General features: G+C 37.7%; 2 long non-coding RNA genes across 3 annotated transcripts; both read left to right on the plus strand.

Moving 5' to 3' along the window:
- Window positions 1-5,345: 5,345 nt before the first annotated feature.
- On the plus strand, window positions 5,346-9,811 carry LOC126832349 (uncharacterized). The gene is made up of 6 exons (XR_007684672.2): window positions 5,346-5,903; window positions 6,100-6,128; window positions 6,762-6,890; window positions 7,076-7,234; window positions 8,006-8,080; window positions 8,498-9,811. It is a non-coding gene; the product is annotated as an uncharacterized LOC126832349 (long non-coding RNA).
- Window positions 9,812-26,613: 16,802 nt separating this feature from the next.
- On the plus strand, window positions 26,614-47,188 carry LOC130014249 (uncharacterized). Of its 2 annotated transcripts, XR_008789219.1 has the most exons (7): window positions 26,622-26,858; window positions 27,094-27,189; window positions 27,442-27,464; window positions 27,632-27,707; window positions 27,898-28,132; window positions 35,564-35,688; window positions 46,753-47,188. It is a non-coding gene; the product is annotated as an uncharacterized LOC130014249 (long non-coding RNA). The 2 variants fall into 2 exon arrangements; XR_008789218.1 differs by having other exon boundaries at window positions 26,614-26,858; window positions 27,094-27,464.
- The last annotated feature ends 8,542 nt before the right edge of the window (window positions 47,189-55,730 follow it).

The following is a 55,730-nucleotide window of genomic DNA, read 5'->3' on the forward strand; positions in this document are numbered from 1 at the left end:
ATGCTAAGCTGATCTGGCTTGGCGAAATTGGCGATAGTTTCCTAAGGCATGAAACAATCCTGATTGTAGCCCAAGCTTTACGTGGTTGATACAAATGGCGGGCGATGGTATCCTAAGCTGTCACTGATTGGAAAGGGTTGATTATATGCCAAATGGTTCTCGCTTTATAAATGTTGAATGTAGCTCAACAGTTCTGCCTTGGTAAATATGGTCGATAGTATCATAAACTGTTCTGGCTTTACACAATCTTGATAGTTTCCCATGCTTTCTTGCCTTGAAACAATCCTGATAGTATGCTAAGCTGATCTGGCTTGGCGAAATTGGCGATAGTTTCCTAAGGCATGAAACAATCCTGATTGTAGCCCAAGCTTTACGTGGTTGATACAAATGGCGGGCGATGGTATCCTAAGCTGTCCTGGCTTGGAAAGGGTTGATTATATGCCAAATGGTTCTGGCTTTATAAATTTTGAATGTAGCTCAACAGTTCTGCCTTGGTAAATATGGTCGATAGTATCATAAACTGTTCTGGCTTGACACAATCTTGATAGTTTCCCATGCTTTCTTGCCTTGAAACAATCCTGATAGTATGCTAAGCTGATCTGGCTTGGCGAAATTGGCGATAGTTTCCTAAGGCATGAAACAATCCTGATTGTAGCCCAAGCTTTACGTGGTTGATACAAATGGCGGGCGATGGTATCCTAAGCTGTCCTGGCTTGGAAAGGGTTGATTATATGCCAAATGGTTCTGGCTTTATAAATTTTGAATGTAGCTCAACAGTTCTGGCTTTGTAAATATGGTCGATAGTATCCTAACCTGTTCTGGTTTGACACAATCTTGATAGTTTCCCAGGCTTTCTTGCCTTGAAACAATCCTGATAGTATGCTAAGCTGATCTGGCTTGGCGAAATTGGCGATAGTTTCCTAAGGCATGAAACAATCCTGATTGTAGCCCAGGCTTTACGTGGTTGATACAAATGGCGGGCGATGGTATCCTAAGCTGTCCTGGCTTGGAAAGGGTTGATTATATGCCAAATGGTTCTCGATTTATAAATGTTTAATGTAGCTCCACAGTTCTGCCTTGGTAAATATGGTCGATAGTATCCTAACCTGTTCTGGCTTGACACAATCTTGATAGTTTCCCATGCTTTCTTGCCTTGAAACAATCCTGATAGTATGCTAAGCTGATCTGGCTTGGCGAAATTGGAGATAGTTTCCTAAGGCATGAAACAATCCTGATTGTAGCCAAAGGTTTACGTGGTTGATACAAATGGCGGGCGATGGTATCCTAAGCTGTCCTGGCTTGGAAAGGGTTGATTATATGCCAAATGGTTCTGGCTTTATAAATGTTGAATGTAGCTCAACAGTTCTGCCTTGGTAAATATGGTCGATAGTATCATAACCTGTTCTGGCTTGACACAATCTTGATAGTTTCCCCATGCTTTCTTGCCTTGAAACAATCCTGATAGTATGCTAAGCTGATCTGGCTTGGCGAAATTGGCGATAGTTTCCTAAGGCATGAAACAATCCTGATTGTAGCCCAAGCTTTACGTGGTTGATACAAATGGCGGGCGATGGTATCCTAAGCTGTCCTGGCTTGGAAAGGGTTGATTATATGCCAAATGGTTCTCGCTTTATAAATGTTGAATGTAGCTCAACAGTTCTGCCTTGGTAAATATGGTCGATAGTATCATAACCTGTTCTGGCTTGACACAATCTTGATAGTTTCCCCATGCTTTCTTGCCTTGAAACAATCCTGATAGTATGCTAAGCTGATCTGGCTTGGCGAAATTGGCGATAGTTTCCTAAGGCATGAAACAATCCTGATTGTAGCCCAAGCTTTACGTGGTTGATACAAATGGCGGGCGATGGTATCCTAAGCTGTCCTGGCTTGGAAAGGGTTGATTATATGCCAAATGGTTCTGGCTTTATAAATTTTGAATGTAGCTCAACAGTTCTGGCTTTGTAAATATGGTCGATAGTATCCTAACCTGTTCTGGCTTGACACAATCTTGATAGTTTCCCAGGCTTTCTTGCCTTGAAACAATCAAGATAGTATGCTAAGCTGATCTGGCTTGGCGAAATTGGCGATAGTTTCCTAAGGCATGAAACAATCCTGATTGTAGCCCAAGCTTGAAACAATCGTGATAGTATGCTAAGCTGATGTGGCTCAGCCGGTCCTCGGCGGGGCAGTAGGGAACTTTGGCGGAGAATTTGGTTGGGCAAGTTTCTTGAGACGAGTGAGGCGCAGTGGAAGGTTGGCCGGTCTCCTCTTGCTCGGTGCGTACACGGCAGTTGAGTGAAGGCTAGAGAGTGTGTTCATGCAGCTCCCGGTTACCCTTCTCGTCACCATTGTCGCGCCGCTTGCTCTAGGGGAAGGATGGCACCTGAGACTGCGTCCCCCATTCGGATCTCTTGTGGCATGCCCTTTCTTCTCTCTTCTTCGGCCCACGTTTCTCTCTCTCTCTCTCTCGAAGGCAACGAAGCGGTCGGAAGGCGGGGGATCGTTTAGCCCGATCTCTCGTCCAGTCACCGCGCACTTTCGTACGATCCAAGACTGATGGAGACGGTGGAGCGAGGCCGACCCGCGGACGACAACTCCTCGGAGCCTGGTCACAGCTCGCGGAAATGGGTGGTACCTGGCATTCCCTCTTGAGTGCAGTGCTGAGGAGTTAATGGAAGATCTCAAACTTAAATACTATGCTGTGGAGGAGACCCATAGATTTAAGATTAGGCAAGGTATGGTCGAGAAATAAAAGGTATCTGGTTCCTTTGACACTCTCACGGGCGTGAGAAGTTCTCAAACTTATAGTCTATGGTGTGGAGGAGACCCATAGTTTTAAGATTTGAGAAGATATGGTCGAGAAATAAAAAGAGTCTGGTTCCTTTGACACTCTCACGGGCGTGTGAAGTTCTCAAACTTATACCCTATGGTATGGAGGAGACCCATAGATTTAAGATTTGAGAAGGTATGGTCGAGAAATAAAAGGTGTCTGGTTCCTTTGACACTCTCACGGGCGTGAGAAGTTCTCAAACTTATACCCTATGGTATGGAGGAGACCCATAGATTTAAGATTTGAGAAGGTATGGTCGAGAAATAAAAGGTGTCTGGTTCCTTTTGACACTCTCACGGGCGTGAGAAGTTCTCAAACTTATACCCTATGGTATGGAGGAGACCCATAGATTTAAGATTTGAGAAGGTATGGTCGAGAAATAAAAGGTGTCTGGTTCCTTTGACACTCTCACGGGCGTGAGAAGTTCTCAAACTTATACCCTATGGTATGGAGGAGACCCATAGATTTAAGATTTGAGAAGATATGGTCGAGAAATAAAAGGTGTCTGGTTCCTTTGACACTCTCACGGGCGTGAGAAGTTCTCAAACTTATAACCTATGGTATGGAGGAGACCCATAGATTTAAGATTTGAGAAGGTATGGTCGAGAAATAAAAGGTGTCTGGTTCCTTTGAGAAGTTCTCAAACTTATAGCCTATGGGTGGAGGAGACCCATAGATTTAAGATTAGAGAAGGTATGGTCGAGAAATAAAAGGTCGGTGTACTGCCTACCGACTATCACGGTCACGAAAACCGGAGAACTCCGCTTGGCTCTCCGGGACGATGTGGACGAGCTGTGAGAAATGCGTGGTACATCGGATTCCCTCTGAGTACAGTGCTGAGGAGTTAATGCTCATGTAAAGTCACAGGCAGCGAAGCGGTCGGAAGGCGGGGGATCGTTGAGCCCGATCACTCGTCCAGTCACCGCACACTTTCGTACGATCCAAGACGCGAGACGGTGGAGCGAGAACGGTAGGTAGGGGATCGTTTAGCCACGGTTCTCTCTCTCTCTCGAAGGCAACGAAGCGGTCGGAAGGCGGGGGATTGTTGAGCCCGATCTCTCGTCCAGTCACTGCGCACTTTCGTACGATCCAAGAATCGATGGAGACGGAGCGAGGCCGACCCGGAGACGAAAACGGAGAACGGAAGGTAGGGGATCGTTTAGCCACGGTTCTCTCTCTCTCGAAGGCAACGAAGCGGTCGGAAGGCGGGGGATTGTTGAGCCCGATCTCTCGTCCAGTCACTGCGCACTTTCGTACGATCCAAGACTCGAGACGGTGGAGAATGGAAGGCAGGGGATCATTTAGCCCACAGTTCTCTCTCTAGAAGGCAACGAAGCGGTCGGAAGGCGGGGGATTGTTGAGCCCGATCTCTCGTCCAGTCACTGCGCACTTTCGTACGATCCAAGACTCGAGACGGTGGAGAATGGAAGGCAGGGGATCATTTAGCCCACGGTTCTCTCTCTAGAAGGCAACGAAGCGGTCGGAAGGCGGGGGATTGTTGAGCCCGATCTCTCGTCCAGTCACTGCGCACTTTCGTACGATCCAAGACTCGAGACGGTGGAGAATGGAAGGCAGGGGATCATTTAGCCCACAGTTCTCTCTCTAGAAGGCAACGAAGCGGTCGGAAGGCGGGGGATTGTTGAGCCCGATCTCTCGTCCAGTCACTGCGCACTTTCGTACGATCCAAGACTCGAGACGGTGGAGAATGGAAGGCAGGGGATCATTTAGCCCACGGTTCTCTCTCTAGAAGGCAACGAAGCGGTCGGAAGGCGGGGGATTGTTGAGCCCGATCTCTCGTCCAGTCACCGCGCACTTTCGTACGATCCAAGACTGATGGAGACGGTGGAGCGAGGCCGACCCGCGGACGACAACTCCTCGGAGCCTGGTCACAGCTCGCGGAAATGGGTGGTACCTGGCATTCCCTCTTGAGTGCAGTGCTGAGGAGTTAATGGAAGATCTCAAACTTAAATCCTATGCTGTGGAGGAGACCCATAGATTTAAGATTAGGCAAGGTATGGTCGAGAAATAAAAGGTGTCTGGTTCCTTTGACACTCTCACGGGCGTGAGAAGTTCTCAAACTTATAGTCTATGGTGTGGAGGAGACCCATAGTTTTAAGATTTGAGAAGATATGGTCGAGAAATAAAAGGTGTCTGGTTCCTTTGACACTCTCACGGGCGTGAGAAGTTCTCAAACTTATACCCTATGGTATGGAGGAGACCCATAGATTTAAGATTTGAGAAGGTATGGTCGAGAAATAAAAGGTGTCTGGTTCCTTTGACACTCTCACGGGCGTGAGAAGTTCTCAAACTTATACCCTATGGTATGGAGGAGACCCATAGATTTAAGATTTGAGAAGATATGGTCGAGAAATAAAAGGTGTCTGGTTCCTTTGACACTCTCACGGGCGTGAGAAGTTCTCAAACTTATAACCTATGGTATGGAGGAGACCCATAGATTTAAGATTTGAGAAGGTATGGTCGAGAAATAAAAGGTGTCTGATTCCTTTGAGAAGTTCTCAAACTTATAGCCTATGGGTGGAGGAGACCCATAGATTTAAGATTAGAGAAGGTATGGTCGAGAAATAAAAGGTCGGTGTACTGCCTACCGACTATCACGGTCACGAAAACCGGAGAACTCCGCTTGGCTCTCCGGGACGATGTGGACGAGCTGTGAGAAATGCGTGGTACATCGGATTCCCTCTGAGTACAGTGCTGAGGAGTTAATGCTCATGTAAAGTCACAGGCAGCGAAGCGGTCGGAAGGCGGGGGATCGTTGAGCCCGATCACTCGTCCAGTCACCGCACACTTTCGTACGATCCAAGACGCGAGACGGTGGAGAACGGTAGGCAGGGGATCATTTAGCCCACAGTTCTCTCTCTAGAAGGCAACGAAGCGGTCGGAAGGCGGGGGATTGTTGAGCCCGATCTCTCGTCCAGTCACCGCGCACTTTCGTACGATCCAAGACTCGATGGAGATGGTGGAGCGAGGCCGACCCGGGGACGAAAACGGGGTGTGGAGAACTCCGCTTGGATTTCTGGGACGAGGTGGACATGGATGTTCCAGCTTTCACAAGGTATGCAAATCAAGTGACAAAATGTGAAGAATATTCTGATTTTTCGCCTCCATCACATGAATAATGAAAGTTTGTATTTCTTTGGCATAGCGTCATAAAATTTTAGATTGCTATACAGGCCAAGGCTAGAGTCTTTCACACAGAATTAAACTGTTTATTTAATAACATTTATCCATATTTCTATTACATATTACAGACGATGGCTTCATGGTAGTTGTTCTGTGGGTAAGCAACATTTGTTTAAATAAAAGATCTTCACCATATTACAATATATTCGTCAAACTACATAGAAAAAGTTCCCGTCCTATATCTGGCTACTCTGACCTATGACACAGGTCTAGTCCAATGTTACTGACATTTGTAAATATAACCATTCAACACCAATGAATTTGTCAATTGATACGCATATTGATTTGAGTTTAGGAAAAGAGTTAACGCTAATATTAATTCATGGGGTTTTATTTTCAAATTACGCTATAGGAGACAAAAAGTTTATGATATAATAGAGGTCCACACGTTATTATTTATCTTATACTGGGCCTGTCTTTATATTTTGGCTTGTTGTTGTATAAGCTTGGCTTGTGCACCAGATTCGTTTGTAAATATCATGTGATGTTTTCCATGATGTATTATTAGTTTTTTTTGGTTGAAAGTTATAGACATGGGGAGTAATTAAATTGGGATATATTAATATGGCATCGACTAATCCTACATCTTCTTTAGGCAACTAATATTTTTGTTTTTTGGGTTTTTTTGTTGTTTTTTTTGGGGGGGGGGGGGGTGCACGTTTTTCGCTGCATTTGCGTGCTATGTAAGGGGTGCTATATTTAATATATTCTGATATTTTCTTTATCTTAGATTTTTAATGCCGTTAACGTAAATTGCAAATTTCTCATGAGTCCAGTAAAGATAACCTTGTATAACGTGTTTCTATGATAAACTTAGATGTATTGTTGATAGTGGGGTCTAGAGAGTTTACGGATACAGGTGAGTTAGATTTTAATATTCTTTGGTAATATAAGACAAGACAAAAGTAAACAGATTGTGTGAACAGATTCTAATTTGAAACAATTCTATTTCACAGGATTGTTATTGTAAGTTTGATAGAAAACAAATAAAGGGTTTAGCCAGAATCAACTAAACATAAATATATTTTTTTTCCTTAAAAATAGTGACGGCGCCGGTTAAAGTACATATACTGTAATTGGATGCAGTCTGGAAATTTAGAATGTACAGAACGTGAAACTGAATAATCCTCCTCTCTTACATGATCGTGGGGACGCAGAGCATATTATACATGGAGGTATTGTACAGTCAATGCAATTGATGAGGTAAGCATTAATATCAATATTTTCTATTTCTAAAACAAAATCGCAAGTGTTATTACGGTAATATAAAATTTCAAACATTATGTTTTATTTAGAACTTAAAATGTCGTACAGTATAACGTAACACGATGAACCGAAACGGTAGTGGTATTTCAAAGAAATGTTTTTTTTTATAAGCAATATTTTATTCAGATCTGTATCTGAATAGGGATTGGGGAACAGACATAGCCTATATTAAACCCCTCTCCCTGTCAGATATAGATACATGCATTTACATTTTAGATATTAATAATCAATGTACACGTGCAAGTATGATTATAGTGAGAATATATTTACAATGATGAGTGTTTATAGTTGTCCCTGGAACCGTCTGGTGATTTCGAAAAACGAATGGACAGTTTTAAAAATATTGAGTGTTTCGATGAATAGTCGATAAATTATTTATTGTTTTATTTCGGGCATCTGAACATCAGGAGCATTTCAATAAAAAAATGTTCGGTGTCTTCAAATTGATGTCCACAATTAGAAATTTCACGAATGAGGGTAGCTGATTGTGTTAAAAGAGTTCAAATATATTACATATTGTGTATGTCTAATAATTCACTATTGGATCCTTATTTTAGAACATTTAAAAACCATACATACTTGCTAATTACAACTTCTCTAGTTCCTCTAGGCTGCAAGTTTGTCTTTGGCTGTTGAAATGTGTCTATTAGCATGCCAAGATAGTGCCCGATGTTATAAACACAAAATATATAATCGTATATTTTACAGGACCACAACAATGTTAAGGCGCCGAATGATCAATACGATGATGATTACCACGGTTATAGGACACAGACAGGGGAGGTATTAATAGCATTTATTTATAAATAATTCAAATTAAAGTCCATGCGATATGCTTAATTACATAATATGGTGGTCTTTGAATCAAATTATACATATTGACTGAGACATTCGTGGAAATAGAAATTACGCCTTCAGAACTGTAACATTTCAACTGAACGTATCACTTGGTCGCCATAGGTACATTCAATGGTAGTTCTTAGATGAATTTACTGTGAACAAATCATACTTCAGCTGCAAGATGAGATTTTCTATAGTCGCAAAACAATACAGCATGTCTGTTGGTAGTTTTCGAAAACTTTTCAGATTTGCTGAAATATTAATCGTGTTGTACAGATGGGCAGATTTTCAACTATGTCCTTTTTAAAAGGAAATTGTTCATGTGGACCATTTAATTGTCACATTTTACCTTTTTTCCAGCTGTGACTTGGATGGATGTCAAGCGGCCGTTTATGGTTCCAGGAACTCGACTGGGAAATGGAACATTAACAGGGAAATTCTAGATTGGCAATAGCAGGTTTATGTATGTACTGCATGTACTATATATATTTTCTAAATTTTCATGGGTCTGTCTAATACACGTAGGTACAGTAAAGAACATTATGTTGACAAGTTTGAAACACATTTTAAAATACGGACCCCTTGAAAACATTGACTTTTAGTTAGGCTTGGGGTGTAAAACTACTTGAGGGACCGAGTCCATCTGTTATGCCGAGACTAACATGTCATAACTTCATCAAAGATCACAACAAATATGTTTATCTCTATCGGGAGAAAACATACCGACGGTCAGATGGGATGGACAGTTTCTTCATATATACACAAAATAAAAACCATAACTTCATCAACAAAGATCACACCAAATATGTTTATCTCTATCGGGAGAAAACATACCGACGGTCAGATGGGACGGACAGTTTCTTCATACATTCACAAAATAAACACCATAACTTCATCAACAAAGATCACACCAAATATGTTTATCTCTATCGGGAGAAAGCACACCGACGGTCAGATGGGACAGGCAGTTTCTTCATACATACACAAAATAAACACCTTCTCCTGTCCGTACAGTTTCTTCATACATAGATATAGGCAGTTTGCTTCGTTTCTTTGGAACATAACATTTGGGGTTGTTTCGTCCTGCAGTTTAAACCGATATCCTCACTAAAAGTCTATCAAATCACTTCTCTATGTAAAGGTGTTTCCAAGACTTGTTAGCTAATGTTTTTATACTGTAACATTTTGATTCAAATATTGATGGGGTTCGTTTGCAATTTGGATTTAACTATTGTTATATATCGCCAATGGTCATCAATTTATCTAAATAAGCTTGTTATTGCCAAACTAGTATTTTTCTAATGAAGTTGTCTACAGATATCTATTGTTTTTATTTTTCATTTATATTATATGCATTATTATGTTTAATTACATTGTAAGGTCAGCAGTGAGTAAACACTTCCGATAGATTCTCAATACTGATCACTGATGTCCGAAACGCCTACAAAGATCAAAATGTTTCATATGGGGTAACATAATACTTTATAAGGACGTTAGGTCAACATTCAAAATTTTTCATTGTCTATACTTGGGACATAAAACTTTATGGATTCTTCATGTCAAATTACAACTCTTTCGAAACTTTCGACCGAGCAACAGGATTTTTTTGTTAAAAGATGTTATCTTTTCATATTTTTATTGTTTTCGAGGGGAGGTTTTTTATTAAGGTTTATTTCTGTAATTCACTTATATTACTCAAATAATTACCTTAGAATAATATCTTTAAAGACTGTAGGCTTTTCTGGCAGAATATTTAATGTTTTTTGGAAACAAATATTCACATATAATGTGTATTATTGTGTTTGTCGTTGGTAACTGAATACGTCATTAGAAATAACCATTTCGAAATTACAATTTGTTCGAAACTTTCGACAAACCAACGTGATTTTTTTTGTTTTCATCTAAATAAGCTTTGTTATTGACAAACTAGTATTTTTCTAATGAAGTCGTCTACAGATATCTATTGTTTTTATTTTTCATTTATATTATATGCATTATTATGTTTAATTACAATGTAAGGTCAGCAGTGAGTAAACACTTCCGATAGATTCTCAATACTGACCACTGATGTCCGAAACGCCTACAAAGATCAAAATGTTTCATATGGGGTAACATAATACTTTATAAGGACGTTAGGTCAACATTCAAAATTTTTCATTGTCTATACTTGGGACATAAAACTTTATGGATTCTTCATGATGTCAAATTACAACTCTTTCGAAACTTTCGACCGAGCAACAGGATTTTTTTGTTAAAAGATGTTATCTTTTCATATTTTTATTGTTTTCGAGGGGAGGTTTTTATTAAGGTTTATTTCTGTAATTCACTTATATTACTCAAATAATTACCTTAGGATAATATCTTTAAAGACTGTAGGCTTTTCTGGCAGAATATTTAATGTTTTTTGGAAACAAATATTCACATATAATGTGTATTATTGTGTTTGTCGTTGGTAACTGAATACGCCATTAGAAATAACCATTTCGAAATTACAATTTGTTCGAAACTTTCGACAAACCAACATGATTTTTTTTTGTTTTCATCTAAATAAGCTTTGTTATTGCCAAACTAGTATTTTTCTAATGAAGTCGTCTACAGACGTCTGCTGTTATTATTTTTCATTTATATTATGTGCATGATTATGTTTATTAAAATGTAAGGTCAGCAGTGAGTAAACACTTCCGGTTGATCAGAGCACTTGGGAAAATCCTACCTCCCCCTTCCTAAATGGGAGTTAGGGTTGGGTAGCCGGCTCTCAACACAGACCACTCATGTCATAAACGCCTACAAAGATCAGAATGTTTAATTTTGGGTAACATAATACTTTATATGGACGTTAGGTCTGTAATTCTCTTATATTACTCAAATAATTACCTTAGAATAATATCTTTAAAGACTGTAGGCTTTTCTGGCAGAATATTTAATGTTTTTTGGAAACAAATATTCACATATAATGTGTATTATTGTGTTTGTCGTTGGTAACTGAATACGTCATTAGAAATAACCATTTCGAAATTACAATTTGTTCGAATCTTTCGACAAACCAACGTGATTTTTTTTGTTTTCATCTAAATAAGCTTTGTTATTGCCAAACTAGTATTTTTCTAATGAAGTTGTCTACAGATATCTATTGTTTTTATTGTTCATTTATATTATATGCATTATTATGTTTAATTACAATGTAAGGTCAGCAGTGAGTAAACACTTCCGATAGATTCTCAATACTGACCACTGATGTCCGAAACGCCTACAAAGATCAAAATGTTTCATATGGGGTAACATAATACTTTATAAGGACGTTAGGTCAACATTCAAAATTTTTCATTGTCTATACTTGGGACATAAAACTTTATGGATTCTTCATGATGTCAAATTACAACTCTTTCGAAACTTTCGACCGAGCAACAGGATTTTTTTGTTAAAAGATGTTATCTTTTCATATTTTTATTGTTTTCGAGGGGAGGTTTTTATTAAGGTTTATTTCTGTAATTCTCTTATATTACTCAAATAATTACCTTAGAATAATATCTTTAAAGACTGTAGGCTTTTCTGGCAGAATATTTAATGTTTTTTGGAAACAAATATTCACATATAATGTGTATTATTGTGTTTGTCGTTGGTAACTGAATACGCCATTAGAAATAACCATTTCGAAATTACAATTTGTTCGAAACTTTCGACAAACCAACATGATTTTTTTTTGTTTTCATCTAAATAAGCTTTGTTATTGCCAAACTAGTATTTTTCTAATGAAGTCGTCTACAGACGTCTGCTGTTATTATTTTTCATTTATATTATGTTCATGATTATGTTTATTAAAATGTAAGGTCAGCAGTGAGTAAACACTTCCGGTTGATCAGAGCACTTGGGAAAATCCTACCTCCCCCTTCCTAAATGGGAGTTAGGGTTGGGTAGCCGGCTCTCAACACAGACCACTCATGTCATAAACGCCTACAAAGATCAGAATGTTTAATTTTGGGTAACATAATACTTTATATGGACGTTAGGTCTGTAATTCTCTTATATTACTCAAATAATTACCTTAGAATAATATCTTTAAAGACTGTAGGCTTTCCTGACAGAATATTTAATGTTTTTTCGATATTATTATGTGCATTATTGTGTTTGTAGGATTTTGTCAGACGCATAAGATGTTTTAATTTATATTTGTTTTTCGCTGATATTACTCTTGGGACAATATCACCGACATATGATTTTTCTTTATTATAATCATAATGATTATCTTATGTTAAATTAATACTCATTATATAGGTTGTGTGTTTTTTTGTACTCCCATATTAAACATTATTTTGTTTTTTTTTACGCCCATTATTTTATGCCTGTAGGTCTGTAATGCTACATGTCAAACTTCTAAATTTTCCATTTTTCTAAACTTGGTACAAAACTTTATGGATTCTTCATGATGTCAAATTACAACTCTTTCGAAACTTTCGACCGAGCAACAGGATTTTTTTGTTAAAAGATGTTATCTTTTCATATTTTTATTGTTTTCGAGGGGAGGTTTTTATTAAGGTTTATTTCTGTAATTCACTTATATTACTCAAATAATTACCTTAGAATAATATCTTTAAAGACTGTAGGCTTTTCTGGCAGAATATTTAATGTTTTTTGGAAACAAATATTCACATATAATGTGTATTATTGTGTTTGTCGTTGGTAACTGAATACGTGATTTTTTTTGTTTTCATCTAAATAAGCTTTGTTATTGCCAAACTAGTATTTTTCTAATGAAGTTGTCTACAGATATCTATTGTTTTTATTTTTCATTTATATTATATGCATTATTATGTTTAATTACAATGTTAGGTCAGCAGTGAGTAAACACTTCCGATAGATTCTCAATACTGACCACTGATGTCAGAAACGCCTACAAAGATCAAAATGTTTCATATGGGGTAACATAATACTTTATAAGGACGTTAGGTCAACATTCAAAATTTTTCATTGTCTATACTTGGGACATAAAACTTTATGGATGCTTCATGATGTCAAATTACAACTCTTTCGAAACTTTCGACCGAGCAACAGGATTTTTTTGTTAAAAGATGTTATCTTTTCATATTTTTATTGTTTTCGAGGGGAGGTTTTTATTAAGGTTTATTTCTGTAATTCACTTATATTACTCAAATAATTACCTTAGAATAATATCTTTAAAGACTGTAGGCTTTTCTGGCAGAATATTTAATGTTTTTTGGAAACAAATATTCACATATAATGTGTATTATTGTGTTTGTCGTTGGTAACTGAATACGCCATTAGAAATAACCATTTCGAAATTACAATTTGTTCGAAACTTTCGACAAACCAACATGATTTTTTTTTGTTTTCATCTAAATAAGCTTTGTTATTGCCAAACTAGTATTTTTCTAATGAAGTCGTCTACAGACGTCTGCTGTTATTATTTTTCATTTATATTATGTGCATGATTATGTTTATTAAAATGTAAGGTCAGCAGTGAGTAAACACTTCCGGTTGATCAGAGCACTTGGGAAAATCCTACCTCCCCCTTCCTAAATGGGAGTTAGGGTTGGGTAGCCGGCTCTCAACACAGACCACTCATGTCATAAACGCCTACAAAGATCAGAATGTTTAATTTTGGGTAACATAATACTTTATATGGACGTTAGGTCTGTAATTCTCTTATATTACTCAAATAATTACCTTAGAATAATATCTTTAAAGACTGTAGGCTTTCCTGACAGAATATTTAATGTTTTTTCGATATTATTATGTGCATTATTGTGTTTGTAGGATTTTGTCAGACGCATAAGATGTTTTAATTTATATTTGTTTTTCGCTGATATTACTCTTGGGACAATATCATCGACATATGATTTTTCTTTATTATAATCATAATGATTATCTTATGTTAAATTAATACTCATTATATAGGTTGTGTGTTTTTTTGTACTCCCATATTAAACATTATTTTGGGTTTTTTACGCCCATTATTTTATGCCTGTAGGTCTGTAATGCTACATGTCAAACTTCTAAATTTTCCATTTTTCTAAACTTGGTACAAATCTTTATGGGAATTTGAACGGGGTAAAAAATATTTCGAAAGTTTCTGCATACCAAAATGATTTGAAGGTGGGGGGGGGGGGGATCCTGACCGCCAGACCATCATGCAATAGGTCAACATTCTAAATTTTCTATTTTTCTAAACTTGGAACATAAACCTTTATGGGAATTAGAATGGGTCAAAATTATTTCGAAATTTTCGACATACCAACATGTAGTAGTGGGTGCGGGGTGGATATGATTTTAGGAGCAACCGCATTTCATAGCTTTTAAAATATTGTTTAATATGGACCAATTGATAATTTAAAAGATTATATTATTGTTTGTTAATCAATTAATTACTGATAGATGTAGTTAAAAATCATTTACAAATAAAATATTTCACCATCGCTGTGTTTTGAATCTGATAGGGTGGCGGAACACCAGCCTTTTAATTTTGCTGCGAAATGTTTAACACGGCGGTGGTAGATGAAAAATAGCTCTGAAATCAATGTTCAGGGAAGTGACGATTATCATGGAAGAAACATGAGGCATCTTATTAATTTGAGATAACAATTTCACAGGTTACAAGTTTTGTTTAGCTTTATCGGCCCCTCAGATGCTATAGGTGTAGGTTCCCTTCGGCCCATTTTGTTACACTGTTTCATCTATTGCACGAAAAAGCGTTGAACCCTCGTCGGGTTAATCAACGAAGCCCTTGTTGGGTTAATCAACGAAATTAATATGAGAGAAGTGGGGCTTTAACGTCAACTCGTCACAGACTAGGTCATTTCCTGACTAACATGTGGTTCAAATGTATTTAAATAATTTGTTTGTGCATATTGGTCTTGAGCCGTGGGGAGAGAATCCACCAGTGGCAAGTCGAAAACAAATTGATCACATGACTGACCTTATCTAACGCGCACGCCCCCCCCCCCAACCTCCTCAGAGAATTAAAGGACAATATTGGTGTCGGTCATTATCCCATATGTTATAGAACTGGTTAAACACGTTCCAAATATTATTTTATCACAGATCACTACGATAGATGAGTAATGAAGGATTCAACAAACGGAAGTGACGAACGCAAAAGGTAAACACGAGTTATCCCTCTATATAACTGACCGAAGTGATGAGTGAAAACAAATACACGGGCGAATTTTTGCTCACTAATAATTCCTTCAAAGATCAAAAGTTGTGTGAGACTGAGAGGAAACCCGACATTTCAAAAAAGTAATTGAATGTCACTAGATAAGAGAACGCAAGAAAAATAGAAATAGTCCGTACATTCCCTGGTTTGTATTCATTCTATACATGGTAATGCACAGACTTTTTCTATTTCTGGATTTAATTAAACTGCCTTTTCCTTTCGAATTGTCGATTTTGGCAAATTACGAAAAACTAATAGCTTGTGTTTCAATATTAGCTTATAACAAAATGAAAGGAAATGGGGTTTAACGTCCTACCGTTCTGCACCGACTGGGCTAATGAAGACGGACATACGTCATAAAGTGTGCTATGAGGGGCATGTTACCAAAATATGTACAAGGGATCTCGGGTTTTCTTCCCAACCACGCCTGGAAATCCGATGAAATTTTTCAGCCAATCCCATGATCGAACACTGAACCTAACTCACAGAGCTTTAAATCTTTGTGTTCCGTTATTCAAATCAATTGAAATGGGATTTAACGTCCTATATATTTTGTTTCCGCGGAAATATTGGTTGTTTTTTTTTGTTTTAAATCCCATTGAATCTAAGCCGTGACATAATCTAGCGTTGGTATTTTAATTTTGTTTTCTTAATTAAATGTTAAATAATCTAAGTACATATTGGTGTGGATTAAGTCATGAGAAATTTGATATTTTAGCGCAAAATGCAAATAATGCACTGTCGAGTTGAAAAGTAAAGGCGGAAAATGGTTGAAACCACGTTCAATCAACTACGGCTGGTACAGATTAATATGAAATCTTACGGTTGAGTTCATTTTATTAGATGTCCAAGTGGTCGAAATAAATCAACATCTAGGTCTGTATTCAAAGGTTTTCTTAAAGTTAAATAAAAATACTTAATTTATCCACTTAAACAAGTTTCCTTAAATCGGTATTCAAAGGCTCTATTTTACATATACTTGGCTATTTGAAAAACTCAACTACACACTTAAAATATGGAATGCTCTAATCCTAACCCTAACATTAGCCAAAAAGCATGAATTTTTAACTTATGAAATAACCTCCACTGCCAAAAATCACGAATTACTCACGTCGTCGCATGCAAGTTATGTCCCCTTTAGATCACCACATACTATTTTAAAATGCTCTTTGTAGGCCAGTGGGTCTATTAGGTCCACATCTTAAATATATATTATACAACCAGCGGTTGCCAGGCAAGATACTGCCACATTTTGCAAGAGATGGATAGAGAACAAGTTATAAAAAAACCCCACAATTTTTCGTATATGATCAGTAGCCTTAATCCAAGAAGTTATGGTCTGAAATGCGGGAGTATTGAAAGGTACTGAGATATATTTTAAGTTTCATCAAAATCCGACAATAATTGCGACCTCTAGGGGGTCAACAATCTTCGTATTACATTTACACAATTGCGTACAAGGCCATTTTGTCGGACATTTTCTATTCAATTGTCCCGAAATTCTTGATTAGCCTACAATAGGATGAAAAGGTGATATATTTAAATGGTTTTTAAAATCAAATAAAAATCGTGACGTCTGGAGGATCAAAAAACTAAAATGTCGATTTTTTTCGTACAATTTCCATACAATCAGGGGCCTTAATCAAGGAAATCAAGGTCCGCTATGAAAAAACATTACAAACTAGAACTGCGAAGCAGTAATGACGGGTTTAACTGTTGCCACGTTACCCTTCAACTTATGTCACTTTCGGTGAAACGTTACCCTTGAACTCATCACTTCCGGTACCAATGAAACCGATAAACAGATTCCCACAGAATTGGTTATTTCTCGACAAATATCATATTGTTAAACAAATAATAAATACAACCCACTTCAAAAAAAAAATGACCGCTTAAAATGCAGTTTTTGCCAAAATGTCATTACTTCCGGTGATAATGAAAATGTTAAATTAGTTCTATAAAATAATAAATGGCATAAGGCATCACATGGTGAAAATTTATGAAAATCTGATAAGTCATGAAAAGTGACTTGTAGAAAATCATCTGCAACCATACAAGTCAGAAACCATTTTGTGGTATCTGTATGATCGTATGGGTTTATTCTATTTGTTAATTCGAATCAAATATCATAATTTTAAAAAAACATTACAAATAAGAATCATTTGAATAAAATATCTGATTTTAAGGCTAAAAATACAGTTTTTGTCCAAATGATGTCATTTCTGGTGACAGTGAAAATGTTAAATTAGTATGCCCTAGTCAAAATTGGCATAAGGCATCAAATGGTAAAAAATAAATTGAAAATCGAATAATAATTGACTCCTTTACAGGCAAAATAATGTGAAAAGTGACGCGTGCAAAATTGCCTATTTCTCGGCAACTGCTCACATTACTAATTTTCACATACATTCTCTTCCTATGCATTATTGCTACGAGTTTATGAAAGTTACGAAGAAATATTTTAAAATATGAAACGCTGAATGGGTTGTAAATAGCTTAATTTTACACCTTTTTTATACGCCCACAATTGTTTGTGGACTCTCTACAGGTCACAATTCTTATCCGATTTTGACGAAACTTGAAATATAGGTTTATCCCCAAAAGATCGCGGCTGCTTTCGATATTGGCATGTATCGGATCGAAACTTCATGGATTATGGCCCCTGATTTTGCGAAAAATCACGTTTTTAGCTTTGTTGACCCTATAGAGGTCACAATTTTTATCCGATTTTGTTAAAATTTGAATTGTAAGTTTATAACCCAAAGATCTCGGTTCTTTTCGATATTCGCGCATATCGGACCGTAACTTCCTGAATTATGGCCCCTGAATGTACGAAAAATCGCGTTTTTAGCTTGTGGACCCTATAGAGGTCATAATTTTTATCCGATTTAAAAAAAACGTATTATTATATCACCGTTACACCCTAAGGAAGGCTGATTTCGAATTTCGTGAAAATCGGCCCAAAATTGACAGACAAAATGGCCGCCGTTCGTTCTCAAATAGCGTAAAAATATGGTATATCAAGGTTGTGGACCCTATAGAGGTCACAATTTTAATCCGATTTTGTTGAAACGTGAAATGTAAGTTTATAACACAAAGATCTCGGTTCCTTTCGATATTTGCGCATACTGAATTGTAATTTCCTGAATTATGGCCCTTGATTGTAGGAAAAATCACTTTCTTTTAAGCTTGTTCTCTATCCATCTCTCGAAAATGTGGGCATATCCTGCCTGGCAGCCGCTGGTTCACATTTTAATCGAAATAGGCCGAAAACGAAATCGAAATTAAAAAAACTGAGTCCGATGTTTTGTGCGCCTTTGATGGCGCATCCTTTTGGTAATATCAAATTTTGAAAAATAATATTTGCTTTCAAAAAGTGGTACTGAACTGTCAAAATTATAGTTTTTGTTAAAATTAAGTCACTTTCGGTGCCGACAGATAACTCTATCGGTAACATAAAAAATGACATTTTTGAAAAAGGAGCATATGAAGTTTGTTTTAAACAAATCGAACAATTAATAATCAATCTAGGAGAGAAAAACTGAATTAGCCAATGGCGGCCAAGCAAAATTATGTAGACAAAAATTGTTGACATTTTTGCTCAAATCAGACGACCCTTTAGCACTGGATAAACTACCATAAAGAAATATTCATTAAGATATACTCAAGAGGAAAAAACAACCATCACTAGAACTGCGATGCAGTAATGACGGGTTTCACTGGTACCACGTTACTCTTAAACATATCCATTAAACAGGTTTCCACATAAGCATTGCACACATCAAATAAAATGGACGCAGAATCAACCAAATCCAGCAATATCAATTTCTTTTATACATTTTTTTTTACATGTAAGTGTACAGTACCTCCGGTGATAATGACAATGTTAAATTAGTTCTATGAAATAAGAAATGGCACAAGGCATCACATGGTGCAAATTTTATGTAAATTGAATAATAATTGCCACTTTTATAGATCAAAAACCTTGAAAAGTGACTAGTAGAAAATCGTCTATTTCTCTGCAACCGTACAAGTTAGAAACCATTTGTTGGTATCTGTATGATCGCGTGGGTTCAATCTATTTTTTGATTGGAATCAAATATCATAATATGAAAAGCATTACAAATCAGACTCATTTGAATAAAATATCTGTTTTGAAGGCTAAAAATACAGTTTTTGCCAAAATGGCGTTACTTCCGGTGATAATGAAAATCTTTAATTACTTGTATGAAATCATAAATGACATTAGGTATCACACACTGAAAATATTATGAAAATCGAATAACAAATATGACTCATTTGACTAAATTATTGGTTTTGAAGGCTCTAAATACAGCTTTTGCCCTAATTACGTCATTTCCGGTGACATTGAAAATGTTAAATTGCTTTGACCTAGTTCAAATTGACATTACGCATCAAATGGTATCACTTGTATGAAAATCCAATAATAATTGACTCTTTTACAGGCAAACTAGCGTAAAAAGTGCCTCATTCAAAATTGCCCATTTCTCCGCAGCTACTCATATTACAAACTAATTTTCACATACATTCTCTTCGTATGGATTATTGCTACTAGTTTATGAAAGTTGCGAAGAAATATTTTAAACTATGAAAAGCCTGAATGGGTTGTGAATAGCTCATTTTTTTCACCTTTTTTCACCTATAAATCAAAATGATCAAAAAACAAAATAAAAATTAAAAAAACTGAGCGCGATGATTTCTGCGCCTTAACAGGGCACACCCTTTCAGTCATACCAGATTTGAAAAAAATAATATTTGCTTTCAAAAAGTGGTACCGAACTGTCAGAATTGCAGCTTTTGCTAAATTTACGTAAGTCCCGTTGCCGAAAATGAAAATGTACCGGTAACAAAAAAAAAATGACATTTTGGACCACGGAGCATATGAACTTTGTTTTATACAAATCGAACAATAAATAATTACATGTAAATCCAGGACTGAAAAACTGAAAAAAAAAAAAAAAAAATACGATGACAAAAAATGTTGCCATATTTTTTCAAATCAGATGACTCTTTAACCTTAGATAAAATACCACATAAAAATATTCATTAATAAAAAAGTATTTTGTAAAAATTTAAATTTTCCAAATTTGCCGCCTAATATCTCCCAAGATTCGTCGAAAATAAAAAAATCTAAAGAACTGTAGCTATGTGCCTTGTCTCCGGCTATGTCAAAATGTATCAAATATACAATTCAAAAAAAAGTAGGGGATATTTGATTTTGGGGGCATAATACTAAAATATGCAAATGACTACGAAAAAAGTCACTATAGAACCTAACAGAAGAAACATTTCCAGTTACATGTGACGCCCAAACGCACCAATAGCTACCGCATGGAATGCAGGTGATGCTTGGGATCATCATGGGGGTCCAACCCAAGATTTGCACGACTCTGACTTTGAATGTTACAGTCATTGTGGCATTGAATTCCAGGGTGGAAACATCAGTTTAATTGTTTTAGTGACCAGAAAACAAATTTTGATATGCGTCGGCTTACCCAAAATGAAAGGTTACGTGCCCTTGGCATGCTACAGATCGGCACAACACAGGCGGTTGTGGCGCGGACGATGAATGTTTCTCAGTCTGTCATAAGCAGGCTATGGTCCAGATACCGTGATACACAATCTGTACAGGACAGACCACGCTCAGGTCGACCAAGGGCGACAACTCAAGCCCAGGATCGATATATCCGTACCTTGGCCTTGAGAAATCGTGTCATCACAGCAAATCAGATCAGCGCTCGTCTTCAAACAGACACTGGTGTGAGAGTGAGTGGCCAGACGATTCGAAATCGACTGCATAGGGGTCACCTTCGCGCCCGACGTCCTCGCGTGATCCCTTGTTTGAGAGATCATCACATTCAGGCAAGACGTCGTTGGTGTAGGGATCGTCAACACTGGGATAATCGACGCTGGAGCAATGTGATGTTTTCAGATGAGTCAAGGTTCACTGTTGATTTTTTGGACAGACGTAGGAGGGTGTGGCGTCGTCGAAACGAGCGCTTCCAAGACGTTAACGTCATCAGACATGATCGATTTGGGGGTGGTTCTGTTATGGTGTGGGGAGGCATCACTGTTGCTAGAAGAACGGCTTTACATGTTGTTGCAGGGCGTGTTACAGGCCAGTACTACCGGGACAACATCTTGGCAGTCCATGTTGTGCCGTTCGCACGACGTCATGGCCGCCGTTTCATCTTCCAGGATGACAACGCAAGATGTCACAGGGCCAGGATCGTTACAGGTTACCTCCAACAACAGAACATCACCACATTACCTTGGCCAGCACTGAGTCCCGACCTCTCCCCCATCGAGCATGTCTGGGACATGGTTGGACAGAGGTTACGTCAACGTCAACAACGTCCTGCCAATGTCCAAGAACTTGCTGCTGCGTTGCAACAGGAATGGGACAATCTGGACCAAAATGACCTTAGACGTCTCATTAGGAGTATGCCACGTCGGATCAATGCTTGTTTGGCAAACAGAGGAGGATTTACCCGTTACTGACTTGGTTGTGATGCTGTGGTAACTTTGCTGTTTGACTCCGGGTATCATTTTACCCTTATAATGGTCAGTCTGTGCCTTACTTAGTCTAACGATCATTTGGAATAAATCGATGAATGTGAACTTCATTTCATTTTGTCATTTGTTTCTTCGTCAGTTTCATTAGGTGACTTTAATAACGCTTAAAAATCAAATATCCCCTACTTTTTTTGAATAGTATATTACAATCCGACCATTGTTGAAACCATTACGGCAAAATTTCGAAAAACGACAACTTCGGTGATTTCGGACATTTCGCATTGACGCAGAACGTTAGAAATAGCTTTAAAATTTAAGTCAAACCCACTATCGGACGAGTAGTTTCTGAGATATGCTCAAATGGAAAAATAATAATATGAAGAAGAAGAATAATAATCCGAACAAAAACAATAGTGTTTCACACAAGCTACGCAGTGTGAAACCCTAATAAGACTCATTTGAATAAAATATATGTTTTAAGGCTAAAAATATAGTTTTTGTCCAAAAGACGTCATTTCCAGTAACACTGTAAATTTGTTTGACCTAGTCATAATGGGCATTAGGCATCAAATGAAAATCGAAAGATAATTGACTCATACAAAATTGCCTATTTCTCGGTTATTCCAGTGCATGCTCTCCAGATAAGAATTGTCATTTTGGTCGCCATTTTCATGGATAAAATCTGGTACTACAATTTTTGGATGTAGCACCCCTAAAAACACATACAATGACATTAGTAAACACAAAGCTTGTGAAAACTTGAAAATTTGTCATTTTGGCGTCCATTTTGAAAAAAGATGGCGGAAATTGTTGGATTAAATTTTTACTACAATTTTCGTCTTCAGCACCCCTGAAAACCTTTAGAAAACAATATTCAACGACAAAACAGCAAATAAATGGCCTGGTTGCCATGGGATTTTGTTTTGAAACATAACAAATCTTTGACTTGATTTTTGAAATTTTCTCTAAACTTACTTTGGTGATTTGGGTGGCTTCAAACGGACACAGCTCAGTCAGATTTTGCCCGATTCAAATTGAAGGTATTGAGCTGGAGAATGTCAAAATAACAATAACTCAATTTTAAAAAATTCCTCATTGCGACTCATTATGCCGTGATGGGTCCACATATATTGTATAAATGCATATATATAATACTAATAGTTGTGGATGGTGATAATGGTTATAATATTCAAATACCTAGGTTTATTTACAAGAACGTGTAACCAATATTATATCACAGAAATTAGATTTTTTGTGCCACCTTTTCGGGCGTGGGATTTTGCTTTTGGTTTTTTCAATCAAGACAACATTATAACGGTAATTATGTCTGTGACAGAAGTCACAGAGTGAGTGCGTTTATCAAATGAGCAGGGGACTGGTTTTGTGTGTACACCACACAATTGGAGTTTATACTTGAAATTTAACGTTTTGTATTTATTTCATGTTAACATTTTTCAATGAATTATAATTGTGCCAGCGAAATCTTTCCTTTTTAAAAGTTATCAAGTGCTACATATGACGTTTATATCTAAATTCACATATCTTTATTGATTAACATATTTACCGTAGTCTGGATTTTTGATTATAGTTATGCTATCAAACAATTTTACAAGGTTTTACATGATGTGCTTTAGAAAACAGGTTTGTCTCAAGCTTAAGTGTGCTATCTCTATCAATTTATGTGGAATGATGTAAGGTATGTAAAAGGCACATATAAAAAAATGGTGGAAGGTTTATGAATATACAATATACTTATATGTACAGAATATTTAAGTATTAACAAATTTAGCTGGAAGTATATATGTTCGTACATATATGATTACATTTACTTGAAATATGCTCTTTGAAATTGTAATGATTAAATTTATTTTCGATATTTAAAAGGTCCTTCAAATAAAAAAGCTGTCTGCTACTATACAATTTTACTCATTAAATGCACTTGCTGTAATCAAGGAAAGAAAGAGGGATAGTGATCATGAAGACAATTGTATTTTAGTATACTTCCAGTTTATAAACAATTGGAGTTTATACAATTCCTAACATTATTACATAAGAATATATAGGTGGAGCTATGTTATATTATACAATGATATAATAATTTTTTTGTATTCAGTAACTAGTCTATAATCCTCATAAGATAACAAGGAAATGAGGTAAAAGGGTGGAACACATCAGCTGTAGAGTTTAGTGTTTGTGGACACAGCGACAGGCATTATTATAACAGTATCTGCACATCTATCATAGCTGTCATGGGTTTTACATGTACTTCAAACAAGCGAGTAGATGACAAAGAATATGGTAGCCAATTATGAACATCGAAGTGTGCACAGCAGTTGAACTGTTAGTTTGATTTTAAGTTTATTGACTGTGGGGGTAGACATCTGCATGCGTAGTATAATTTTGAGACACACATTCGGGTTATTCTCGTATATTTAACAGATTACGACCATACGTTGAACCAACATTCAGAATTTGGCTTTGCACATGTTTTTAAAGATTTCTTCAGCCAGATAAATACTTTATAAGTTGATCATTTACATCAGGGTATAATTCAACATGGCAAGTTTTGCCACTATGGCCCTCTGCTCGAACCTTACCATTTCGAAAAACCACGCTGATTTCACAAGGGGGTGTTTTTGTACAGCTGATTGTAGTTTCACATTGACTTGTGTCATGTCTTCGGATATAGATATGCCAGTTTGTTTCCTATTTGATTGTACTAATTGTCTTTCATCGCGTCTCATAAAACGCACAATGATGCGTCTATGATGTGTTGGTATTGGATGGACTTGTCCGACAACAGCCTGGTTTGGTTAAGATTTGGGTCCGACTCTATGCGCGGCATCTATCAATATCAACTTATCAATCTTTAATCTGTCCTTAATTATTTTGTGGAATAGCTCGAGACAGTTCTATAATCTTCTATAATCGTTCATGGAAGCTATCAACATCACTGCCTACGTTTACAGGGGTGTGTCTATGACTAGTCTGTGTCTACGGTTGTATGCCGTCTATGACTTGCCATGTTTTTATTGTGCAAAATTCAAATATTTTTCATATATATTTAGCCAGGTGTGGCACTATTTTTTTCATGTGTTCCAATGTGTGCCGTTGGCGAAAAAAGGTTGAGAAGAATTGCTTTAGGCAGAGCGCTGATGAAAACCACTTTCTCCAGCCGCTATCTTGAATTGTGATCACCATTTCTCATCCAGCAATACAGTCCACCGCTGATAGTTCGAGACTACCACTGAAGCGTGCACATTAGCCGTGTCGAGACCAACTTTCTGACAGTATAATACTATAAATAGCCATGGCACTTGCAATTCTCTACAAATCTATTAACTATTACAGCCGTCAAAAATTTATTGTAGACGATTTTGAATAGCAGTAAAATTAAGCTTCTTGGTTATTACAGCAGATTTAGAAATTACGTTCGTTTTATTTTTTAAAGAGCGGCATCTTTTGGTTTAGTACAAATAATATCTCTGAATCACTTTCGTTAGCAGGAACGTGATACTAGCAGTAGTTTCATTTTACTTTTACAAGCTTCTTAAAACAATTGTTGAGCTGGCTAACGTGCGTTTTTATAAATTCAATTTCTTGTTCCAGCTTTCTGTTATGTTTCGTAAAAAGGTAGTCTTGATTATCCCGACCTGTCAATCAGACGTAGAATGGTCGGTACACTGGCTAAGCGAGACGAATTTCAAAACAGGGGCACGTAACCTATCTTTTACTCAAAAGTGTCTGGATGTTATGGACGAAACTTGGAACCAGTTTCAGCCTATTATTTATAGATCATTAAATGGTCATAGCTTATTAAGTACAGCATGATCGTTTATTTAGTGACTATAATTGTGTGAAACTGATTTAAGGCTTGGTATATATATATAAATATTGTGGCGTAATTGTCGAGATATTTGGAGATATTTATTTATGGTGGGTCACCCTACCAGCAATCGAGGTCCACTGCATGACAATATTCTTCATGTTCGGAGGGGCTCTTCTTGGGTGAGCTTAGTGTTGCCCGTCCACTTGTTGTGATGCAAGTTGATGCTTTGAATGGGGTGGAGAAGTTGCAGCTAGGGAAAGCCGTCCGACTGAAGGGAATCAGTTTTAAGCTGATTTCTGGTCACTTATTGCCGGATGTTACTATTACAATTGGAAGTTCTTCTTTCATATTAAATGTTGGTGTTGCTCCAATTTTTAACAAAGTGATTCTTGACTTGGACGTATTAGAAAAGTATAACTGTGTGGTCAGTCTAAGAAATTGTGTCGTTTCGGTCAGAGAGGAGGTTCTAACTGCTTCCTTGGGTAGTGCATATGAAGAAAATTACTGGTCTTGATCCTAACATGATGAAATTGTAGGTTGGAGTAATCTCCCTTGGAGAGAATGTTTTCCGGCTCCATTATTTGAAAAACACATATAATTATATGTTTAACAATTTAAATCAGATAGAAAGCTTTTTAAAGAAAGTAATCGTAAATCAATTTGTACTTCACAAGTTGGTTATCTCAAGTTGGTCATGTCATCTGGTCTTGCGACAAGGAATACTGTTAAATTATTGTAGCGGGGATTAATTTGCTACTTTTCACGTTGTCCGTTTGGTTGTTTGGTCTTGTTATTTAATTAATGGGATTTCGAGTTTTATTTTTCATAGTTAAAAAAGTCAAAAAAGATGTTATGGGTTGTGGTGTATATATGTTTCTATTGTAGTTATACTTTTGAAGTTTTGGTCTTGGTTTTATGGGAACTAGGATTTGATTCTTATGTTTGGTGGAATTTGTTCTTTGTGTCCTTAGTCTAAAATATTGAGGAGTTACTTTTGTTCTGGAAGGTTTTGTTGTACATTTCACTTGGAGGTTGTTTATCAGGTGATATGATTTGCTGTATTCTGATTGGTTATTTGGGTGGCGCATTTTATTAAAAGATATGAATTAGTATTTTCTCTCACTCTTCTTTTTCTACTTGGATGACTGGTTCCTGAGATTCATACAGCTCATTTCCACAAAGTGGTAAGACACATTTACATTACATATAATTTAAAACACATGAATGCTTGATATGTGACTTTATTTTGTGAAATAAAGTGTGTAGAATGAATGATTCTATATTATGATTTTATGAAATAATTCATAGACTTTATCCAAAGATGTAAGTCAATCATTCGGTTTACTGTGATATGATTAAGATTGTATAACATTGACTTGTATCATTAGTTTAGTATGGAATGTATTTTTGTTCTTTCAGGGCATATTGTTATTATAATTCATGAGGTTTTTTGACGTTCTTCATATATGCTCTGGTGCTTCATCTCTAAACTGTAACCGCGTTCGCGGTAGTAGGGTGCTGTATTCTCTTTAACTATTTTAGTAGGGTGTTATATTCTGTTTAAAGATTTTAGTCAGTTTCCATTGTCCTGTTTATCCAGCTAGCCTTGTATTTCCAGTAGTTATAATTACTTTAGTTTAGTTTAAAGATGATATTGTAAGATAGTGAGTAGATTTAAGTGTCTTAGAAACCTGCTTTGTTTATCCTAGTTACTAACTTCACTCTTTTATTATCTGGTCAACTATCAACATCTCTATTTAATTACAGCACAATTCATCATTTATTTCAAGGTAGGTTTAATATTTGTTTGACTGGACTAGACATTTTAAACTATATAAGTAATTCTAAACTAATAAATTAATTATTAGCAAATTAGGTAACTTTATATTTCATAAATAAACATTGATTAAATATATTATCCCCTGTGTAATGTCTTGTTAATTGTTTTATACTATAGCGTTCCTAATTGTGTTGTCTGTAAAGTTTACAACTCTATGGTCACATTTATTTTCCTGGAAAGCACCCGTCTTAGGGTATGTTAGTTTGATATCTATATTTATATCATTCTTTGTCATAACGGATTAAATGTAAATATATAGTCTTGATATTTTAATACATATAATATAGTACTTATATTATAACTTGCCTCCTGAATTAGTAATTAATAGAATATATATCATTTAATAATTCACTTGTGTAAATAATCATTTTGTATCTTTTCAGGGTTTTTTTGTTCTGTAAAATATTATATTGTCCTGTTGTTCACTGGTCTCAACTGTTCTGTTCAACCCCGACCTGGAGTCGATCATGCGATCCTCCAGCTACAAAATGGCGCCCAACGTGGTATAGAGACGGTGGATTCCTGGTGTGTTTTGTGATCTGTGTTTTGCGAACTCTTACTTGATTTGTGTTTGTGTTGGAATTCTTGGATTTTTCTGGATTTCTGCGAAAGAGCTATGTAAGTTGTTTTTTCTTATACTTGGCCAAGTAAACATTTTGTTTCTATGAATATATTATTATAATTGTATTAATTGTTGTTATTATTAACGTACATAGTATATAAATTACAAAGTTGGCCAAGTAAACATTTTGTTTGTATGAATATATTATTATAAGTGTATTAATTGTAATATTGAGTAGTTTATTGTTGTAAGTGTGAATGTGTATGTATATCTGGGGACGCCTTGATTGTCTGTCTTAGTCTTATACTTATAGTGTATAATATTTGTTCTTATTATTAACGTACATAAATTACAAAGTTAGTAAAATACACATATCGTAATTTAGACAGCTATATTATTATAAATAATCTAGGTGACTAATGCATTAAATTCTTTACTTCATAAATAAATACCGGTTATTTTACATATTTACTTATTCTACTTGTATATAGGTACATATTTTATTAATAATTGTTCATATAGTACATCTTACATTATACATTTATGTAGTAATAAAATTCATTGGTCATATTAGTACAATCATTCAATGGTTATTTGGTAAAATACATTTCTAACATTACAAATATCAACCTTACATAAATATTTAAATCATTGGAATCATAATTATTAGGGTGCTATTAATTACATAACATTATAATATTAAATTCTGTGTAAAACAGACATATGTATTTTATAATTAGGGTAGCTTTAAATTTCTCTTATAGGTGATAGGTTACATTGACATTGACCTACTGACTGTGACATTGACCTATTGACATTGACAGCCATTTTTTATTTGTTTACATTCTACATAGTTCCATAACTTAACATTATCAAAACACTTGCACTTGACTTTCCATTTCTATTTCTCCTCAGCATTTCTTTCCTTGTAACTTGACTTTAATTAATGAAGGTAAACTGATTGCTCATGACTTGCTTGATTTTCATTTAACCTTATCGTTCCAGTATTTGATTGTTTTTGTTTTCTTGTATTTTCATTTCTGAAGAGGTTTGAAAAGTTTCAGTTGGGTATTTCTTTTGGACTTGGATTTTCGGTGTTAATTTTGATATATATTCTGGTTTTGTTGTTGTGACTTCAACTTTGTAGATTGTTTTCGGTAGCGAATTTCACATTCCAGTCCAAAAATTTTGTTTGATTTTGATTTTCACTTAGATATTTTCATCTACATTTTGATTTTGATTTTCACGTAGATATTTTCATCTACATGGTGTGTAATGTGAATTTCCAAATTTTTTTTAGGTCATTTATTTGGTATTTATTCATTTATATTTTGTTGTTACATCGGTGCTTAGTTTACACAATGGCAGAAGCAAATGCAAATGAAGACGCAACTCGTTCAATTACTAATGAATTAAAAGTGGTAATGTTGCAATTAAATTTGGAAATGCAACATGAAGTTTTGTAAGGATGTACTAGTATATGGCCCTTTGATTGATACTCGTCCTCATCAATCTTCATCCCGTCTTCATTAGCCCAGGTTAGGAGCAGAACAGTAGGACGTTAAACTCCATTTCATTTCATATCAATCTTCATCTTTGTTAAATTTGTCATGCACGGTTTCAACTCCAAGGTGCTCACACAACTTCCACTGTTAGAAATTCTACTTCGCGAAGAACCCCAAGATCAGGCAATGAGACTTTTTATGTTAATTCCACACCATCATCGATTGAGACGTCAACCATCAAATTTTCAGAATACAACACCAGTGCAGAGTTATCCGGCATCAGCATCTTCTGTTTCCATACCCCATACACTACAGCAAAATTCTTCATCTGTTCAAATGAATCCAATTACTACATTTCAAAGATCTTCTTCAGTTTCCAGATTTGAAATGCCCACTTGTTCATACTTGCCTTTTTCATCTTCACCACGATTATCTTCATTTTCCGGAGACAGCAACAAAGGAGACGTTTCTTATCAATGGCGTCTGGAGATTGTCGGATTGGAGAGAGAAGGCCAATATTCTATCCCATCTATTATTAATGCCATTCGTAGAGCCGCACGAGGTACAGCTGCTGAATTTTTAATTGGTATTAATCCTCAAACAATAACTGATTTATTTATGCACTTTGACCCATTATTTGTTGATATTTTATCTGTAGATGTCTTGATGAATAAACTATACACTGCAAAGCAGCAGGAAAATCCATTTCCTCATGGGCATGTAAAATCAAACATATTCTTTCAAAATTAATTAATGCTGGTATTCTAGTTGAACATTCTTCAAATAAGATATTGAAGGACAGATTTTGGCATGGCCTGATCAATTCACAAGTCAAATCTAATACTAGGCACATTCTTGATGCTGATGTTTCATTTTCAGTTTTAATGACTGCAGTTAGGAAAGGTGAAGAAGAGATGCATAATTTCCAGTCACTTCTAATTTCGCTAGTTCTGGGTAATCATTTTATTTAACATCTACAACTTCAAGTTCTTCACACACTTTTCAAAATAAAATTTCCGGTTTGTCAGAGCAATTGAAAACAGTTAATTCTCGTATATCTGATATGGAGCACCAGATGCAGCAACCACGACAGAGGTACTATAGACAGCCACCTACACAGTTCAATTCTTCGAATATGAGAGATCCACCTCGTCAAGTTCATGTTCCTCCTCCTCCTTTGTTCAATCCCACATTTCGCCCACCGAATCAGTTTTTAAATACAAGCGATTATCGTCCCAGGGTAACTCCTATTTGTTACGCTTGTCAACAACCTGGTCACAGAAGAGGGGATCGAGTGTTCTTTAAACTCGCAAGGACTTATTCCACGGGGCGGTCGGTAAGTCCTAATGTTTCTTGTCAACAGAATGCCTCATCTTTTATTTCCGATTTAGTTGGTTCATCGAACGTTGCTCATATTTTAATTAATGATATTTTATGTTCTGCATTATTGGATTCCGGTTCAATGGTTTCTACCATTTCTGCTGATTTTCATCGTCGTTTTTTACCTAATTTTCAAATTTACCCGCTTAACGATTTATTAGAAGTTCGTACCGTAGGAGGGATTAAAGTTTCATACTTATGATATATTTCAGTTCCTGTTAGAATTCCTGATAGTAGTGAACATTTGCAAGATTTAATTTTAGTTGTACCTACAAATTCTTTTAATTCTAAGACTCCAATGTTAGTGGGTACAAATATTCTCTCAAGGTTATGTAACACATCAACAGATTCAGATGTTTGGAATTCCACATTTTCACTTTTAACTACACAAGTTCAATCTAGTAAAGTTCCTTGTTTTTTAAAGTCCAGTTCAAATCCGGTGAAGATTCCTGCAAATTCGTCAATGCTTGTGGCTGGTACTTCAAAATTAACTAAACCATTACCCGGTAAATGTTATATGGCGCTAGATGATATATCACTTCCTGGTTCTCTTCATGTTGTTCCTGGTATAGTTAAATGTAATTTTACAGTCATCTAATAAAGTGAGAATTAACATCACAAATTCTTCAGACAGACCCATTACTATTCCTGGTAAAGCAGTTCTTTGTCAACTTCAGCAAGTTGAAGTCGTAAATAATTCTCCATTTTTATCATCAAATAATTCTTCAGTAAAGCCGTTTGATGATTTGTTTAATTTTCAGTCTATTCATTCAAAATGTACAGAAGAAGCTAACCAACTTAAAGATCTTTTACATAGTTATAAAGACGTTTTCAAATAGTCCCTTTGCTTCTCCAGTAGATCTTGTTCGAAAAAAAGACGGTTCACTACGTTTCTGTGTGGACTACCGAAAACTAAATTCCAGAACTGTCCATGATTCATATGCACTTCCCAGGATAGAAGAGACTCTTGATTCGCTTCATGGTTCTAAATATTTTTCTTCATTAGATTTAAAAAGTGGGTACTAGCAGATAGAAATGGCTGAAGAAGATAAACCCAAGACAGCATTTACAACTGGCAATTTAGGCTTTTGGGAGTTTAATGCTATGCCCTTCGAATTAACCAACGCGCCTAGTTCTTTCCAGCGTTGTTTAGAGCGGTGTATGGCGGATATTCATCTGTTTCATTGTCTTACATATATAGATGACATTATTGTTTTTTCCAAAACATTCGAGGAACATCTTATTCGTTTAGGGTCCGTATTTTCTCGTCTCAGGAAGCATATTATTTCAGAAGATGGTGTAAAAGCTGACCCTGACAAAATTTCTACACTTAAGAACTGGCCGATTCCTTCAAATGTTTCTGAAATTCGTAGCTTTTTAGGTTTTTGTGGTTATTTTATAAGATACATTAAAGATTACTCAAGGATAGCTAAACCTTTAACTGCTTTATCAAGACTTCCAGTTTCAAGTCTAGATAATACAGTTGTAACAGCTATAATTAATTTCACTGACGTTGATCTTGGTAAAATTGAAACTTTTTCTTTTAGTCAGAATGTTCTAGATTGTTTTGTTTCTTTTATTATTAGTGTTCCTGTGGAATATTCAAATTTAATGGATAAGTCAAAAGTTTACAAGGCACAACAAGATTGTGTAGGGATTCAGTTTATAATTCAAGCAGTTAGAAATGGATGTAAACCTACTGATTTTCATAGTGTTGATAAGGATACAGCTGCTATACTTTGTTCCTGGGATAACTTAATTATAAAAGACATTTTATATATAAAGTTTTCATCTTCATCTGACCCTATTTTACAAATTGTATTACCTGTTTCTCTTCGTCGTCTGGTATTGTCTGCACTTCATGGCAATTTGGGTCATATGGGTAGAGATCGAACCTTGGATTTGGTTAAATCTCGAGTTTATTGGCCACATATGTGTAGAGATGTAGAAAATTATGTTCGTATATGTGACAGATGTATCCGTCGAATGTCTCCCCAACAGAATATTCGTGCTCCTTTAGTCGGTATTTCAACATCAGAACCTTTACAACTAGTCTGCACTGATTTTCTTTCTTTGGAACCATCTAAAGGTGGTATTGAGAATATTTTAATTATAACGGATCATTTCACAAAGTTTGCTGTAGCAGTACCAACAAAAAACCAGACCGCTAAAACCACCGCTAAAATCTTAATACAACATTTCTTCTTACCATATGGCATTTTTTCACAACTTCATTCTGATCAGGGTCGAAATTTTGAATCGAATATTATTAAAGTATGCAGTATCTTAGGTATAAATAAATCTAGAACAACACTATCATCCCATGGGTAATGGGTTATGTGAGCGTTTTAACAGAACTTTATTAAATATGCTTGGTACACTCACAGAAGATCAGAAGGTTCACTGGAAAGACTCTCATTTTTAGTATATGTATATAATTCAACAAAATAGGAGTCCACTTCTTATTCTCCTTTTTATCTCATGTTTGGTAGAAATCCAAAACTTCCGGTGGATATAATTCTTGGTGACAATTATTCTTCTGATATCAATTCTTCATACACACAATTTGCTTCTCAGCTGCAAGATAAATTCAATTTGGTTAATGAAATTGCTAAACAAAACATAGAAAAGGCTCAACATAGACAAGTTTCACTATGATACAAAAGTTAAAGGCGCTAACCTTCATTATGGAGATATTGTTTTGGTAAGAAATGTTCAAATTAGAGGTAAAAATAAATTGGCTGATAAGTGGGAAAATATTTGTTATACTGTTGTTTCACAGCCTGATTTCAGCATTCCAGTTTACACTGTTCAAAAAGATGGCACTTCCGAAAGACGCACCCTTCACAGAAATCTTCTCTTACCTATTTGTTCGTCAGGGCGCCCTATTCCAGCTCCCCGATCTAAAGTGTCACTTGATACTACTTTGTCAATTGATTGCAGTATTTCTGAAGAACCTATAACTCGGGTCAGTACTAGTGATGTAAATAGTGATGTCATTCCTCTTTCTGATGTAAGTAGTGGTGTTTCTCAGTCTTCTGATGCAGATGGGTCTGTGGTTAATATTAACGATAGTAATTTGGTTTCTGATGGTCACTGTTCTACTGATATTAATATTTCTTTGCAAAAAGCTCCCGATATTTTACCACCGGATATTTCTATTCCAGTTGTGTCAGATTCTCATTCGTCAGAAAGTCCTGTTCCTTTAAAACGTCAACGAAAACCATCGGGATGGATGAAATCGGATGCTTGGGTTTTAGGGAATACTGTTTGGGTTTGATTTTCAGTGACTATATCTACTTTTATAATTGATTTCTGCATTATTAATTAGGTTGGTTATATTACAAATGTATGTAGTTGCTTACAGTTTTAGGTGATGACGACTTGGATTTGTTTATGGATTATGATTTGGTTATTTGGTTTTTGTATTATATGTATATTGTTGTTTTTATTAAGGTGGATCATAGACTGGTTAGGACGCCACTTCTTGTGCTGGGGGGATAGTGTAGTAGGGTGCTATATTCTCTTTAACTATTTTAGTAGGGTGTTATATTCTGTTTAAAGATTTTAGTCAGTTTCCATTGTCCTGTTTATCCAGCTAGCCTTGTATTTCCAGTAGTTATAATTACTTTAGTTTAGTTTAAAGATGCTGTTGTAAGATAGTGAGTAGATTTAAGTGTCTTAGAAACCTGCTTTGTTTATCCTAGTTACTAACTTCACTCTTTTATTTTCTGGTCAACTATCAACATCTCTATTTAATTACAGCACAATTAATCATTTATTTCAAGGTACTGCTGAAATGCAGTAGGGTAGTGTAAAAAATGCAGTAGAAACCATGATTTGGCAGATTCCCAAAAAAGCGTAAATTTGCACTTCCAAGGGTAATTAATTTAGAAATGATACGCTGAACTGCAGGTCCAACAATTAACAATACAAAAATTGCATTAAATGGGTAATTAGATAAAATGTACACAAACAATGGTAACCATATCTTATCTAAAATTATTTATCATTAGGCCTATGTAATTAAACCAAAATTGAATATGTAGCCTATAGAAAGAAATAATTAGTAACTACTGGCAGTAGGCCTACCACTGCCACTTCTCTTTTGTTTTAACTTAGCTGTCTGTGTTAGTGTTAGCATGATTTTAAAAATATCTTGATTCCTTGTGACGTACGTGCGACGTACCACTGCCACTGTAAATTGGTCGCTATTTGTTTAGTTTATCGCTACGCATTTTAAGAGTATTTGGAACACGTGCCAATAATTATATCCGCTTTATTAACTCTAAAATAGGTTGAAAAGAATTTGAGAAAAAATCTTAGCTAAATTACACCTTACAATATCCCAAATCGATGTTAATAACCGAAAGTCGCAATCATTATTGTTTACATGCAAAGAGTTGCTTCCCTTAGTTCCATAGTTTTGGCGAGAATATTAAAAAACTCTTTGTTTGAAAATGCGGTAGATATCTCTTACCGGGCAGTAGAGCGGTACATGAGGCCTTTTCGCGGCACTTTACTGCGTGATGCGGTAGAGTTGACAGGTCTGCTGGTTATCATTGCTGATAGATTCACCTATGCTTTGTTTTTTCCCCACAGTTCTTGGAAAATATGGGCATGTCTTGTACATGTGTGGTTAATATATCCATATTTTGAGCCCTACAACATAAAGAACAGGTGAAGTTCTGATTGCTTGATGACTATGCTGATGATACATCGGTCAGGTATGTAAATGTTCTTAATTTTTTTATGATCAGGCTAAAGTTCAAGAAGCTACAGGGTTTTTTATATGCCCACATTTTCATGTGGAAGTATATTGTCGTCGCCCCTGTCTGTCCATCCGTCCACAATTGTTTGTGGACACTCTACATGTCACAATTTTTATTCTATTTCAACGAAACTTGAATTATAGGTTTATCTCGCTAAGATGTCGGTTCCTTTCGATATTGGCATGTATCGAACCGTAACTCCATGGATTCTGGCCCCTGATTGTATGAAAAATCACGTTTTTAGCTTGAGCTCCCTCTAGAGGTCACAATTATTATCTGATTTTAAAAAAAAGTTAAAAAATATCACCGTTACATCGTAATTCTGGCTCAGTTTGAATTTCGTGAAAATCGGACTAAAACCGACGGACAAAATGGACGCCCCTCGTACGCAAATAGTGTGTAACATCTGATATTTCAAAGTTGTTGACCGTCTAGAGGTCACAATTTTGATCCGATTTTGATGAAACTTGAAATACATGTTTATAACCCAAAGAAATTGGTTCCTTTTGATATTCATTTGAAAATCGAAATGAAACCACTAGACAAAATGGGCGCTCTTTGTACGCAAATTGTGTAAAAGTATAATATGCAAAGGTTGTCGAAGGTTATGGCCCCTGATTGTACGGAAAATACCTTTTTAGCTTGTAGTCCCTGTAGAGGTCACAATTTTGTCTGATTTAAAAAAAAAAAAAAGATGTGTGAATATATCACCATTACACGCTAAAATCTTGGATCCGTTTGATAATCACGGATACCCAAACTTAACTTCCTGGATTATGGCTCCTGATTGTTCGAAAAATCGCATTTTTAGCTTGCAGATTTTCTAGAGGTCACAATTTTTTTCCGATTTTAAAAACCGTTTAAATATTTCACCATTTCACCATAATGAAGGTTGAATTTGAATTTCGGGAAAATTGAAATGAAACTGCCCAACAAAATTGTGTAAAAGTATATTGTCTACCCTTTAGCGGTCACAATTTTTATCCGATTCTGATGCAACTTAAAACATATCTTTATATCCCAAAGATCTTCTCAGTCCCTTTTGATATTTGCGCATTTCAGACCATAACTTTCTGGATTATTGCCCCTGATTGTACAAAAAATCCTGTTTGTTTTTAGCTTGTTCTCTATCCATCTCTTGCAAACTGTGGGCGTAGCCTGCCTGGCAGCTGGTGGTCATCAATTGATATAGAAAACCATTTATATCGTATTTCCAAAACCGTTCAAATGTGTCGGCATTACATCATAATTATGAATTTCCTGAAAATCGGACTGAAACTTTCAGTCAAATGGCAACTCTCCATACAATACCAAGGTTATGGACCATTTAGAGATCAAAAGTTTTATCCGATACTTAAAACGAGTATCACTAGCTCTTGTATAAGTTCAATTTTTGTGCCCATTTCAATATCCCCTACTTTTTTTTGAAGAGTATATATTATTGGCATACTTATTCAACAAGGACGTTACTCAAATATCTTATTTTTAAAGATAGGGCATAAATGGTCTAACAATTAATTTTATTTGCACAAACCAGTGAGGTGTTACATAGAAATAGAATTTTTTTAATACAACTGTCTTAGTGCTAGGTTCCAACTATCACGATTCGCGCCAGGAAAACGAGTCTGTGTTCGTCAAATTTTACAAATTATCTTGGGGGGGGGGGGGGCTGTTCGCAAACAACCGGCTGTACCATTTGTAACCAGAAATATTTTGGGGGGCATTTCAGGTTCTGTTCCGCTTACATTCATCGAGCCCGTATGCTTTTGCTCACAACTGGGGGTCTCTTAACCTAGGGATCAGCATAGAGCATAATAGGGTTTTCATCTGAAGTTCTACATACTAAAAGTCTCGTGTTAAAATCAGACCTGTTGTATCTAACAGTATAATTACTTGCGTTCAATAACTCGGAGAAAAGAATGATTGCGGCCAAATTAGCTTGCGGACACTCAAGGGGTCAATCTTTATCGGATTTTGATGGAACTTGGAATTCGTGTTTATAACCCAAAGATCTTGGTGCCCTTGAATATTTGCATATATCGGATCGTAACTTCCTGAATTATGGCCCTTGATGGTACGAAAAATCGTGTTTTTAGCTTGTGGTCAATCTTGAGGGCACAATTTTTATCCGATTTCAAAAAACGTTTGAATGTATCACCGTTACACCCTAATGATGGTTGACTTCGAATTTTGTGAAAATCGGACCAAAACTGTCAGAAAAAATAGCCGCAACCCCCCCCCCCCCCATGTGCAAATGTTGTAAACATTTGGTATATCAAGGTTATGGACCTCTAAAGGTCACAATTACACCCTAATGATGGTTGTTGACTTCTAATGGCCACCCCCCTCGTATGCAAATAGTGTAAATATATGGTATATCAAGGTTGTGGACCCTCTAGTGGCTGCAATTTTGATCCGATTGTGAAATACATGTTTATAACCCAAGGATCTTGGTTCCTCTTGATATTTGCGCATATTTCCTGAATTATGACCCTTGATTATACGAAAAATCACGTTTTTAGCTTGTGGTCTCTCTAGGGGCCACAATTTTTATCCGATTAAAAGTTTGAATATATCATTGTTACACCCTAGTGATGGTTGAGTTCGAATTTTGTGAAAATCAGGCCAAAACTGCTGGACAAAATGGTTGCCCCTTGTACGCAGATAGTGTAAATTATATGGTATATTAAGATTTTGGAGCTTCTAGAGGCCACAATTTTGATCCGATGTTGATGAAACTTTAAATTTATATTGATATCAGAATGATTTGGTTCCATTCGGTAATTGCATATACCGATTTAAAAAAAAAACGATTGAATATATTACCTTTACACACTAATGTAATGGTTGAGTTCGAATCGCATAAAAATTGAACCAAAACTGCCGGACATAATGATCGCACCTCGTACACAAATAGTATAAATATATGGTATATCAAGGTTGTGGACCCTCTAGTGGCTGCAATTTTGATCCGATTGTGAAATACATGTTTATAACCCAAGGATCTTGGTTCCTCTTGATATTTGCGCATTTCGGATCGTAACTTCCTGAATTATGACCCTTGATTATACGAAAAATCACGTTTTAAGCTTGTGGTCTCTCTAGGAGCCACAATTTTTATCCGATTTAAAGTTTGAATATATCTTTGTTACACCCTAGTGATGGTTGAGTTCGAATTTTGTGAAAATCAGGCCAAAACTGCTGGACAAAATGGTTGCCCCTTGTACGCAGATAGTGTAAATTATATGGTATATTAAGATTTTGGAGCCTCTAGAGGCCACAATTTTGATCCGATGTTGATGAAACTTTAAATTTATATTGATATCAGAATGATTTGGTTCCATTCGGTAATTGCATATACCGATTTAAAAAAAACCGATTGAATATATTAACTTTACACCCTAATGTAATGGTTGAGTTCGAATCACATAAAAATTGAACCAAAATTGCCGGACATAATGATCGCACCTCGTACACAAATAGTATAAATATATGGTATATCAAGGTTGTGGACCCTCTATAAGTCACAATTTTATCCGATTTTGGTGAAACTTGAAATATATCGTTATAACCCAAAGATCTTGGTTCCTTTCGATATTCGTGCATGTCGGATTGTAACTTCCTGAATTTTTAGCTGGTGGTCAAAATTTTTATCCCATTTCGATGAAACTTAAATTATATCTTTATATCCCAAATATCGCAGATCCTCTCAATATTCGCGCATTTCAGACCATAGCTTCCTGAATTATGGGCCCTAATTGTACGAAAAATCGCTTTCTCTATCCATCTCTTGCAAAATGTGGGCGTATCTTGCTTGGCAACTTCTGGTTCTCTTTTCTAATTCAGTTATAAACTGCCACATTTTGACTTCATTTTTCCACTGCTCACATATGAATTATTCTTATGCAATGCTGGAGGATTCTTTAAACTATTAGAGGCCATACTAGGCTTTGGTGAAAGACTATTGTTACTACTAAGATTATTAGTATTTATACTACTACTACATGGTATAAAAACTACTGTTTTTGTTCAGATTATTAGTTTTACCTAGTATAAAAACTATTATTTTTGTTCGGATTATTAGTTTTACGTAGTATAAAGATAGGTTGCCAGGCAACGAAACATACGCCCACAGCAGCTAAATCGTCCGGGCAGTAAACAAGAGTTGTCACATATGTTTATATCAAGATTCATTGAAAATCAATATACTTGTTTGTCTCAAGACTTTAAACTCTGTGTATCAATCTGAAGTCAATCGGATAACTTTAGCCTCTAGAGCGTCACAAGATTTTTCAAAGTGATCAAGGGCCATAACTCTTGCAGTAATTATCGGAAATCGTTGAAAATCAATGATTCTTCGTCTCATGACCTCAAACACTGTGTATCAATTTAAAGTCAATTGGATATTAACTTTAGCCTACAGAGCATTTACAAGATTTTTTGAAGTGATCAAGGGCCATAACTCTGGCAGTCATCATCAACTTTGACCTCTAGAGCACCCACCCATTTTGAAGTGATAAAGGGCCATAACTCTGGCAGTAATTATCGGAAATCACTGAACATCAATAGGCTTGTTCGTCTCATGACCTTAAACACTGTGTATAAATTTAAAGTCAATCGGATATTAACTTCAGCCTCTAGAGCATCCACAAGCAATTTCAATGTGGGCGTATAAAAACTATTGTTTTTGTTCAGATTATTATTTTTTTTCTCATGTGTTTGGAAAAAGTACATGTTCTACAAAATAAAACTCTATACCATCCGAAAGGTATTTAGTACAAAAGGTGAATAACTAAAACTTTGAAAATGATAACAGGAAGTGATGTCATCAACGACAATAGACCTATATTAGACATCAGAGAGAATTTTTTCGTTTTTCAACCAATTTGGATGCGACTTTCACTAATTTGTAACTGTTCATATTTCTCGGCTTTTATGTCGAGACATTGACTACTCTGACGCATGCCTTGGCAGTTGGAATTCGATATAAGAGTAGGCCGTAGTGCCGCTGTCCGGGCAAAATTTCCCTCATAGCACACTGTATGGCGTATGCCCGTCTTCATTAGCCCAGGTTAGGAGCAGAACAGTAGGACGTTAAACTCCATTTCATTTCTCTGACGCATGCATATGGCCCAATTTGATTAAGCCAAAAATGTCAACAAAAACTTTTCGATTATCTCCCCTTTGAAGATGTTAGATTTCCAACTTCTTTAAACATACATACACTATGCAAGAGCTAAAACTGCCTATTGCAGGTCTTTCGGCCTGAAATGTTATCTAAATTCTTAATTAGACATGGATTAGGCTCCGATTTCCTGTTCGACATCCATTCATAATTTAATCATTAAATGGATAATTGAGACTATGTTTTTTATCGTACCGACTTTAGTAATAATGATCGAGGCTAGGCCAAAAGTTCTATCGCTAAAATCTTTTTATGAAGGGATCAATTTGACTGAAATTTTCAGCAAATTCCCTTTACATTATCTAGTTTTTATACCCTTACATTTTCATGTGGACACTCTAGAGATCACAATTTTCACCCAATTTGATGAAACTCGAAATGCATGTTTATAACCCAAAGATTTTGTTTCCTTTCGACATTTGTGCATATCAGATCGTAACTTGCTGAACTTGGTCCCTGATTGTATGAAAAATCGCGTTTTTAGCTTGTGGTCCCTCAAGAGTTCACAATTATTATCTGATTTAAAAAAACGTTTGAATATGTCACCGTTACACCATATTGTTGGTGGTTGAGTTCGAATTTCATGAAAAACGGACCAAAACTGTCAGACAAAATGCCCCCCCCCCCCCATGTGCAAATGTTGTAAACATTTGGTATATCAAGGTTATGGACCTCTAAAGGTCACAATTTTGACCGGATTTTAATGAAACTTGAAATACATGTTTATAACCCAAATATCTTGGTTTCTTTCGAAATTCGCACATATCGCATCGTAACTTCCTGAATTATGGCCCTTGATTGTATGAAAAATCACATTTTTAGTTTGTCCCACTAGAGGTCAAAATTTGTATCCAATTTAAAAAAAACACATGTGAATGTCACAATTTTGATCCAATTTTGATGAAACTTGAAATGCATGTTTATAACACAAAGATCTTGGTTCTTTTCGATATTCGCACATATCTGATTGTACTTTCTTGAATTATGGTCCTTGATCGTAAGAAAAATAACGTTTTTAGCTTGTGGTCCCTTAATTTAAAAATTAGTCACAATTGTGATCCGATTTTGATGAAACTTGAAATACATGTTTATAACCCAAAGATCTTGGTTACTGTCAATATTTGTGCATATCAGATCGTAACTTCCTGGATTATGTCACCTGATTGTATGAAAAATCCTGTTTTTAGCTTGTGGTCCCTCGAGAGGTCACAATTATTATCTGATATACAAAAACAATCAAATATATCACCGTTACACAGTAATGTTAGGCGAGTTTGAATTTCTTGAAAATCGGACGAAAACTGCCAGACAAAATGGCCTACCCCTCGACGCAAATAGTGTAAACATCTGGTATATCAAGGTTGTGAACCCTTTGGAGGTCACAATTTTGATCGGATTTTAATGAAACTTGAAATGCATGTTTATAACCCAACGATCTTGGTTCCTGTCGATATTCGCACATATCTGATCGTACCTTCTTGAATTATGGCCCTTGATGTTACGAAAAATCGCTTTTTGTTTAGTTTGTTCTCTATCCATCTCTTGAAAAATGGTTAACTATTATATTGAGAACTTCCAGCTCTTTATCTAATCTCCCATAATGTATCTTTAATGTTGCCTTATTTAAAAATATTTGTTAGTACGAGTCGTCTTTCAACTTTTTAGAGAAATCTCATCATGTTAAAATTCACCGAAAGTGACACTATTTTGAAAATGTAAGTCAATCTTCAAAATCCTACTCGTCCTACAATTTTTATCCGAAGGTCAATAGTTTGATATTTTTGAAAAGCATTCACTATTCGCAATCGACTGTTGCAGTAGAAATTTGACCTAGATTTTTTGTTAGAGTGACGTCCTAAGTTTTTATACGCCCACATTTTCATGTGATTGTATATTGTCTAGCCCTGTCCGTCCGGACGTCCACAATTGTTTGTAGACACTCTACAGTTCACAATTTCTATCCGATTTCAACGAAACTTGAAATATAGGTTTATCTCACTAAGATCTCCGTTCCTTGCGATATGGATTATGGCCCCTGATTCTTCGAAAAATCGCGTTTTTGGCTTGTGGACCCTATAGAGGTCACAATTTTTATCCAATGATTTGGTTCCATTCGGTAATTGCATATACCTGAACGTAACTTCCTGAATTATGGCCCGTGATTGTACGAAAAATTTCGTATTTAGCTTGTGGACCCTATAGAGGTCATAATTTTTATCTGATTTAAAAAAAAACGTTCAGATTTATCACCGTTACTCCGTAAAATTAGATGAGTTCGAATTTCATGAAAATCTGACCAAAACTGCTGGAGAAAATGGCCGCCCCTCGTACACAATTAGTGTAAACATCTGTTATATCGAAGTTGTGGACTATCTAGAGGTCACAATTTTGATATGATTTTGATGAAACTTGAAATGCATGTTTATAACCCTTTCGATATTTGGGCATATTGAATCGTAACTTCCTGAATTATGGCCCCTGATTGTATGAAAAATCGTGTTTTTAGCTTGCGGACCCTCTAGATACCTGATTTAAAAAAACGTTTGAATATATCACCTTTTCACGGTGATGTTTGTTGAGTTCGAATTTCATGAAAATTGGGCCAAAACTGTCGGACAATATGCAAATAGTGTAATGAAACGTGAAAAGCTAAAGTAATTTTAGTTTAAATATATCATTTGTGTGGAAATTACCACTGTTCGGTTTGTTGTGCCGTATTATTTATCAATATGGAGATTTCTGTTTTATGGATATTGCTATTGAAGGTAAGATGCTCAATCTACGCATCGTGGCACGTTTTTATAAATTTAATATATTTCAAACGGTGAGTGCGCGTCTTTTAATAATAAAGCAGAAATATAGTTCGGTTGTTTTTGCTGAATTTACTCTCTATATTCCCGTGGATATTCAAATTGGGCTCTGACTGGTCGGTATTGATAAATGACAACATAATATTCGCCTTTCCGTATACGATAGATTAAGGCCCATATTTTTATTTCATTAAATGAAACTTATAGTATGCAATACAAAAGGGTTCAACGTAGTTCATAGCGAGCACACACGCCTATCTAAAGACCTGTCTTTAATTATACAAAGACCTACGTAAAACACACGGTCGAATGATAAATCGCACGGTAAAACAGTTTTACTTCCCAAATTTTGATTTAACACGTACGTGTCAGATAAAGCCTGTTGGTCCTTGATTATACTCGCCAATTAAACAATACACAACATTGACATTCATTTTTTACCGGTCGGTTAATTAACACACCTCTACTGAAAACGCGCCGTCGCACAGTTTTTCACCCCTATCGTTAATTAACTCACCTCTCAGACAGTTTTTCACCCTCGTTAATTAACACACCTTATTTACAGTTTTAACGCGGTAATGCCGAGTAATAGTCGGAAAATTAATTTTCTTTCGATAGACGTAGAGATAACGCCCAAGACATAATTTTCTATAAGGGCTGTGCACAGATTGACCACTTAGTAGTTCTCAGTGATAGCAGTCATAATTTTTATCCGATTTAAAACAAAACCTTTGAATATATCACCACCATTACAACCTCAGTATAGTTGAGTTCCAATTTCGTAAAAATCGTACCAAAACTGACCAACAAAATGGCAGCCCCTCGTACTCAAATAGCCTAAAAATATGATATATCAAGGTTGTGGACACTTTGGAGGTCACAATTTTTATCCAATTTTGTTGAAACTTGAAATGTAAGTTTATAACCCAAAGATCTCGGTTCCTTTTGATAATCACGCATATCGGACCGTAAATTCATGAATTATGGCCCCTGATTTTACGTAAAATCGCGTTTTTAGCTTGTAGACCCTATAGAGATCAGAATTTTTATCCGATTTTGTTGAAACTTGAAATGTAAGTTTATAACCCAAAGATCCCGGTTCCTTGCGCAGTTGACGATAAATAGGCAAGTTTGCATGCGTCATTTTTCACATTATTTTGCCTGTAGTATCACCGGAAGTTTAAGTCTCATTTTGGCAAAAACTGTATTTTTATACGCCCACATTTTCATGTGACATATATTGTTGTCGCCCCTGTCCGTCTGGACATCCGTCCGTCCACCATTTGTTTGTGGACACTCTACAGGTCACAATTCTTATCCGATTTTGACGAAACTTGAAATATAGGTTTATCACCAAAAGATCTCGACTGCTTTCGATATTGGCATGTATCGGATCGAAACTTCATGAATTATGGCCTCTGTACGAAAAATCACGTTTTTAGCTTCTGGACCCTAGGGTGCATAATTTTATCTGATTTTAAAAAAAGTTTTCATATATCACCGTTACACCCTAAGAATGGCGGAGTTCGAAGTTCGTGAAATAGCGCAAAAATATGGTATTTCAAGGTTGTGGACCCTAAAGAGGTCACAATTTTTATCCGATTTTGTTGAAACTTGAAATGTAAGTTTATAACCCAATTATCTGTTTCTATCGATATCCGCGCATATCGGATTGTAACTTCCAGAATTATGGCCCTTGATTTCAGACCATAATTTTCTGGATTATTGCCCCTGATTGTACAAAAAATCCCGTTTGTTTTTAGCTTGTTCTCTATCCATCCCTTGCAAAATGTGGGCGTATCCTGCCTGGCAGCTACTGGTTATTTTGAGCAAAGAAATTGGTTACTAAAAATAGACTACTTTCAATTCATTTTATTTATCGAAGGCTCGGATTACCTACATGATGCCACAGCACAGAGTATAAATATTTTTAATCTGTGGCCACAGTAACTTACAAATTTTCTCCTTTCTCTCAAAATATTCACAAAATAGAGTTCCGACAAAGACAATTTAAATTCCATAAGTTACACTTTACCAGCAAATTATAATATTTGCAACATACTCTTACTGATATATGTCAAACACTATGCCACATAATATGACACATATAAAAGCAAATTATAGTCTGCAAAGGATGAAGGTCATTTGCGCTGTCTTGGAAAGTACGAATTATATTTAATGGGTGATCAGAAAGAAAATGCAATGGTTGGGGCTTTAAAAAATATATAGGTGTGTAAATAATTGATCTCCCACAATTTGTATTCGGTTAGGAGGTTCGATCAACCGGGCGATTTTTCATGCTCCAGTGATAGGTCAACAGGGCATGACTGGAGTGTGGAGAAGGAGGACTTGAAATACCAAAATGGCTAAAGCACATGCGAGTACATGCATGTGTACATTTGTCTTGATGGTTGTTGTACACACCATGGGACAATAGTTGCGTGTGATAAGTAACGTCAAAAAGTTCAAATAATTCTTGTATAACCGCGATTGTGGGACATTTTGCAAAATGAAATGGGGTTTAACGTCCTACTGTTTTGCTCCGAACTGGACAAATGAAGACAGGCATATGCCATACAGTGTGCTATGAGGTAAATTTTGCCCGGACAGCGGCACTACGGTCTACTCTTATATCGAATTTCAACCCCCAAGGGATCTTTTACGTGCACGCCAATGTGTACACGGGACCTTGGTTTTTTTAACCATTCGAACGACTAGACTGCTGTCCTTGTCGTGCATCACTGACTAGGGGGAACCACGCCAGAAAATGTGGATGAACTTCCTCGGCCAATGCAGGGATCAAACACCCGACCTCCAGACTAGCGAGCCAGCGTCTTAACCACTTAGACACCGTGATCCCCCCTGGATATTTTCACCATAAATTAACACCTCAGTGATCACAAGATGAGTTTAAAGGGCGAGTGGTAGCAAAAAAAATGGTCTGTGAGTAATGTATTTTATTGTAGACTTTTGTATCCAAGAGCCATTGTTCTTGTTTTTGAAATAATTTTTTCATCTTTTCAGGTGTTGTGACAAAATGGTGTAACTTTACCTTGCCCTTAATTCCTGAAAGATCTGAACATGAGTGTTGGGCATTCATGTTTGATGTGACTCCCATTTAAGTGTCTCAATATTTCATTGTTGTGGCACCACAGAAAGTAAATAACAATTTCAGTGTTTTCCACAAATTAAGTTTGTGGCAGTATGGATGTTGTGACTCCTTTTCTTGTATAGTGAAAATGGGACTCATTGGTTTTAATCTTTAACCCCTCACCCTGAATTTATAGGTTTTAATCTTAAATACCTAACCCTAATCCAAATAGAAAGTAGGAAGTTCCATATTCAAAAATGGCGGGCGATGGTATCCTGGGCTATCCTGACTTGGTAAAGGTTGTTCTGGCTTTATAACTGTTGAATGTAAGCTCATCCGTTCTGGCTTGGTAAAGACGGTCAAAAATATCCTAAACAGTCCTGGATTAAAACAATCCTGATAGTATCCCATGCTTTCCTGCCTTAAACAATGCTGATAGTATGCTAAGCTCATCTGGCTTGGTGAAATTGGGCGATATTTTCCTAAGGCGTGAAATAATACTGATTGTAGCCCAAGCCTTGCGGGCTTGATAAAAATGGCGGACGATGGTATCCTAAGTTGTCCTGGCTTGGAAAGGGTTGATTATATCCCAAATGGTTCTGGCTTTATAAATGGTGAATGTGGCTCAACAGTTCTGCCTTGGTAAATATGGTCGATAGTATCATAACCTGTTCTGGCTTGACACAATCTTGATAGTTTCCCATGCTTTCTTGGCTTGAAACAATCCTGATAGTATGCTAAGCTGATCTGGCTTGGCGAAATTGGCGATAGTTTCCTAAGGCATGAAACAATCCTGATTGTAGCCCAGGCTTTACGTGGTTGATACAAATGGCGGGCGATGGTATCCTAAGCTGTCCTGGCTTGGAAAGGGTTGATTATATGCCAAATGGTTCTCGCTTTATAAATGTTGAATGTAGCTCAACAGTTCTGCCTTGGTAAATATGGTCGATAGTATCCTAACCTGTTCTGGCTTGACACAATCTTGATAGTTTCCCATGCTTTCTTGCCTTGAAACAATCCTGATAGTATGCTAAGCTGATCTGGCTTGGCGAAATTGGCGATAGTTTCCTAAGGCATGAAACAATCCTGATTGTAGCCCAAGCTTTACGTGGTTGATACAAATGGCGGGCGATGGTATCCTAAGCTGTCACTGATTGGAAAGGGTTGATTATATGCCAAATGGTTCTCGCTTTATAAATGTTGAATGTAGCTCAACAGTTCTGCCTTGGTAAATATGGTCGATAGTATCATAAACTGTTCTGGCTTTACACAATCTTGATAGTTTCCCATGCTTTCTTGCCTTGAAACAATCCTGATAGTATGCTAAGCTGATCTGGCTTGGCGAAATTGGCGATAGTTTCCTAAGGCATGAAACAATCCTGATTGTAGCCCAAGCTTTACGTGGTTGATACAAATGGCGGGCGATGGTATCCTAAGCTGTCCTGGCTTGGAAAGGGTTGATTATATGCCAAATGGTTCTGGCTTTATAAATTTTGAATGTAGCTCAACAGTTCTGCCTTGGTAAATATGGTCGATAGTATCATAAACTGTTCTGGCTTGACACAATCTTGATAGTTTCCCCATGCTTTCTTGCCTTGAAACAATCCTGATAGTATGCTAAGCTGATCTGGCTTGGCGAAATTGGCGATAGTTTCCTAAGGCATGAAACAATCCTGATTGTAGCCCAAGCTTTACGTGGTTGATACAAATGGCGGGCGATGGTATCCTAAGCTGTCCTGGCTTGGAAAGGGTTGATTATATGCCAAATGGTTCTGGCTTTATAAATTTTGAATGTAGCTCAACAGTTCTGGCTTTGTAAATATGGTCGATAGTATCCTAACCTGTTCTGGTTTGACACAATCTTGATAGTTTCCCAGGCTTTCTTGCCTTGAAACAATCCTGATAGTATGCTAAGCTGATCTGGCTTGGCGAAATTGGCGATAGTTTCCTAAGGCATGAAACAATCCTGATTGTAGCCCAGGCTTTACGTGGTTGATACAAATGGCGGGCGATGGTATCCTAAGCTGTCCTGGCTTGGAAAGGGTTGATTATATGCCAAATGGTTCTCGATTTATAAATGTTTAATGTAGCTCCACAGTTCTGCCTTGGTAAATATGGTCGATAGTATCCTAACCTGTTCTGGCTTGACACAATCTTGATAGTTTCCCATGCTTTCTTGCCTTGAAACAATCCTGATAGTATGCTAAGCTGATCTGGCTTGGCGAAATTGGCGATAGTTTCCTAAGGCATGAAACAATCCTGATTGTAGCCAAAGGTTTACGTGGTTGATACAAATGGCGGGCGATGGTATCCTAAGCTGTCCTGGCTTGGAAAGGGTTGATTATATGCCAAATGGTTCTGGCTTTATAAATGTTGAATGTAGCTCAACAGTTCTGCCTTGGTAAATATGGTCGATAGTATCATAACCTGTTCTGGCTTGACACAATCTTGATAGTTTCCCCATGCTTTCTTGCCTTGAAACAATCCTGATAGTATGCTAAGCTGATCTGGCTTGGCGAAATTGGCGATAGTTTCCTAAGGCATGAAACAATCCTGATTGTAGCCCAAGCTTTACGTGGTTGATACAAATGGCGGGCGATGGTATCCTAAGCTGTCCTGGCTTGGAAAGGGTTGATTATATGCCAAATGGTTCTCGCTTTATAAATGTTGAATGTAGCTCAACAGTTCTGCCTTGGTAAATATGGTCGATAGTATCATAACCTGTTCTGGCTTGACACAATCTTGATAGTTTCCCCATGCTTTCTTGCCTTGAAACAATCCTGATAGTATGCTAAGCTGATCTGGCTTGGCGAAATTGGCGATAGTTTCCTAAGGCATGAAACAATCCTGATTGTAGCCCAAGCTTTACGTGGTTGATACAAATGGCGGGCGATGGTATCCTAAGCTGTCCTGGCTTGGAAAGGGTTGATTATATGCCAAATGGTTCTGGCTTTATAAATTTTGAATGTAGCTCAACAGTTCTGGCTTTGTAAATATGGTCGATAGTATCCTAACCTGTTCTGGCTTGACACAATCTTGATAGTTTCCCAGGCTTTCTTGCCTTGAAACAATCAAGATAGTATGCTAAGCTGATCTGGCTTGGCGAAATTGGCGATAGTTTCCTAAGGCATGAAACAATCCTGATTGTAGCCCAAGCTTGAAACAATCGTGATAGTATGCTAAGCTGATGTGGCTCAGCCGGTCCTCGGCGGGGCAGTAGGGAACTTTGGCGGAGAATTTGGTTGGGCAAGTTTCTTGAGACGAGTGAGGCGCAGTGGAAGGTTGGCCGGTCTCCTCTTGCTCGGTGCGTACACGGCAGTTGAGTGAAGGCTAGAGAGTGTGTTCATGCAGCTCCCGGTTACCCTTCTCGTCACCATTGTCGCGCCGCTTGCTCTAGGGGAAGGATGGCACCTGAGACTGCGTCCCCCATTCGGATCTCTTGTGGCATGCCCTTTCTTCTCTCTTCTTCGGCCCACGTTTCTCTCTCTCTCTCTCTCGAAGGCAACGAAGCGGTCGGAAGGCGGGGGATCGTTTAGCCCGATCTCTCATCCAGTCACCGCGCACTTTCGTACGATCCAAGACTGATGGAGACGGTGGAGCGAGGCCGACCCGCGGACGACAACTCCTCGGAGCCTGGTCACAGCTCGCGGAAATGGGTGGTACCTGGCATTCCCTCTTGAGTGCAGTGCTGAGGAGTTAATGGAAGATCTCAAACTTAAATACTATGCTGTGGAGGAGACCCATAGATTTAAGATTAGGCAAGGTATGGTCGAGAAATAAAAGGTATCTGGTTCCTTTGACACTCTCACGGGCGTGAGAAGTTCTCAAACTTATAGTCTATGGTGTGGAGGAGACCCATAGTTTTAAGATTTGAGAAGATATGGTCGAGAAATAAAAAGAGTCTGGTTCCTTTGACACTCTCACGGGCGTGTGAAGTTCTCAAACTTATACCCTATGGTATGGAGGAGACCCATAGATTTAAGATTTGAGAAGGTATGGTCGAGAAATAAAAGGTGTCTGGTTCCTTTGACACTCTCACGGGCGTGAGAAGTTCTCAAACTTATACCCTATGGTATGGAGGAGACCCATAGATTTAAGATTTGAGAAGATATGGTCGAGAAATAAAAGGTGTCTGGTTCCTTTGACACTCTCACGGGCGTGAGAAGTTCTCAAACTTATAGTCTATGGTGTGGAGGAGACCCATAGTTTTAAGATTTGAGAAGATATGGTCGAGAAATAAAAAGAGTCTGGTTCCTTTGACACTCTCACGGGCGTGTGAAGTTCTCAAACTTATACCCTATGGTATGGAGGAGACCCATAGATTTAAGATTTGAGAAGGTATGGTCGAGAAATAAAAGGTGTCTGGTTCCTTTGACACTCTCACGGGCGTGAGAAGTTCTCAAACTTATACCCTATGGTATGGAGGAGACCCATAGATTTAAGATTTGAGAAGGTATGGTCGAGAAATAAAAGGTGTCTGGTTCCTTTGACACTCTCACGGGCGTGAGAAGTTCTCAAACTTATACCCTATGGTATGGAGGAGACCCATAGATTTAAGATTTGAGAAGATATGGTCGAGAAATAAAAGGTGTCTGGTTCCTTTGACACTCTCACGGGCGTGAGAAGTTCTCAAACTTATAACCTATGGTATGGAGGAGACCCATAGATTTAAGATTTGAGAAGGTATGGTCGAGAAATAAAAGGTGTCTGGTTCCTTTGACACTCTCACGGGCGTGAGAAGTTCTCAAACTTATAACCTATGGTATGGAGGAGACCCATAGATTTAAGATTTGAGAAGGTATGGTCGAGAAATAAAAGGTGTCTGGTTCCTTTGACACTCTCACGGGCGTGAGAAGTTCTCAAACTTATAACCTATGGTATGGAGGAGACCCATAGATTTAAGATTTGAGAAGGTATGGTCGAGAAATAAAAGGTGTCTGGTTCCTTTGAGAAGTTCTCAAACTTATAGCCTATGGGTGGAGGAGACCCATAGATTTAAGATTAGAGAAGGTATGGTCGAGAAATAAAAGGTCGGTGTACTGCCTACCGACTATCACGGTCACGAAAACCGGAGAACTCCGCTTGGCTCTCCGGGACGATGTGGACGAGCTGTGAGAAATGCGTGGTACATCGGATTCCCTCTGAGTACAGTGCTGAGGAGTTAATGCTCATGTAAAGTCACAGGCAGCGAAGCGGTCGGAAGGCGGGGGATTGTTGAGCCCGATCTCTCGTCCAGTCACCGCGCACTTTCGTACGATCCAAGACTGATGGAGACGGTGGAGCGAGGCCGACCCGCGGACGACAACTCCTCGGAGCCTGGTCACAGCTCGCGGAAATGGGTGGTACCTGGCATTCCCTCTTGAGTGCAGTGCTGAGGAGTTAATGGAAGATCTCAAACTTAAATCCTATGCTGTGGAGGAGACCCATAGATTTAAGATTAGGCAAGGTATGGTCGAGAAATAAAAGGTGTCTGGTTCCTTTGACACTCTCACGGGCGTGAGAAGTTCTCAAACTTATAGTCTATGGTGTGGAGGAGACCCATAGTTTTAAGATTTGAGAAGATATGGTCGAGAAATAAAAGGTGTCTGGTTCCTTTGACACTCTCACGGGCGTGAGAAGTTCTCAAACTTATACCCTATGGTATGGAGGAGACCCATAGATTTAAGATTTGAGAAGGTATGGTCGAGAAATAAAAGGTGTCTGGTTCCTTTGACACTCTCACGGGCGTGAGAAGTTCTCAAACTTATACCCTATGGTATGGAGGAGACCCATAGATTTAAGATTTGAGAAGATATGGTCGAGAAATAAAAGGTGTCTGGTTCCTTTGACACTCTCACGGGCGTGAGAAGTTCTCAAACTTATAACCTATGGTATGGAGGAGACCCATAGATTTAAGATTTGAGAAGGTATGGTCGAGAAATAAAAGGTGTCTGGTTCCTTTGAGAAGTTCTCAAACTTATAGCCTATGGGTGGAGGAGACCCATAGATTTAAGATTAGAGAAGGTATGGTCGAGAAATAAAAGGTCGGTGTACTGCCTACCGACTATCACGGTCACGAAAACCGGAGAACTCCGCTTGGCTCTCCGGGACGATGTGGACGAGCTGTGAGAAATGCGTGGTACATCGGATTCCCTCTGAGTACAGTGCTGAGGAGTTAATGCTCATGTAAAGTCACAGGCAGCGAAGCGGTCGGAAGGCGGGGGATCATTGAGCCCGATCACTCGTCCAGTCACCGCACACTTTCGTACGATCCAAGACGCGAGACGGTGGAGAACGGTAGGCAGGGGATCATTTAGCCCACAGTTCTCTCTCTAGAAGGCAACGAAGCGGTCGGAAGGCGGGGGATTGTTGAGCCCGATCTCTCGTCCAGTCACTGCGCACTTTCGTACGATCCAAGACTCGAGACGGTGGAGAATGGAAGGCAGGGGATCATTTAGCCCACGGTTCTCTCTCTAGAAGGCAACGAAGCGGTCGGAAGGCGGGGGATTGTTGAGCCCGATCTCTCGTCCAGTCACTGCGCACTTTCGTACGATCCAAGACTCGAGACGGTGGAGAATGGAAGGCAGGGGATCATTTAGCCCACGGTTCTCTCTCTAGAAGGCAACGAAGCGGTCGGAAGGCGGGGGATTGTTGAGCCCGATCTCTCGTCCAGTCACTGCGCACTTTCGTACGATCCAAGACTCGAGACGGTGGAGAATGGAAGGCAGGGGATCATTTAGCCCACGGTTCTCTCTCTAGAAGGCAACGAAGCGGTCGGAAGGCGGGGGATTGTTGAGCCCGATCTCTCGTCCAGTCACCGCGCACTTTCGTACGATCCAAGACTGATGGAGACGGTGGAGCGAGGCCGACCCGCGGACGACAACTCCTCGGAGCCTGGTCACAGCTCGCGGAAATGGGTGGTACCTGGCATTCCCTCTTGAGTGCAGTGCTGAGGAGTTAATGGAAGATCTCAAACTTAAATCCTATGCTGTGGAGGAGACCCATAGATTTAAGATTAGGCAAGGTATGGTCGAGAAATAAAAGGTGTCTGGTTCCTTTGACACTCTCACGGGCGTGAGAAGTTCTCAAACTTATAGTCTATGGTGTGGAGGAGACCCATAGTTTTAAGATTTGAGAAGATATGGTCGAGAAATAAAAGGTGTCTGGTTCCTTTGACACTCTCACGGGCGTGAGAAGTTCTCAAACTTATACCCTATGGTATGGAGGAGACCCATAGATTTAAGATTTGAGAAGGTATGGTCGAGAAATAAAAGGTGTCTGGTTCCTTTGACACTCTCACGGGCGTGAGAAGTTCTCAAACTTATACCCTATGGTATGGAGGAGACCCATAGATTTAAGATTTGAGAAGATATGGTCGAGAAATAAAAGGTGTCTGGTTCCTTTGACACTCTCACGGGCGTGAGAAGTTCTCAAACTTATAACCTATGGTATGGAGGAGACCCATAGATTTAAGATTTGAGAAGGTATGGTCGAGAAATAAAAGGTGTCTGGTTCCTTTGAGAAGTTCTCAAACTTATAGCCTATGGGTGGAGGAGACCCATAGATTTAAGATTAGAGAAGGTATGGTCGAGAAATAAAAGGTCGGTGTACTGCCTACCGACTATCACGGTCACGAAAACCGGAGAACTCCGCTTGGCTCTCCGGGACGATGTGGACGAGCTGTGAGAAATGCGTGGTACATCGGATTCCCTCTGAGTACAGTGCTGAGGAGTTAATGCTCATGTAAAGTCACAGGCAGCGAAGCGGTCGGAAGGCGGGGGATCGTTGAGCCCGATCACTCGTCCAGTCACCGCACACTTTCGTACGATCCAAGACGCGAGACGGTGGAGCGAGAACGGTAGGTAGGGGATCGTTTAGCCACGGTTCTCTCTCTCTCTCGAAGGCAACGAAGCGGTCGGAAGGCGGGGGATTGTTGAGCCCGATCTCTCGTCCAGTCACTGCGCACTTTCGTACGATCCAAGAATCGATGGAGACGGAGCGAGGCCGACCCGGAGACGAAAACGGAGAACGGAAGGTAGGGGATCGTTTAGCCACGGTTCTCTCTCTCTCGAAGGCAACGAAGCGGTCGGAAGGCGGGGGATTGTTGAGCCCGATCTCTCGTCCAGTCACTGCGCACTTTCGTACGATCCAAGACTCGAGACGGTGGAGAATGGAAGGCAGGGGATCATTTAGCCCACAGTTCTCTCTCTAGAAGGCAACGAAGCGGTCGGAAGGCGGGGGATTGTTGAGCCCGATCTCTCGTCCAGTCACTGCGCACTTTCGTACGATCCAAGACTCGAGACGGTGGAGAATGGAAGGCAGGGGATCATTTAGCCCACGGTTCTCTCTCTAGAAGGCAACGAAGCGGTCGGAAGGCGGGGGATTGTTGAGCCCGATCTCTCGTCCAGTCACCGCGCACTTTCGTACGATCCAAGACTGATGGAGACGGTGGAGCGAGGCCGACCCGCGGACGACAACTCCTCGGAGCCTGGTCACAGCTCGCGGAAATGGGTGGTACCTGGCATTCCCTCTTGAGTGCAGTGCTGAGGAGTTAATGGAAGATCTCAAACTTAAATCCTATGCTGTGGAGGAGACCTATAGATTTAAGATTAGGCAAGGTATGGTCGAGAAATAAAAGGTGTCTGGTTCCTTTGACACTCTCACGGGCGTGAGAAGTTCTCAAACTTATAGTCTATGGTGTGGAGGAGACCCATAGTTTTAAGATTTGAGAAGATATGGTCGAGAAATAAAAGGTGTCTGGTTCCTTTGACACTCTCACGGGCGTGAGAAGTTCTCAAACTTATACCCTATGGTATGGAGGAGACCCATAGATTTAAGATTTGAGAAGGTATGGTCGAGAAATAAAAGGTGTCTGGTTCCTTTGACACTCTCACGGGCGTGAGAAGTTCTCAAACTTATACCCTATGGTATG

This window comes from Patella vulgata, chromosome 9, assembly GCF_932274485.2.
Source record: "Patella vulgata chromosome 9, xgPatVulg1.2, whole genome shotgun sequence".
NCBI classification, from domain to species: Eukaryota; Metazoa; Mollusca; class Gastropoda; family Patellidae; genus Patella; species Patella vulgata.